At 38.3% G+C, this 68,997-nt stretch overlaps 1 long non-coding RNA gene across 1 annotated transcript; it reads right to left on the bottom strand.

Moving 5' to 3' along the window:
* Positions 1 to 45,827: 45,827 nt before the first annotated feature.
* On the bottom strand, positions 45,828 to 56,832 carry LOC108291799. Its single transcript, XR_001820049.2, has 3 exons — positions 56,680 to 56,832; positions 49,953 to 50,061; positions 45,828 to 45,968 (listed from the first exon to the last, which is right to left on the bottom strand). It is a non-coding gene; the product is annotated as an uncharacterized LOC108291799 (long non-coding RNA).
* Between the last annotated feature and the right edge of the window lie 12,165 nt (positions 56,833 to 68,997).

Genomic DNA, 68,997 nt, shown 5'->3' with positions numbered 1-68,997 from the left:
AAAAAAAAAAAAAAAAAAAAGATTATCCCCAGATCTTATATAATAGAGGCTTTTAAGGTAAAAATGCTTGTGAGAAACAGAATAAAATGACTAATTTTAAAAGTGAAAAAGTGTACATTCGAATGGATAAATTAACAATAATCTCGTATCTTGGAATGCTGCCTCTAGATTTCAATTTCTGCTTACCCTCCAAGCCCAATTACAACCTGCCTCATCTCTTTTCTTTGTCCAGTCAAAATTTTCTTCTTGAAAGCAAATCTAACTGAGAGGTTTCACTGTTGAAAATGCTCTCACATTTCCAAATGTAAAATCTCCTAATGACCCATAAAAGGAGACTCCTGAGCTGGGCTCCTGTTTCCAGCACTCATTAATCCATCCGCTACCTACTCTGGACAGGTGGAAGCACTTTTAGTTGGTGACAATACTAAGCAAAAATAAGATAATAACAGTAACAATAATAGCAAGGTCAGATTAATTTTGAAATATCTCTATATCATCTTACGACAAAAAGCACGCTCTAACAAATATCTTATTTGACCATGACAACAATACCGTGAAGAAAAGATAGCAGAAACCGACATTGCTGTTGCTGATTACTGTTGTTATCACTATTGCTGCCCCTATTTTCCAGCATATAAATGAAGTCTCAGCGGGTATGGGGATTTTTGCAAGATCACACACCTAAGTGAGAGCTACATTAAAGGTCTATGTCTCCTTGTGCTCTTTTCACTCTACCTCACTATTTCTGAGTATCACACTTTAGATAAATGAATTTCAAATTTTGAAAGTTGGGGAATAGAGAAAGCAAAGCAATTAAAGCTCAGGTGCATGAACCACTTGATCTAATGCTTTTTCTGGCTTTGCTAACTATGTCAGTGTAGGAGATTCAGTTGTTTGAAGAGTTCGCCTTCTGGCTTTGCCTTAGGAGTAAAACATATTTTAATGAAAGTTAGCATTTCAAAATGTAGCAGTATTTAGAAATAATAAAGACTGCTGAAGTACAGAAATGTTTGAAAAAGAAGGCTCAATGTTCAAATCAGAATGCCTAATTATAATATTCACAAAATACTTATAAATGCAAAATTTCTCACTGTGCCTCAATGTCCTCATGGCTAAAATGGGATTAATATTGTACCGACTTAACAGATTGTTATGAGGGTTGAATGACAGTCTGCCTTAAGGCACTTAAAATACTGCCTGGCATACAAGGAGCCTATTAATGTTAGTTAGTACTTTTATCATTTCTAACGACATAATCATAAACTATAGATATCTCCATCTAGGTCTTTTGTGTTTTCTAGAAGTAAAGAATAATTATGTTAGATATTTATTTGCCTTTTAAGTAATTTGAAAATTATATATATATATATATATATACACACACACGTTTTGACAGTGTGTTTAGAGTATAGTTCATGTATTTCTATCCTAAAATAAAAAAAATCTCTTAAGAAACTAACCTCTAAGAAATAAGTTTATACTTTTCTTTAAAAACTTTGAGGTTCAATACACTAAAAGAAACAGGGGGGTGGCTCCCATGTTAAAAGTGCTTTTCCTCAGCCAGAGAAGATATTTACTCCTAGATGTACCCTCCACCAAAAGAGAAAAAAAATACTACTATAATTAAAAATAAATTACATTTAGATAACAACAGGCCCAGGTCAGCAGCTGTCTGTCCCTGGTGTGCATCAAAATCCTCTAGGCTCCAAAAAGCTTTTAACAAACACAGAGGTCAAGTTCTACCCCGGTGATTCTGATTCAACTGGGCAGGGGAAGGGACCCAAGAAATGACAATTTTTTTTGAGATATAGTCTTGCTCTGTTGCCTAGGCTGGAGTGCAGCAGTGCAATTACTGCTTACTGCATCCTCAACCTGGGGCTCAAGTGATTCTCCCACCTCTGCATCCCAAGTAGCTGGAACCACAGGTGCACACCACCACACCCAGCTAATATTTTCTCATGTTTTTTGTAGAGATGGGGTCTCAATATGCTGCCCTGGCTGGTTTCAAACTTCTAGGCTCAAGCAATCCTTTTACCTTGGCCCCCAAAAAGTGCTAGGATTACACGCATGAGCCACAGGGCCTAGACAAGAACTTACTTTTTTTTAGATAGTCTCGCCCTGTCGCCAAAGCTGGAGTGCAGTGGCACGATCTTGGCTCACTGCAGCCTCCGCCTCATGGGTTTAAGCAATTCTTGTGCCTCAGCCTCTCGAGCAGCTGGGACTATAGGCATGTGCCACCATGCCCATCTAATTTTCATATTATTTTTAGTAGAGACAGGGTTTTGCCATATTGGCCAAACTGGTCTCAAACTCCTGACCTCAGGTGATCTGCTACCCTTCCTTGGCCTCTCTGAAAGTGCTGCAATTACAGGCATAAGCCACCACACCTGGCCAGAACTGACATTTTTAAAACCTGTTTAGGTTATAGGAATGTGTAGTCAGAGTTAGGAACCACAGATCTAGAGAGTTCCAAGTTCTTATTTTGCTAATAGGAGCTAAAATATTATGAGTTTATGATATGTTTTTCTACTGAACAACACAGTTGCTTTCATCAAATGCAAAAGGCCACATTTAAATAAATCAAATATTATCAAATAAATAAATAAAAATAAATAAATTTAAATCTGAAGAAGAGTGCCCTAAAAATATTTAAAGACCACATTTGAATAAACATTCAGGTCTTTTATAATCATAATAGGATATTAATAAAGAAGTAATACTGGAGGACACAGCTGATCTACAAAAGAACTGAAGCTCTAAGAAGTTACACGATTTGTCCAGAGAAATAAAGCCAGTGCAGAGTTCCAGTCTCAAATTTATTTTTCCTATCTGCTGCCCTTTCTCTGTTGTAAGTCTAGTTGTTTGTGCATGAATGTGGTACACACATTCCTTTTTAAAAACAGTTTTAAAGGTGTTTGGAGAACTATGATTCAACACTGCACATTATTATAGGTTATGTATGTTTAATATTTTAAAACATGTTCATAAAAGTCAAAGTAATTATGCTAAATAATCAGTGATGTAAGGTAAAATTTATTCTTTGCTCTGACCAGAATAAACAGTTAATTGACTTCCAAATTTTGATAAAAGTTAAATAATGTTAATTTTCTTAAACTCATAATTTATTCTATTTGCTTAATTTTAAAGGCTTAAATATTTAACACAAATGTCATCATGTGTTACACTTTACTAACCTGCTATATTTTACATCATTGAATTTGGAACTATATTTCTAACAGTAATAATAACTGCCACTTATTAAATGCCTAACCTATGCCACGCATTGTACTATTTTACCTATATGGCCTTTAGGTTTATTAAATTTCATAGAGAGGTAAACAGAGGCTCAGGTAACTTTTTTTTTTTTTAACAGGGTCTCACTTTGTCGTCCAGGCTGGAGCACAGTGGTGCAATCACCGTTCAATGTAGACTTCATCTCCCAGGCTCAAATTATCCTCCCAACAGCCTCCCAATAGTTGGAACTACAGGTGTGTGCCACCATGTCTGGCTTTTTTTTTTTTTTTTTGAGACAGTTTTGTTCTTGTTCCCCGGGCTGGAGTGCAATGGTATAATCTCGCCTCACAGCAACCTCTGCCTCCTGGGTTCAAGCAATTCCCCTGCCTCATCCTCCCGAGTACCTGTGATTACAGGCATGCGCCACCACACCTGGCTAATTTTGCATTTTTAGTAGAGACAGGGTTTCTCCATGTTGGTCAGACTGGTCTCGAACTCCTAACCTAAGGTGATCTGCCCACCTCAGCCTCCCAAAGTGCTGAGATTGCAGGCGTGAGCCACTGTACCCAGCCTAATTTTTAAATTTTTAGTAGACACAAGGTCTCACTGTGTTGCACAGAGTGGTCTTGAACTCCTGGGCTCAAGAAATGTTCTCACTTTGGCCTCCAAAATGTTATTGGAATTACAGTTGTGAGCCACCACATCCAGCCAGCTCAGAGAACTTAAAATGATCATGATTGTAGCCATTTAGTAGCAAAGTAAATTTCCAATCCAGATCAGTTTTGTTCCAAAGGTGATGCTCGATCCACAAACATATTTTACCTTATGACAATTAGAAACCTATGTTCAATTTTATTGAATGTAAAACCAATTCAAATAAAAACTTTTAGGTAAAACTGATTTAAACTATAATTTAGGTTAAAATAAAACAATTGCCTCTGGAAACACTGATACTGATAACATGAACAGAGATGAACACAAGTTAAAACTGAATAATGCTGAGTAATGCTGTTAAAGAACTTGTTAGTCTGGGTGACAGAGAAAGATGACACAACATTTGGAAGTACTACACATGCAGCTCAATACTATTCTCTGCTCTATATCGGACAGTTAGCACCAGGAAATATAAAATTAGAGAGAAAAAGGAATAGAGAAAATTTCAATAAATGCAAATAACTCAAATGATTATTAACTGGAATACAAATGAGGTTATTGATGGGTCAACCATCTTTAGATCTGAGAAAGAAACCATCAGCCTAAAGAAAAATTTTATAAGGAGGGTAGAGAGTGTGACAGGGTAACAGGTGTGCTGTGTCTAGAAAGAACTTCATCAGTGCCAGAACTGAAACACAGGCTATGCATCTTTCAGCTTGCAGGCTCACCAGTGGATGCTCAATGACTTTATGATGTGTTCCTCAGAGATGTAACATCACAGAGAACATATGGATTTGAGAGGCAAATGGAGAAAGTAGTAAATGGTTGCTATATTTTAATGTTGCTCTAAAATTATATACTTTATTTAAATAGCAATATTATAATTGTTATAGAGTAACTAGAAGTCACATTATACTTTGATAAGAAATTTGTTTTAATGAAATAAAAGTTAAAGGATCTCAAAGCAAGGCAAAGCTTTTACATTTTTTTCCTCCATAAAGATTTGGCCCATATTTAGAAAACCATCAGCAAAAGTCCCAACCATTTTTGGAGATAATGTCAAGGATGATTAAAATTCATACAAGGCTTTGCACAGCCTTACTAAGAAATATTAAGTAGGTCACAGTTGGGACCCAATGGTCCAGAACCTCTCAAAGGCTTAATGCAAGTTTTCTGTATCAAGAACCTAGCAGAGCAGCTACTCCCAGGAAAATGTTCATATCTGAGTGGCGACAAAGCATATGCTTTCAGGAGGAGGGGCAGTGGAGGGCCTGGCTGCAGTCAGGAAGTAACAAGAAGGGATTTCTCTCCCATCTGAAGGTTGCACCAGAAGGATGTAGGATGGTGTGCTGATTTTAGAATGATGACCGAAGGGTATATCACCAAAAGTAGAAGAGGAGCAGCTGTATTCTCCTTGTCACAGGGGCTAAACACTGGGAGGACTGAGCTTCTGTTTGCTGCTCCCTTCCATAGAGCATTCAGCTAGCCATGCTCCTGAAAGAGGATGGGGATAAACACCTTAAAATTGAATCCGTAGGAAGAAAAATGCTTTGACACGGAGATTTCCTTCCTTCTCGCACATGGGAAAGTGCCTTGAGAAAGAGCTAAGAGAGGAGGAGATGCCATTAGAAAATATGACTGAAGGCCGGGAGTGGTGGCTCATGCCTGTAATTCCAGCACTTGGGAAGGGTGAGGCAGGCGGATCACGAGGTCAAAAGATCATGTTGGCCACCATCCTGGCCAACATGGTGAAACCCCATCTCTACTACAAACAACAACAACAAAAAAATTAGCTGGGCGTGATGGTGCGTGCCTGTAGTCCCAGCTACTTGGGAGGCTGAGGCAGGAGAATCACCTGAACCCCAAAGGCGGAGGTTGCAGTAAGCCAAGATCACACGACTGCACTCCAGCCTGGCAACAGTGAGACTCTGTCTAAAAAAATAAAGAAAGAAAATATGATTGAGGTGAATTCTTCCCCCATAAGGAGGAAAAGGAATCTGAAGTCTCTTAAGAGAATTCTCCACCATGTTTCCTGAGACAGAAGAGAAGAGAAGACAAGACTATGATATACCTCCAGTGGGAAACAGCGAGAAATTCTAGTTCAAACCAGACAGCGATCTTCTTTCTAATGGATAGGCAGAAAAAATACAGCTTAGACAGTAAAAATCAAGGCCCCGTGATGGCTGAGGGCAATCCTGCAACAAAGAAAAAGAAACTCATGGCATCTCAGGGGAAGCAGCACCCACACTTGCTGTGAGGAGTCACAAGGGCAGAAGTGGTATCAGGGTGAGCACAGGTAAAAGATGGGGTCCAGAGATGATAGCAGAGATGGTGACAGGGTAGTGACAGATGGAGACCCTGGCTCTTCTTAAAGTTGTCCCATTGCACAGCCTAGAGGGACAGGTGGGAACTCCATTGCCAATTCTACCTTGGTCCCAGCCACCATCATCTCTTACCTGGATGACTACAGTAGCCTCCTAATTAGTCTCCCTGCTTCCCCTTTGTTCCTTCAGTGTTGAGTCAACATAACTTCCAGAGAGATCCTTTTTTAAAAAATGTTTTATATAGAAATAATTTTAGACTCACAAGAAAATTACAAAAAAAAGTACAGAGAAATTTTGCATATCCTTCTTCCAAGTCTCACCAATGAGAGCAAGTTACATAACCACAGTACATCACACAACAAGGAAACTGGCACTGGTACAATACTTTAACTAAACTAGAAACCTTATTAGAAGTCTACCACTTTTTTCATGTACTCACTTACATATATACACAGATTTTTTATATGAAATGTTATCACATATATAGATTCGTGTAATGATCATAACAGTCAGTATACAAAACTGGGTTGGACAAACTGGCTCACACCTGTAACTCCTGGATTTTGGGAGGCCAAGGCAGGAGGACTGCTTGAGCCCACAAGTTTGAGGCAAGCCGAGGCAACATAATGAGACTCCATCTCTACAAAAGTTAAAAAAAATTTTAAATAAGCCAGGCATGGTGGTGCACACCTGTGGTCTGAGCTACTTGGGAGGCTGAGTTCAGAGGATTGCTTGAGCCTGGGAGGTCAAGGCTACAGTGAGCTAGATAGCACCACTGCACTCCAGTCCAGCTGATAGAGCAAGACACTGTTTTACAAACAAAGGAAAAACAAAAAACAAAATGGATACAGAACTGTTCCATCACCACAAGGAAACTTCCTATGCCACTCATTTACAGGTATACCCTTCCCCAACCCTAAATCCTAATAACCACTGAATTGTTCTCCATCACTATGACTTTTTCATTTTGAACATGTTATATAAGTGGAACCTACAGTATAAAATCTTTTTGAGTTGGCTTTTTTTTTTTCAGTTCGCATAATGTCCTTGAGATCCATGCAAGCTGTTAAATGTATTTGATATTTCTTTATTTTTATTATTTTTTTTGAGACAGAGTCTTGCTCTATTGTCCAGTCTGAGTACAGTGGTGTGATCATGGCTCATACAGCCTTGAACTCCAAGGCTCAAGAGATCCTCCCACCTCAGCCTCCCAAGTAGCTGGAACTACAGGTATACACCACCACACCCAAATATTTTTTTTTCCTAGCAGAGATGGAGTCTCACCATGTTGCCCAAGCTAATCTCAAACTCTTAGGTTCAAGCAATCCTCCTGTCTTGGCCTCCCAAAGTGCTGCAAATACAGGTGTCAGTCACTGCACATAGCTGTTTTTATTCTTGAGTAGTTTTTCATCATAGTGATATACCAAAGTTTGTTTTTCCATTTACCCATTGAGCACTGAAAGACATTTGAGGTTATTTCTGATTTTCGACTTTTACAAATAAAACTGCTATGAACATGAATACATAAGATTTTGTGCAAACATACATTCTCATTTCTCTAGGATAAATAGCCAGCAATGTGATTGCAAAGTCAAATGGTTAATGTACATTGAATCTCATTGGAAATGGCCAAATATTTTCAGGATCATTTTAAATCAAAGGTCATGTTAAACAACCTCTTGTTCAAAACCCTCTAATGGCTTCAGCATTTTACTGAAATCAAAAGCCAAGATCAAAACCCAAAGACCCTATACAACCTAGCCGCTGTTTCTGCTCTAGCTTCATCTCTGTTCTTCTGCTCCCTGATCATTCGTTTCTAGCCACACTGATCTCCTTTTTACTCCTCTCACCAACCAGGCCACTCCCAACTCAGGGCCTGTGCATTTTGTTTCTTCTGCCTAGAACGCTCGTCCCTCAAAAGTCCATGTGCCTTGCTTCCTCATCCATAAGGCCCAACCTTTAAATTAAAGTAACCTGCTTCATTTTATCCAGAAAGGACACATTTAAAAGTCTTTCTCCAATATCTCCTGAAGTACCCATTGGGATTCACGGAGGAAAACCTTAAGGAGTAGATGCATGCCCAGAATCCTGTTTCCCCTCAGGTTCTTCAGTTTCCTATCAGTTCACTGTCAGCCTCCACCAATTTACCAACCAGCATCCCTCTGCATCTACACCCTACCAAGTCAGCGTGTATGTCTTGTCTCTTTCTGCAGGCTCCATTCTCTTCTTAGATTTTGGGTCAGTTGGTTATCCTACAGAAAGCTCCTCCATGAGTTCCAGAAAATTCATAAATGTGTACCTTGACACACTTTTTAATTTTTGCATTGTAAGGATAGAAAGGATGCTCTTTCTACTGCCTGTGCCCCAGGAGGAAAGCCAGGGTCTTTGGGATCCCAGTGTGTGATGAATGACGTTCTATGATCACTGGCCCTGCCACGTTTCTCTGACTTTGCCTTCGCAGGTCCTCATATGCCCAGGACTGCCATGGCTCCTGAGCGAATCATGAAAATGGCAAGAATTAGATAAAAAGACACAAGCTGCCTCCCATACACAGAACTGGAAATTAAACTGTGCTGTCAATCAGATCCTGCAAGGACAAGCAGTAGGCACCCCTGAGGCCTTCCAATGGCAATTTTTCCAGTTACTATGTTGAAACAATGTTTTTCCATAATCTTCGTGGATATGCTGACCAATAACCTTGGCTCCATGTAGGACTCAAACTCTAGCCACAGGGCTTAGGTCTTATAACCATCTAAGCCCCTCTCCCAGGGTCTTGCTGCCGTCCTCCTGTCAGTGGTTACCATGCTGCTGTAATGAAACAGGTGCTTATGCTGTGGATAAGCTGTGCCTGACTTTGCCCTCTGTGCACCACCTGGAACCCCCAATGTACTTCACCTGTGGCAGAGGCTTTCAGTACGATGAACTGCCTTCATGATACCCATTCTTGGGATAGGTCTGTGGATTGCTCCGATAACCTTTGATATGGTTTGGCTGTGTCTTCACCCAAATCTCATCTTGAATTGTAGCTCCTATAATCCCCACATGTCATGAGAGGGACCCAGTGGGAGGCAACTGAATTATGGGGGTGGGTTTTTTCCTGTGCTATTCTCATGATAGTGAGTAAGTCTCATGAGATCTGATGGTTCCATAAAGGGCAGTTCCCCTGCACATACTCTCTTGCAGCTGTCATGTAAGACATGCCTTTTTTCCTCCTTCGCCTTCCACCATGACTGTGAGGCCTCCCAGCCATGTGAAACTGTCAGTCCGTTAAACCTCTTTTTTCTTTATAAATTACCCAGCCTCAGGTTTCCATAGCAGTGTGAGAACAGACTAATGCACCCTTATAGCAGTCAACTGTCACAGCCTCACTTGGTCTGCATCCATTCTCCCCCCTTGTTTCTACCTGAGCCCTGTACTGAGGTACGGGTAATGTTCTCTACTGAGCACCATGAATAAGCAGAAATGAGATTTGATTAGCAATCATTGCCTTATTCAAGAATTTCTCCCCAAATGTAAAGCTGGCCCTAGACCCACCACTATCTCCTGCAGTTAATGTAACCAGTGCTACTGGTTTACTTTCATATTAATGTTCATTTACCAGAAGGAAAGGAAGTTCTATACACTCCATAGTATACTATGTTTCTTGTCATATTTTAAAATACAACACTAATACATTTTTTGTTACTAGTTTCGCCTGAAGAATAAATGTGTTTAAAACTCAAACTGACTACGGCCACATTTATATCAGAAGGGAAGGTCAAAATTACTGTCATTGAGGAAAAAGCCACTGCCAGTTCTGCTATACTGGTAAAGAATCAATGGCCATTTTATTTAGCAAGATATTAACCAATTTTAGACAAAGGTAGGCATGAAGCCAAATAAGGAGTTGTCAGCTAAACAACTATGCATAAAATGTGAGAAAACCTGTATTTAAAGTGTAGCTAGAACTGGAGTAGGGTGAAGCTGCAAGAGACTGGAGCTTGCTACAAGGGTGACCTTGCAGCAAGAGAATTCTGTGATGGGATGGCTGGAGGACATTTAGGAACAGAAAATCTAAATTCAGTCTGAGGTTGTGTTGTGGTGATGTAACTGCAAACTGATCCCTGTTGCCTCCAAACATTCAATAAAGTCTGTTATACCTAAAAATGCCTTGTGTGTGCAATCTGCAGGAAAGTCTACGGGGAGAGGGAAGCCAGGTATGGGTCACTATGGAGGAAGAGGGAAGCAAATGGCAAGGGAGATCGCCACTTCAATGGGAACTGAAAGTCAAAGCCAGAGAGACTGTGAGAATACTACTTCTGAGGAATTTGCAAAAAAATCTTTGGTGGCCTGAATGCCCCACTGGATGTAGAATAGAGGGTTTTGTCAGTGTTTGGTGAATCCAAATGGAGAAGGGCTTGCAAGTCTTTACCTGGGATATATTTTTGCATGTGAATGGCTACCCCTTCCACAGGAGTGGTTGTGGTATAAGTTAATGTCATGGTGGCATAAAGACGTGAAGGGGTTAAAATACTGCTGCAAAGAACAGCTCTGGCATACTGAAGAATAAGTCAGGAAGCTGTTTTTAGAATCAAGAGAGTTCTAAGCTAACCAGCCATAATAAATTCTGTATTCGAAGTTAAGTGTCACGAAACAAGAATTAAGAAGATAGCTTGGCAGTTTTCTGTTTCCAAGATTTCAAAAACATTCCCATGATAAAGGAACAAATAATTAGAATGTGTCACGGCATTTTCCAGACACTCTTCCAAAGACCTGCTGCAACGGCAACAGGAAGCTTCTCTGAGAGGCAGTGTCGCACAGTGGTTACACGTGCAGGCTCGGGAGCCGATTTGCCCGAGTCCAAGTGCTAGCTCAGCCGTTTGCCAGCTGCGTGCTCCTCGGCATGTTGCTTATATTTGCTGTGATTCCATTTGCTTATCTATATGTGAGCAATAATAAACAGTTAGAAATTCACAGCAGCTTCTGGGAAGATGATATGAATTAATGCATGGGAAGCACTTAGACAGGCACCCAGCACCCAGGAAGCACTCGGCATGAGTCAGCATTCTTTTCATGAAAGAGTTATAAGCTCACTGAAAGTGCCCTAAAGCACTGCCCCAAGAACCAAGAATGACACTCCCACACTTAGGGAGAAAGATGAAGGTCACAGTTTTCACAGTTTTGGAGTCTTCCATGGAGATGAGAATCAACACAGAACAACTTTTAGAGTTTCTGCCTCTTCCTTATTAGCCTCTGAAAATACAGAAAACTCCACAAGTTTAACAACTGCACATGCTATAATACCATTTAGGTCAGAAAAATATACTCTGTTCCCTTAATGAAGACCCAGAGGTTAGAGCCAAGGAAGGCAATCAGCTGCTTCAGAACATGTGCTTCAAAGATGAACCTATGAATGCACGGGAAGCAGTCATGATGGTGGCAGATTAGATAAACAGACAAGGGTTTTCTCTAAATAGAGATTTTCACGAACAGTTGATGAAATGACAGTACACCAGGTAACAGGTCCAATTATGGCAAAATGGGAAATTAATGCTGTTCTTCAGGCATACAGTGTTTAGACCAGTGATTTATTTTTGTGAATTCTAATATGTATTTTTTTACTTTGATTTTGAAATACCTTTGAACAAGGTGACAAATATTATCTTGTTCAAGATGTAAGTGTGAATCCAAACACAAGCATACACACCAATTATGGCTTTGTAAAATCAAGTAATAAAAATCCGCCACAAATTGCTGGGGTTCATTTTTCAATAAAAACCAAATCCCTGCAAAACAAGAAAAATAATCAATACTGACAAGAATACATTGCCTAACCTGTGTGCTATAAAATCTCAAACAAAAGTACAGTAGTTAAGGTGAAAAATAATGTGTATCACCTTTATCATCTAAATGTGTCTAAATACTATGTTCCACATTCCCCAAAAACACTTACAAAGTGGAGGAATTTTTAAGATCCTTTTATTTATGTTAGCTGAGGCAAGAACTGAGATTCAAAAGCAGTTCTGTCTGAGTTCAAAGCCCGTCTTGTGCCCACTACACTAATATCCCAAGACACAGAGTCCTTAGCCTTCCTCAGGAACTGGTTATAGCTTATGGCATTTTTTTCTTTAATGATGCTCACTCTCAAGAAATGTTTCCTAATATTTAATCTAAATCCCTCTCTTCTCTTCCAGTTTAAACAATTCCTTTTATTTATATCCTCGATGGGGAGAGAGAACATTGGATAGTGTCCTCCTTAATAACAGCTCTTTAACAATTATTAAATTGCTTCTACTCCAGGCTAAATGCATCCAACTCCTTTAACCTTTTGTTAAAGGCCCAAATTTCTAACCTATTGATAATTGCATTTGCTCTTCTCTGGACCTTTTCCAAGCTCTGGATGTTGCCTCAAAATGCATATATATATATATATATATATTCACTCCTCTTATCATGAAGAGCCCATGCCAAGTAAAGCTGAAATAATCCTTCCCTGTTCTTTCATATGAGAAAGACAAAAAAAGATTCTTAATTTTAATAAAAGCTTTATTTTGTTAGGATATTTGTTAGCAATTTACAATCCCTTATCATTACAGATTTCTTTTTATGACACTCTTTCCTAGTCCAGCTTGTGCCCAATGTAGTGTGTTTATTAGCAACAATTATAACTACCTTGAAATTACTCTCCAAAAGCATGCCAATTGCTTTGATTCCTAGAGGGATAGCAGCCTGTGCTGATAGGGATTGAGTTGTTAAACAAGAAAGTTTATGTAAGGCCCCAACACCAAGGATCCTGGCAGTAGCTAGGAGAAACAGAGCATTATGACAGAGCATGCATGTGACAGCATCAGTATCTTCTTACAGCAGGGGCATGTAAGGAGTAGATAGCATAGAAAGGGATCAGGTTGTCTTGTTTTTCTGATGTTGTATCCCTGGCACTTCTCTTTGTGTTTGTGTCTGAGTATCTCGCTCCACTTTCTCAATTTATGTCCATATTGCTTCTTGTATTGCTCTTTTAATTCACCCCAGACTGAACTTGATCTCTATCTTCTTTGACATTAGCAATCCCATAGAAAGTTGCAGGAAGGCAGGTAAGAATACCCAGGTCCAATAAAGGCTTAAAGGGAGCACTCTCTTCACTAGTCAACAAAACACTCATTCAGTGAAATGCTGCTGGCAGGTCAGAACCTACTTCCTATAGACATCACTGGAAAGAACCTGTGTTCCTGTCCCATGTGAAAAGATATATATATATATACATATATATATATATATTTTTTTTTTTTTTTTTTTGAGGCAGGATCCTGCCCTGTCACCCAGGTAGGAATGCAGTGACACGATCATGGCTCAGTACATCCTTGAAGTCCTGAACTCAAGTGATCCTCCAACCTCAGCCTTCTGAGTAGCTAGGATTACAAATTCATGCCACCACACGCTGCTAATTTTTAAAATTTTTTATAGAGATGAGGTCTTGCTACATTATCCAGGCTGGTTGCAAACTCCTGGCCTAATGCAATCCTTCCACCTTGACCTCCCAAAGCACAGGGATTACAAGCATGAGACCCTGCACTTAATCCACGTGAGATCCTAACCTCACCCAACTCATCTTTTGCTACGGGGTAGATACTAAGACTTTAATTGCTCATGCATGCAAAAGAACTGCTTGATCCTATACTTCCATAACCCACAACTACTGTGATGAGTGCTGCCGTGAAATGTCTCTGACACTCTTTGAAAATCTCCATATTCATAGGAGAACAAAGAAAGGAACAGCAGAAATAGCTGTGAATACATTCTCCATTCTTGGGCAGGACCAGTCTATATATGTGATTTTCAGGCAGGCACTTCCTGCCTGAAAATGTCCTCTTGAATGCTAGCAGAAATAGCTGTGAATACATTCTCCATTCTTGGGCAGGACAGCATATGTGATTTTTAGGCAGGCACTTCCTGCCTGAAAATGTCCTCTTGAATGTTAGAAACAAGTGGAAAAGGAGGTAATTAGAGTCGGGAAAAGTAAAGAGATTGGTGAAGCAGGAATAGATTTTTTATATTACAGCCATGGAAAAGGTAAGGAAAATAGTATCAGGTATGATCAGGCTTGTCTGTATATAAAGAAACTCCAAATATGTGGTTTACACAAGACAGGTTTGTTTCCTCCTCAGCTAAAGGAAGTAGAGATGTAAGCATTTGTTATGAATGTTTGTATCCCTCCAAAATGTAAAAGTTGAAATCCTAACCCCCAATGTAATGGTATTTGGAAGTAGGGCCTTTGAGGAGTAGTTAGGTCAGAAGGGTACAGCCCTTATGAATGGGATTAGTGTCCTTATAAAAGAAACCCCAGAGAACTCACTCTCCTTCTACTGTTAGGACACAGGGCAAACACGGTCATCACATCTAAGAAGCGGGAAACGGCCCTCACTGGACACCAAATCTGCCAGCATCTTGATCTTGGACTTCTTAGCCTCCGGAACTGTGAAAAGTAATTTTCTTTTGCTTAAACCACCCAATCTTAGCCTGAACTGACTAAAACATATATATGCTGCTATAGCAGGTCCAAAGTCATCAGGAACTCTAGAGCCTATCTTTCTACATAGCTTCTATCTGCCAGGCCTAAGGTGTCTATAGTGCTTCAGATATTACATTCCAAGTAAAAAAAAGGAGGAAGAAGGGAAAGGCCAAAAAGTTTTCCCTCTCAGCTGTGTCAGTCTGCTTCACATAGCCTTCCTGAAAACCCACCCAAGGACTTCTACCTAATCTCATTGACCACTCATGGGAAGCTAGGAAATAACAGTGTTTATCTGGGCACATTTCCAAGTGGAAAAAAATCAGGTTTCTAGGAGTAAATGGAGGCTGGATATAGAGTAGGCAACTAGCAGCTTCTATGATAAAAACTAAGATAAAATATTTTTGGTCTTGGCTTTTAAATCCAGCATGTTTTTTGAAAGTAGGAAGGGAATACAGTTTTTTAAAGTAGTAAGGGAATGCACTACTATTTCCCTAATTTGACACTTCCCCATGGGAGTAGAGATACGTGAATGAAAATGAAACAGAATATTTAAATTAGCTGCATGAAAATTTATCACTCACATCTTCTAAATTATTTTAAAGTTTAAAATGAAAGGAAATCTTGATTACGGGGGTAAAAGAACAACTTTATTATATCAGAGGGAGCTATTCAAACTGAAATGTAGAGCTTTGTTTTGAAAACAAAAGCCATCCATTAGAGGGGGAGTTAGTTCAACAAAAGAAAGAATGAAACCAGTAAACATCTGCAATTTCACATGATGAGGGGAACAACATAGAAAGCTCAGTTATTTTCAGCAACAGACAAAAGAAAAAGTGAAAGCAGAAGTGGGCCTAAGACTTGTCACTCTTGCTGCCACAGGGCATACCAATCATCCACTCTGTGTGGACACATCTGGTGGAAAGGGAGACCCTCCATATTTCACTCAGTTCTGCTTATGCTTCCTGAGACCCTCCAAATAGAAAAATTATGTTATGTGTTTTGACAAGGGGCTTTCTTTTTTGCAAAGGTATAGAATAGTCTTACCAAGGAAGACAGCACATATTAACAGATCGTGTTTATGATGAAGAATAAAAGCCCTTCAACTCAAGGCTATGTCAGGAAAGCGGGGATGTACGGTAGCCTTAATAAATCTGGATTGAACTTTACAATCAGGAACTAAGGACTCTACCTGAGACTTACTATTCTGCAAATGACATCAAAACCACACATCCACGTCTTATATCTGGTCTGAGGAAAACCTGGCATCAGGCAAGAGACAGGCATCAACAGGAGGTCAAAGACCTCCTCTTATTTCCTCATTACCTTCTCACCTCAATAATAAAGTTCCATTGAGTGTTCTACAACTGTATAGTTATGTTTGGGAAGCAATGGCATACACAAAGCCTTCTCAAAGTTATAATGCATTCAGCAACAAAAAAACTTTAAGTATTCTTGCTGGGATGATCCTCCAGATCATGTGCATATGGGCAGAAAGCATGAGCTTTGGAGTCAGAAATACTTGGTTGGGAATTAAGACCCATGATTCACTGGGCAAGAGTTAACACTGGAAAAACAATTATCTTTTTCACATGTAAAACTGGGGAACTAGTTCTTTACTACAGTGTTGCAATGATTCAATGAGATGATACAGAGCAAGCACCTGGCACTTAGCAGGTAATCAACAAGTGTTAGTTAGAATCTCTCCCTCTCTCCCACCTCCCCAGCCCTCTTTCCTACTCTCAACAAATCACTGTTTTGGGATTTAGGTTCACATATTTAGCAAAATTTGATCATATTATTATGAAGTTAAAGGAGAATACCAATCATATCACAAACATGGATAAAACCTTTTGCTCCTTCACAGTGTAACAGTCATAGACCTCCAAGAAACAGCTGGCCTGATATGATTTTAGGCAACGACTCTGGGATGGTGCAGAAGTATGTGAACACTACCAGCTTCAATCAGCTGAGCAGTCTCCCAGATATCATTCAGCAGTCTTCCTCCTATACTCAGTCCTTTGCTCCAGGACTAGGAGACAACTCATGAAAATTGCCCGTTTCATTCATCAGCTCAAAGTTGAAGTTATGAGGTAAGGCCATTTTGGAATATTGGAAAAGAGATACAGGGGGAGACTGAAAGTAAACAGGAATTTTCCATACCAATGACTTAATATAGGAAATAGTGACAATCTTCTGGGAAAATTTGCTTAGAAATCATTTAATATATTTGGATATAGACACAGAAATACTGATGTTGTTGTTTTAAGAGCTTATATTTCAAAATGAAATGTAAAGCCCTTAAATGCATCTTGTTGTTAATGCTTGTGAATTATTGAACAGGAAAGATACACGTTCTGTGTGAAATTCTCATTTCTTCAATGCTAAGAAGTGAGTACTAGAGAAAGCTTCACATCTACATGACAAATTCATTGCTAAATTCTGTTTTTCAGACACTGGAGTTCTGATTTGTTTACCTTTAAATACTTTATTTGTACAAATAAAGTTTTTTTAGAGTAAATGCAAGAGAAGGGTACAGAATTAAATAGCCAAATTCTGAAATAAGATTGAAGTACCCATTAAAATATTTCCTTGTTAACTCACATTTAATGACTGGGAAATCCTTTGCTTATTACTATGCTATGCAAATCAACATGCAGAAAAAGCATTAAAACAATTTAGAGCACTGCACCGCAATTCATAGTTATTTATTTTGACAATTCCAGTTGTTTTAATTATTCATTATAGTACTTTATGGCAGAGTGTAAACATGCTGCAGTTTTTTTTGGGGGGGGGTGGTTGGTAAGCTTAAAAGTCTATGTACTGCAATACTTCAAGAGTGCTTTTTTCCTCCCACTAAATGTTTTGTACAACCAGGAAAGAGACTGCCTTTTCAGAAAACTTTCAAGGTTATTTAGTGACACAGTAGAATAAATTATGTTCTACTCTTCACCTACTTCTACAATCTGGAGATTTTAAAGAAAAGTAAAACTATTTTTTAAAGAAAATCTCTGAAAAAAAATATTGTGAGCTTTGCTTAATGAAATTCTTGAGGTCATGTTTTTAGCATTGCAAGGCATCTGTTTGAAGGAAACAAAGGAAAGAAAACCACGATTATCAAGTAATCAAAGAAAGATTTTAGGAAATACTAAATTTTCTCTTTAAAGTCTACTTGTTGAACGTAAATAACATAGAGAGGAAGGCTTAAACCTACAGATATTGTTCTTCCCCAAAATGATATGAAGGGAAAGAATGTGGACAATAGACAATAAAGACTTAGAGATCAAAGATAATTAGATATCACCAAAGACACCTGCACCTACCACACTCAAGAACAGCGTTTATGGATTGCTGCCTTCTGATGGGGGATGAGGAAGAGACATGGAAGTTAAACTCCTCTCTACTTTTACTCAGCCAGCAAAGGTTTTCAATAGATAGTCCCTAGACACAGCAGTGCAGTGTTTCTGCATCTGTTCACACTTTAGGATACTAGATATTTCTTCAGCAAGAAGGCACTGACTCTTTAAAAGAGCAACTTTATGTCTGCTATAAGAAAGCAACTTTATGTCTGCATTTTAGAAAGTATGGTATTTAATAGAAGGTTCATACCCTTCATATAACAAATACTGTAATGTGCCACTAGAAATGAACAGCAGGAAGGGGAAACATTTTTCTTCCTGCTATATAGGCTAGAGGGCACTGTAGTATAATCTTAGTAGAGATGTCTTCAACCTTTCTATAACCCAGACTTTTGCACATCAGTTATTGAACAAATATTTCAAACCCCTGCATGGTGGTGCTGCCCTGCCCACTGGCCAAGAACTGCCTGGAAAAATGGAAGTAATGAAAGTATTAATGAATCCAAATGGTAAGGAGTAAGAATCACAGAGGAAAAAATCAATTGATCTGAGAGTTGGCTGATGGTGTGTTCCATTATGAATTAAAACAATAAAGGTTAGAAATGTGTATGAAATTCTGGGAATTTACATTCTGAGACTGTGTCTAAAAGATATATCTAATTAGGAAGTTCATCATATGTTAGTTCTTTGCTTATGAAAGCCTCATTCCTTTAAATAGAAAGCTTGTTAAAATGTAAGACAGGTTTTTGTCTTTTTAATGATAAAGCAAAAAAGAGTTTAAAAGATGGGCTACTTCTGCAGTGCTGCAGTCTCCTCAACAAAGGAGATTTCACCATTCCGAGTCCTTAGATTCAAGAAATGTTGCAGAGTCTCTATGCGTGTTGACGCTGAAAAAGCATTTGTGATATCTCACAAAGTGGACAGCATTTGGGTATTCGGTAAACATTTTCAAAATTCCAATACATATACACAAATGGAGGCTCTTTGTGTTTCCTTTTTTATTTAAATTCTAGTTGAAATTGCCCCATCCAGTTACCCATTACTATATGTTGAAGGAACATGAATGTGGCAAGTTGCCTGGTTCTTGCATTATAGAAATGTTCACTATAGGAAACCTCTGCTCCAAGCTCCACACTTTCCATATGTGGATGTTTGTGTTTGTGAGGTGTGAGTGTCTAGCACCTAGATACAGAGACGAGAGATGCCATGGAATTGCATAGGTCAGTAGTTGTGCAAGGCAGACAGCCCTAGGAGAGGATACTGAGAGGGACTTTTCTTTGCTATGATAATCTTAACTCTGTTGTTAGGAGTACATAGATTATGAGGGCAAATGACAATTCAGGTATGATTGAAATAAAGTATTCTGTGTTTTCAATAGAAAATAATTGTTAAAAAAAAAAAAAGGTTTTATGAGCAAGAGGAAAAGAACTACACATCAACCCAAATTTATATAAAGGATTCAACCTTTAAAAAACCTTTCTCGAATTTTCAGCTGATTAGAAGGTCTTATTATAGCTCTTATTAATTACATGTGTTATTATATAGTCATTTTAAAGTGACAGACTAAGTTTAGAATGCTCTTGGCAATGTTCAGTGAGGATTTCACAAGGATTTCTCAGGTTTTTAAATGATTTTTTCAACTTTTGCAAATTGTCCTAATAAAAGCTATAGTGTTTTCTATTTCAAACACAAAGTAACAGGAAAAATATATCCTCGCTTATCTTTAAGACATTTTAGAGGAACATTTTCTGCACAAAATTTCTCAAAGAGATGCTATTAGTAAAAAGGTAGTCAGTTCTCAATGTGTAAAACAAAAAAAGGGATGTATTAAAACATAAGAAAAAAGATGCTCAATTGAAAATCTGACTGGACTATCTAGGCATGAAAATATTAATAAAAATTTTAATTTCAAAGGTAAAACTTGTACCATTTAAAATCAAGGTAGAGCCGGGTATAATGGTTCATACCTATAATCCCAGAACTTTGGGAGCCTGGGGTAGGAGGATTGCTTGAGTCCAGGCTTGAGGCCAGGAATTCAAGACCAGCCTTGGCAACATAGCAAGATCTCATCTCAAAAAAAAAAAAAAGTTAGCTGGGCATGGTGGTGCACGACCAGCTACTTGACATAGCTGAGCCTGGGAAGTCAAGGCTGCAGTGAGTTGTGATTGAACCACTGCACAGAGAACCTAGGCAACAGAGTGAGAACCTGTCTCAAAAAAAATAAAATGAGGTAGAAAAGAGACCAGATTTCCCATTTTCTCTAATTATTTTATATCTCTTCCTTATTACCCTCAGTACTGATGAAAGCAAGTTACCAATATACAGGATGTATGTAGTTCAGCATCATTGCCACAGAAGGCAGGATACTAACCTCTCAAGCATATGCACTCTGGGACATATGCACTCTGGGACTAAAGGAGCCAAGCTGTTGCTAGGTAAGGCCAGAACAGGAAGGTGCAAACATAGATTGCAAATAACCAAAATGGAAGCAAGCGAGGGTAAATTACTTTGGTGTTTATTGAGCACCTACTAGACTGGACACTGTTAGGTGTTAGAAATCTATATTCTTAAGACATACTTTGTCTATAGAAGGCTCCTAGTTGACTTTTCTTTTTAACATATTATTTTAAAATAATTTTAAACCTTGAGAAAAATTTTGAAAATTATAGAAAAAGTTCCCATATACTTTTCCCCTAGCTAGCCTTAATGTCAGTATCTTAAATAACCTTCAAATCAATGATCAAAACTAAGGAATTGACCTTGGTACAATTCTATTAACAAAACTACAAACTTTGTTTCATCAATTTTTCTACTACAGTCTTTCTGTTCCAGGATTCAATCCAGGATCCTACATTGCATTTAGTCATCATGTCTAATCACCTCCATTCTGGGACCATTCCTCAGTCTTTCCTTGTCTTTCAAAATCTTGTCATTTTTGCTAGTTGACTTTTAAACAATCATGATGGAATATATAAGTTCTATGAGAAAAGTACATTTTTGCTAGTGGGGAGGAGAATTTTAAAGAAAGATGACATTTGAACTGGATCAGGGAAAATTAAGTAAGATTTTGCCAATTTAGTACTTTTATCTTATCTGTTCAATTCAACATTACTTACAGTAATAGAACATTAAACATTGGAAATATAGCCTTGAACAAGACGGAAATGGCCTCTGCTCATATGTATTTCATGAATATTGAGAAGCCACTGATAGGTACATTAAGCATAACAAAGAAGAGATAAGAAGGACTGAGTAACATTCAGCAAATGAATCTCACCTTACTTAAAGGGCCAGGAGAGGTTCCCTGGAGGAAATGAAGGCAAGCTGAGATCTGTGTGGTGACCAGGGGTTAGTCAGGTAAACAGAGGAGCAAAAGTGTTCCAGGAAGAGGGGGGGTCAGCATTCCAAAGGCATGGGGTCAGCAGTACTTGTCATATTCCAGTAATTTGAAATGCTGTACCACTGAGACAGACGATAGAAGGGGGTAGTGTGAAGAAAGACTAGACGAGGTTGGAAAGAGAGGAACTGCCAGGTGCAAATATGATGAGAGACTTCAAATAACAACAAAGAAAGCAGATAAAACAAGTAGAAAAGTAAAACAGAAGGAGATTCCTACATCAATTGCACAACAACAAGTTCCATTCATTTTCTGAATTATTTGAGGGGAGGGTGGCTGGAAAAAGGACTAGGGTTCATGCCAATCTAAGAAGATATGCAAAGTGACAAGAAGTGTTGGATTGCCTTCCAAGATGACAGAGATTAGGGCATTAGCAAAATTGGGGTACCCAAAGTGAAAAAAAAATTAATAAAGGTATTATTTTTCCAAAGAAGCATCAGCATCATGGAAATTTTAAGAACTTTGTTAAACTTCCTTAAATTTATTTTAATGACTCCATATCGTTTTTATCTTGAAGTACATCAAATGGAAGACATGATTTCCATTTTTATGGCTTCAAAATGTCCTAGTCTTGGCTGGAAATACAGATGCTGATGACGTTCCATCTCAAAACCAACAAGATGAGATGAATATGGGAGTGCAGAACACAGCTTGGCAGAAGGGCAGAAGACCAAGCAGGGTGTGGGTGGCAGGCTGGAAGCCAGTGAAGATCTGACGCAGGCCTTGTCAGAGAACAGCAAAAAGTCCAGGAAAGGCTCCGTCACAGAAATCAAGGAAGGAGAGAATTTCAAGAAGGAGGCACCCCTTTCCACAGAGAGGTGAAAAAGAATGAGTTCTGAAAATGATTCATGTAAAATCTGGCCCTTAACGGGTTAGCTGTCATGGGTGACCTTTGTTAGAATGGTTTCAGAATGGTAATGGGGTAGACACTGTATTAAAATAAGTTAAGGAACAAATAGGATCTGAAGAAATAGTGTTGCATATTGAACACCCTCTTCCAGACAGCTTGTCTATGAGGAGTGAGATCAGAGTGTATGGTATACAGGATGTAGAAGACATTTTAATGAAGGATGTTATATTCCTAGACCAGGGGGAAGGAGTGATATGGAGCCTTTTGCTGGAAGAGGTCTATATATCTTCAGGGATACTCTTTTGATGACGGTAGCTGCAATAATTTTTAGCCATAAAAATATCTTCATTGCAGACCTAAGAGTAGTGGAAACAAGATGTCTGCCTTGAGAATGACCACCTTGAACTTCTGATCTGAAAATAACCCTTGGATTTAAGAGGAGCAAGGGAAGCCTGAACTGCCACCAAGACTGCCTCAGACATAGTAACTCTATCCCTCAATGGAGGAGCTTAACCTTTATACTGCACCCAGCACTAAACACCTCTTTCTTCCTTTTCTGCACATTCCTCAATATTTTTGTCATTATGCTCTCTTTATGTTTGTGCTAATACAATTTGTTACTTAAATTTTTCTTGCTGATTCACTCTGTTTTTAGTCTTTTTAAAAATCTCATTCCTTTTCTCTATCCTTGTTGTCATTCATTGTCTTTGTTTTATTATTTTGCCATGTTGGTACATTATGATACATTAGCTCCTAGTGACATAAGCTCCTGGTATTTTCCTCAACTCTTTCTCAAATGGCCTCTTTCACACCAGCCATCATATACTTCCAATGTTCTCTAGGAAGAATGAGAGAAGGTCACATGCCAAAGACTGAGCAATGCAGGTGGAGCAGAGAGCTTGGGGTGAATGCTAAATTCAGGATGGTTCAAACAAATAGGTTATTTACCTGTTCAAGACTGATAAGGGTTTTGAAAATCATTCCATATGCAAAACTAGTTTCAACCAATATCCTGTTTATAGAACATTTCAACAAAGATGTTTTCATTATCAGGTCACATGGTCAGTTTAAGGCTTCTTCCCTGACCTTGCTGCCTTCACACTCTACTCTGTTACTTCTTTCCTACTTATAGCCAATTAGAATTTGCCAAGTGGCTACAGAATGTGCTCATGATTCTTACAAGTAATTATATGAAAGCCACTATAATGGAGGTAGAGACAGGGTGTGTGAGAACAAGGTTTAAATGATTTTCTAAAACATCGTTTGGCTCCTTTCCTTTCTCTTTAGCCCCTCCCCTATCTTCTCTTTCTCTTTACCCTGGCTATTTCTCTTCTAATATATCTCAAATATCATCTTTAGTTAACAGGCTGAACACAGTAAAAGAGTTCCAAGTTACTGCCATCATAACGTCAAATCTACTGAAAACTCAATCAAAGGCTTTTCGTGCCATTTTGGATAGCATCCAAAATATGTCATCCCCACAACTTAAGTTTTTTATCTCATCTAAGCAAATTATAATCAATCACAATACTCTTCTCTCTCTGGTCAGTGCATTTAATCAGTCTTCCTTTAATGGGCTTTCAAGGTTGAAGAGCACTATCACTAGGATGACTACACGGGTAGTACATGCAATTCCAGACACAAAAGCACATGAAATATGAATTGCCCTTATTTGGAAGCAAGATTTAGGCTCGGGACACGTCTCTTTCTGGCTTTCATTATTCTCCTTCCCTCTGTCTTTCTGGCCAGTTTAATGACTACTTCATTGTTAGCCTTTCTCCCCAGTTCTCATTCTCTCTTTGCCTAAGTACAAAAGATGAAGCAAGGCTGAGGGTGTATATCTCTCTTCAGGGTCGGGCCTTCCATTTGATTTCTTCTCCTGGACTCTATAAAATGTAATTCCACATTTGGGTAATGACCATGGGCTTGCAAACCTCCCAGTTTACCCATAGTCAGGGCCAGGAGCCAGGACACTGAAGCTATGGTATGACCACCCAAACTGTATTGAAGTCAAAAGGCTGCAGCAGAAATCTTTAAGCAAGAGCTGCAGAATATGTCAGTCATACAACCTTTCCAGCTTAAGAACCTATGAAGTTGGGTCTGGGGCTGAATGTAAGCACAGGCCCCTCCTATTTAGCACATCTTCTCTTAACCTCAAAAATATTTTAAGAACAAGGAAAAGAAACAGTGAGTTTGAAAATGAAACCCAGAAAACTTGAAGAGATTAAGAATCAAAAAATTAGAAATCAAAAAGCAAATCAAAAACGTTTTCTATGCTTGACTTTGTAGACCAGTGATTCTGAAACTATGTCCCTAGGAGTTCTTCAAAGGTGCTTCAAGGACTCAAAGGGTAGGTCCCCAGGCCCTAGAATTCCACTTAACTAGAACAGCTCCTCCTTTATCACTTCTACATACTGGATCTCCAGGTCAGACTTCAATTTGAAGGACAGGTTCTGCAACATAAAGAAAACATTTTTCAACCATTATTTAAACTGCACCTACACATACCTTCATCTATTCAATAAACATTTATTGAGCACCTACTACATGCCAAGCATTGTGCTAGTGGATGGAAATACAAAAATAAGTAATATACGATTGCTACCCTCAAGGGGTTCTTCCTGGAGATGGGTAGATAGCAAATGATGCAAAACTCAGAGCATAGTGATTTATCAGGTGCTATAATGGGGGAGAAACCAAGAGTTTTGAGGTCACAGAAAATAGTTGTTTTAACATCTGGAAACTGGCTTTGAAACTCTGATTAAATATATCCACTGGTGGGAAATTCTACAAAATGGTTGATTCTGCTTTTACACTTAAAACTCTTAGAAACATTTTTAAATGGCTGAAATCTATGTTCTGAGGGCTTCAACCCATTGGCTCTAGTTTCATTGCAAAGTATACACAGAGTCAGTCCACTAACCCTTTCCACAAAATTGCCTTTTAAGATTAGAGTTCAGTCATCATTCTTTTCCCCTGGCATTCTACTCTCTAGGCATACAGCTTTTGTTTATAATTATTATATCATGGCTTCATATAACTAAGAAAAAAAGCAAGTGCATTTGGAAGAAAGGTTTGAAGAAATGATTCCTTCTATGTCCGAACTTTACCTGGGATAATTATAAAAGCAGTCCTGGTGCTGTCCTGGAATCAAGAAAACAGTATGTAGATGGAATCAAAGATAATAAAATGTGACCACAGACCATTACAGCTCATTTTTCTTCATTCATTATCATGCAAAATTGATGAAAATATAGACGGTGTCCAAAAACATACAAGAAGATATATAAAAATGGTTTACTGATGTTACACTGTTGGTATGTTCAATGAGTCATCCCTCATTAACAATGCATAGTTCAATCCACTGAGCAACACTGGAGTGAACACAGTGTGTGACCAGCTGCCATCAATTCCTGGCACCAGCATCTGAGATATGCTGCCTACAATAACTATATCTCTGGTTTTCACTGAATAAACTTGCTTTTTCTCTTTTCTTTTTTTTTTTTGAGACAGAGTCTTGCTCTGTCACCCAGGCTGGAGTGTAGTGGTGTGATCTTGGCTTACTGCAACCTCCGCCTCCTGGGTTTAAGCAATTCTCCTGTCAAAGCCTCCCAAGTAGCTAGGATTACAGGTGCCCACCATAACACCTGACTAATTTTTGTATTTTTTTTTAGTAGAGACAGGGTTTCACCATGTTGGCCAGGCTGGTCTCAAACTCCTGACCTCAAGCGATCCGCCAGCCTCAGCCTCCCAAAGTGCTCGGATTATAGACGTGAATCACAAGGCCCAGCCATAAACCTGCATCTTTAGCTTACTCTAGAAGAAGTAATAAAGGAAAAGCAATCTGTATTTTTTAAGTAAAGTAACATTACCTACATCTCTAGATTTCATAGCCAGCATCTATTTTTCATTAAATTTTACTTTGTAATTATTAAAACTTTTAAAAAATGATCATGCTTAAATAACATTTCAAAATGTTGGCATGCTTAATTTCATAATTACATGAGTATTTCTTTTTTAACCCATAATTTCTATGTGCAGATTAAGAAGCTAATAATGGATTAAGAAGCTCTAAAGGCCAGTATAAAATCTAACACACATATAACTTTATATCAAAGAAAAAAATATATCCATTAAAATGGTTTTAAGATGAATTTCCTGGACACAGGCTTTGCATACGAAGTGTTTCACTTTCAATATAAAATTTAAATACCAAGGGTATTGAAGAAATATAGAAGCCTGTTTTCTAAAAAAAAAAAAAAAAAAAGGTGACCGTATTACTATGATATATCATGTATATTAAATGTGACTTTTATCTTCCTGGCAGCCTAGGCAAAAAGAAAAAACATGAAAAATACTTAATTATATTTGATACATGTCTGATAAGATAAAATACTAATTTTTTAGGCAAAACAAATATTTTTATTACTATATTTCAAACAGACTTTATCAAGAAATATTAATAAGGGGAATTTAAATAACACACATTTTAGCAATATGTCTGCAACAAAAATATGCAATAGAAGACTGAAAATGAATCCTAACAATGTTATGTATTACTTATATCTTCAATAAAATGTAAGGGAATAGCATTAATATCATTTAGTGAGGGTATTTTTGTGAGGGCTACAACTGAAGGAGATAAGAAATATAGCTCTCTCATGAACTGTGATCATTAATTTATAAGCAGAACTTAAATTAATAGAAAAGACACAACTACTATTTTCTTTCTCTCCTCAGTTGTGGCTGTTATAGGATATAGATGGAAGTTACCTCAAATTTTAAACTCTAATGAAAAAAACCCATGATGCAGGTACCACATGTTCATGCCCAAAAGAACTTCAAGTACCAAACATGAAAGTACAAAATGAACACTCCATTACAGAAGCTGAAAAACTGTCTACAGTCTTCACCTGGGTAAGAGGTTGCCACACAAGTCAGCCACCACAGCATCTAGGGCAAAATTTGGCCTCAAAAAGCAGCTTTGTATCTGCTTTAGTACCTGAAGCAAATGCTTGTTTGAAACCCCAAAATGCCATACCGAATAATGCTGGCTCTCCATGGATTTCTTTACTCCAAAACTTCTCAGAGCTTGTAATTAGCTCACATGCAATGTGGACCTCCCAAAGTGTGCAGAAAATGTGTAGTAAACGTATCTAATCACAACGTCCCCATTTGTTGAAGCATTTTGCAAGATTAGTGTCTTATGGAATATAGTTTAGAAAATACCACCAGAGATGATACAAGCCTGAATATCTTAGCAACAGGTATCACAACCTCGGAAAAAACAACAACAAAAAAAAAAACCTCAGTGATGTTCCAGCAAAACATCTGGTTTCAGCAGCAATAACACTTCAAAGATCTTCCAAGTGAAATTAACCTTAAAACATTCTCCCACACATGCAACTAAATGAACTAGGCTACAGGAAGGCATTGTTTGTCATTGTTTGAGAATTATTTTGTTATTTTGCCATACTTTATTTTAAGCTGCTCTTTAAAATGATAATGTAACAACATGATCAGCTGTTTCCTGGAGCTGAAGATAGAAATTCAATGTCTTCAGCCTAAAGAGGAATGCTTTTCTATTCAATTATACCAGGAAGTCAATCAAGCCATAAATCTGAAAGTTCTAACTTAAGATAAATGAAAATAGAAAGGCATTTAAATATTATACTGTTTATATCATTTAATGTTGAAAATAATCTGTTAGTAGATAATTTCTTTTCATTCCTGTTATCAAAGAAGTATTCAAATACTGATTTTGAAGTATCATCACTAGCCTGTACTCGATAATGACAATAGCCAATAATTACTGCACTATGTGTAATAGTATACTCTTGTGAAAGTCATTAAATTCTTATAACAATCCTATGAGATCAGAATTACACTATCCCTGTTTAACCCATGAGGGATGTTCTATAGACTATGGACGGATACTATAAGAAATAAGGAGACATTTTCTTTCTCTCTAAATTTCAACCACTTTCTTACTGTGCAAATAGCAAATTCTGGGAAGGTAATTGTTTTTAATTTTACCTAAGATCTGTAACTCAAATGACTGTGGTAGGCACACAATCAATAATGCCAGCCCCAGTAATAAGAGAAATTCTTCCAGGTTTGCTACCTATTTTGTTGTTGTTAACAATATAGGTAAAGTTTATAAATACTCTTCAGTTGGGCATTTACATCTTTTTTTCATTCAGGTTGTCTAAAAAAACATGTAATGGATATGAATCGTGCTATTGCAAATTTCACTTGCATCATCATGTTTTCTGCTTCATTTTGCTAATCATAACCATGATGCAGATATTACCATAATTAAAAACAGCCAAAACATTGACTAGCACATCAGTAATGACTACAGTGGATTAGCCATTCCTGGTATGTTAGTTTCAATTCTACCTCATTCTCTGAAGTTTTAAGACAGCACATCAGAAAAAAATAAGCATTATTATAGGGATACATGTGAATTTACTTTAAACTACATAAAAAATAAAAAACTGGCCCTTAGCTTTCCCCATTCAGCATTTCCCTGGTGAGGGGTTTGATGGTTCAGAGTACATAAAGTTTTCAAGATCAAGAATCCAAAACCTGAAAACCAAAGTGTCTGCACATACCTTGGCAGAAGAAAAACAAATATCAAGATACTGCAGATGAGTCTAATCAGGGAGCTGAATTAAATCAGACTAAGCCAGGCATGGTGGTGCATTCCTAGAGCCAGCTACCCCAGGCTGAAGCAAGAGAATCGCTTGAGTCCAGCATGGACAACACAGAGTAACCCCGTTTCCTAAAAAACAAAAAAGACTAAGCCCCAGAAAGCCACAGCTTCTCTATTTTATGAGACATAAACCTTGTCTCTGGATGGCTCAGGTGTGTGTCTCCCAATTTACCTGATCTTGAGGAAACTGACTTCATAAAATCACAGTCTTCTGCAGACAAAGACCACATATTGGACAGAAAGTCCAAAGAAAACTTCACAGACTGGAATCTTCCTTTTGAGGTGCCCATTCTGACATGTTCCACATGAAGAGTTTTAACTACTAAAAGGAATAAATGTCCCAGAGAATTCACTAAGTGAGGAAAATGTTGTCATTTTCTTTCTAGTAAATGCCAACCTGTTTGGTAAATGCCTATTAATTGGAGTAACACCATGAGAGTTAGCCTGACTTAATTGCCTCTGTATCTTGGGGTGGTAGTGGAAAAGTCTGTAGGCTTCCCAGACAAAGCCATCTGGAGATGGGGGAGATAGCTGTCTAGACAAAGAGCCAGCTAGCTTTAGAAAAGAAGGGTGTATCGTGACAAAGGCGAGTGAGACGGAAATGGTGGAATCACACACAGAGTGTGTTCTCAGCAGGCATCAGACGTGGGTGGGAATCAAGCAGAGTGACGGAATGGACACTGCTGTCTGTCATCAGCCACTGCAAATTCCAGACCTGGCACAGATCTCCCAACTGTGCAGCTTCTGCATGTGAGGCTTTCCATTGAGAAGAATGATATTAAACAGGGTGGGGCGTATGTCTTGCATGCTGCGTAATGAACTTGTGAGGGCTGAAGCCTGATTTTTCAGGATTGCTTTCAGGATTACTTCCTGCTGCTGCCTAAACAAATCTAATGAGTGACAGCCAGACACTGAGTTAGACATTGAGGATGAGACCAGGAAGAAAATATAGTTTTCCCTTCAGGCTGCTGAGCACCTATTAACACTCAGTCAAAGCTGGAAGCAAAGGGAGAGGAAGTGCGTTCAGAATATTCTTCTCACAGGAGTCCTTTGTGAGAAACTGATCATGCCAGAAGGCACGTGGCAGGTCCTTGAAAGGGACTGGAGCACGCTTTTGTTGGGAGCAAGGGTGAGTGGGCTACTGGCACTCTGGGCATGTGCATGCATACATGTGTGTGCACACAGAGAATGGTGCATATTGTGGAACCTATGGGTCCTAAGTATGCCCACCTCTGCCCTAAATATAAAATGATTGTATCAGAAAACCTAATAAAAAGGAAAATGGTAAGTAATGTTTTTAAAAATTTTTAAATTAAAGGACAAAAATTCCCACAGGCTATTTTAGGTTGTGGCCCCTGCAAATAACACGGGGGTATCTGTACATGAACTCCCCGAGGCTGGAGAACAGCAGGGAAGCCAAGTCCTAAGGGGTTGAGATGTTCCTATCTGGAGAATCTGGGAGAAGAACCTCGTGTTCCTGCTTCCCTCTGCCCACACACAGTTTATGCCCAATCAGGTTTAGGCATGTTGAGCTCAAGTCTCCTAGGAGGTCCTGATTTTGTACAGACAACAGTCTCAGTACTTTGCCTTCCAGCAACCCCCTTCAGAAGTCACCACTGTGCTGTAAAGTGCCTTTCATGTTTAAAAAAAGAAAAACCAAAAAAACCTCCAAATAAACAGTATTACAAGTATTGTTTTATAAAAAAGCAAAATGTATATACCATTACTTCAAAATCTCACATTTCAACAGGTTTCTGAGTGGGTTAAAAAAAAAAAACAATTATTTAAATATTTTTTCTTCTGTACTTTTTTCAAAAATGATAAAGGAGCCACAGCCAGTAAAAACAGCTAAGAAAGTCTAGGAACTGAAGCCCCTGATAGGAAAAATATATATATTGATACAAAACCAATTTCTTGTACTATGCTTTTTTGCCAAGGATTAAAAGGCATTTACCCTACCTAGAGGCCTGATGTTCTAAAAAAAAAAAAAAAAAAAAGCTTATATTTCCATTGCTTTGTTAAAATTATAAGATAATATAAAAATCACAAAGCACTAGGAATATATTTTTATAAAATAAATCAGGATAGACTTTTTTGTTTGTCTGGTTAAGCTAGAAAATATTTGTTTCCTTACAAATGTTCCAAATTTTATTATATATTTTCCGGTGATCTCTAATACATTTCTCAGATTTACTAAATTTAATGTAAAAAGGGTTTTCTCAGTCTACTATAATCTTAAAATTGCATTCCATATAAAGAGTATTTTAAGTTCTTCACTGCATGTTGTATCTATGCTTGTTTTTAAACCTTCTATACTTCTATCAGCATCGCCCTAATGTAGGATATGTTCACATGCTGCCACACTAATCAATAACTAAAACAACAAAACTTAGTAACCAATAATCTCTATACTTGCCTAATACATTCACTTCAAATACAGTACATCTTACATAGCAAAGAAAAGGGTTCTTTTTCACATACTGTGAGGGTACTTCCCTTAATCCAGTAATGAAATGCTGATTAGCAGAGATAGGGAGAAAAAGCCTTGTCAAAAAGTTATCTATTCTTAATTGTTTATGGGAAAACTGTGCCACAATGCGTATAAAGAATGAATTAGAGTTTACAACTGTGTATTTTTCATGATATTATAATTTGTGTATGACATTAACTGATAAACAGAAGGTAAAGAAATAATTTCCTTTTATCACACACCAAGTGTAGTGGTTCATTTTTATCATTATTTACCCAGCACCTAAAATATGCCAGAGGGAAAAATTACTGCATTAATTTCAATAACTAGATATTTAAAGAATGTTCCAAAACACTTTTAAAACATTATTTTAATTTCCTCTGTTTTCTCAGCATCATTCTCTTTAAACCAGATATTCCAGAGAACATTAAACTGGGCAAATTAAGTCATTTATATAATATTCCCTCTAGTGTTTATAATTTTCAAAATAATTACACTCCACAATCTATCTCTTTATAATTCCGAACCAAAACTACTAAGTCCTACTGTATCAGTCAGGGTTTTCCGAAGAATTAGAACAATTAAGAGATGTATAAACACATACACACACACACACACACACACACACACACAGAGAGAGAGAGAGAGAGAGAGAGAGAGAGAGAGAGACTGACTTATAAGCAACTGGCTGACATAGTTATGCAGAGGATGACAAGTCCCAAGATCTGTAAGGTGAGTTGGCAAGCTGCAGCCTCAGAGAAGCCAATGATTCATTACAGTTTGAGTCCAAAAGCCTAAGATCTAGGAAAAGCAATGGTGTAGTTAAAGTTTAAAGGCCTACAGGCTTGAGACCCAAGAAGAGCCAATGGAGTCCAAAGGTAGAAAAAAAAAAGGTGATGCTCTAGTTTGAAGGCAGTTAGGCAAGAGGAATTCTCTTTTACCTTGGAAGAGTCAACCTTTCTATTCTATTCAGGCCCTCAACTGATTGGATGAAGCTGATTAGAGAGGGCCATCTTATAGTCAGTCAATGCAAATGTACCTCATCCAAAACACTCTCATGAGAACACCAGAATAATGTGTGACCAGATTATCTCAGCATTCTGTGGGCAGGCAGGCTGACATATAAAACTAATGATCACCCCAACCAATGATATTCCCAAATGTATTCCCTTTTGTTCTGTACTTCCCCCTAAGTCTTCCAGATACCAAAGTTTTAGAACATTAAAATATTTTCAAACAACATGTATTTAAAAAAACCGTATCAACAGGAAGTTTTCTTTCCAGAAGAAAAATGATCCTTCTTTCTCACATTTACAATGGTTCCCTATTATTTATGCTGTCCCCAAAAAAGAGTAATGTCATCAAAATAAACTAAAAGAAAATGTTAAGCCTAAGTTCAAATACCAGTCTCCATTTGGCAACTTTCACCAAAAGTCCTAGAATATCGTTAATTCTACAACGCTAAAAATATTTTATGAAAGTATAAAATGAAAACTAAGAATACACGAAGAAAATATCTTTTCATTTAAGATTTCTTTATGCCTTGAACTAACCTTAAAATGAACATGAAAAAATTAATGCACAAGTACTGAACATGCATCATGAATGGTTCAGAAATGAGTGAGGCCAGAGGTCATTGAGCTTCCATCCCACAAAGGGATGTCACTTTAGAATCACCATGACTTTTTGCAGTTTCAGAAAAGCAGTTTTGTTAGGTTCCCCCAGGCTCTAACAGGTATGAAAGAGTGGATTTATTATAGTCTAATAAGAAGGAGATCTATGTAAATCCCAAATTACAATTTTTTAAGTGGAAGATATTGTTTGACCCAAGAACTAGGAACACATCTGCATGGGACCTGTCCTTCCTTCCTCAGGGTTGGGGAAAGAGGAAGAGTGTTCACCTGAAAGCAGAGTTAGCAACTGGCAGCTTGCTTGGTGAGAACAGAACGGAGCTAAGATTATTATATTCCTTAGGGAATCCGAACGAGATACCCCAAGGTACTGCCCTTCTCTACCTTGGGGATGTTTTATGTAAAGAACAAGGTGATTCATTAATAATCAACACATCTGCCCTCTGAGCAGTGCTGGGTGAAAATTGCAAATTCTTTCTCTGCAACTCCATTTTCTTTCTAGACTACATAGGGACTTGTTTGCATTCATCATTACATCATTCTCCCTATTTTGGCTTACATAAATAGACTGCTGTCTGCTTCCTAATGAGATAAAGGAAGGCACCTCAATGACACCAATGAAATGAAGCAAGAATTTGGTTTGGGGCTTGACTTTTTTCCCCCAGATAATTATCTCAATTACCCATTCCAATGAGAGGGATAAGGACGTGAGGTAAGCCAGTAAAATGTGTCACAATGTGTAATGTTCACTTGTACTTCCACTGAAGTAGGATGAAGTAGACATTCAAAAAAATGAAAGAGTTGGAGATAAGGCAATATTATAAATTTTTGTTAAATGCCTTATATACAAAATGCCTGAAGCAAATTTTTACCTTGGTAAAGTTAAAATATTTCTAGATGTACTTATTTGTACATTGAATATAATATATAATCAATTCATATAAGAAGGGCTAAGGGCAGATTATCTAGAAATATTTAAAAAGCAAATAATTATCAATAATATAAATCCAATGGAACACTTTAAAGGTATATCAAGAACATGTATGTAAAGAGCAGGTTGTTAATAAATTTAGTTTTGGCAATAAGTCAATTTGAATCATAAAACACATAAAGATTATCAAGAATTAGGATGAGTCAAGAAAGAAATTACCCAAAAAATGCCTGACTTTGAAGAACCTGTACTAAATAATAAAACTTCAGCTGTCCAGCTTTGTTAAGCAAGGTCCCCTTCCACCGAACTCACAGAGGATGCCGGTGGCTTTCTCTGCACCTCCTCGTCCTTCTTTACTCTCCTGCCTACCCAGCTTAATGTCTCCTGGGCCACTGGTATAATCACTCCTTTGCAGTCACCCCTGGTCCTTGCCTTCAACCTGATTAGAAAAACCACCACCTGGTTATACCCACACACATGCCTTTTATCTCCTTTAAGCTGCTGGATGTTGTGAGAGACACGATGACAAGGCACATATCACATTCGTGTTTCAAAAGCTCCAAGAGCATGAAGCACTGTCCAACGATTGGAGGGAAAGGACCATCAAAGAAGTTATGAAAGGAACCTGAGAACTAAGGAGACCTTTTGATGTCCAGTGAAGAATAACCTCTCCTCCACCAGGTCACGGATTACTCTTAATTTTTTTATGAGTCTCGGAAAGAAAGTTATGTAACTCAGACATAAATCAGGTCCATACCCCAAAAAGCTTTCCTTAAAACTTTATCATCTTGGGAGAATCTCTACTCAGCTTCTTATCAGTATCCATGAGGATCACTGCTGCCCCACTAATACTTCTACTTATTTTGAATGTTATACTCTCCACCTCCCTAATACTTCAATCCCAGTACCAAATAATGGGAATGCAATCATGTGACCCACTCATTTGCAGTAAGGCATAAAAGGACTCCTCTAATGACCTTCAGGCAAATTGTAACATGAAGTGAGGATGCATCCTGTCATTCCCTTTCATGTGCCATGGCACAACCCAGTCTCTGAACATAACCATCTAGGAAATGGTGACAGGAAATTAAAGTCACTACTGGGAAATGAGATGTCCCGATGTTACCATTAGAGGCAGGTGATATGTGAGCCATTGTTACCAGTCATGAAGCCCTTCAGCTCAAAGAACTGTTTACAACAGCAAAGAAAATGTTATGAAAGCCTCCGATCTGACATTTTGTCCTGGTAGAAACAAAACAACAGAGAAATCTATTTTCCATTGACCCAACGTGTGCCAACTGCCTAAAGCTCCATGCAAGAGTCCACACAAAATACCCAGGAAAGGGACTGCTCCTGACTCCTGACATGTCAATACATAAGATAATACACAAGAACAAAAGCCCTACTGGATCATTGGAAGGTGTCTGGGCTACCTTCCAGCCAAGCTCTTGAGCAATTCTTTGGCCTTGTTCTTTACTTCTATTAAATTAATTCCCAGGTGAATTCACCTTCCCATCACTGGGCCCCATGCACTGATTTCTCCTAGTGCTGCAGGCTCCTGCTTTTGAACACAGAGCACAGTGGGGATGGGGCACCCACAGGTGGCCTGACATCACTGACTGTACCCAATCACTCATTAGTACACTGAGGGCAGAACATAATAGTAAGTTAAACATGAACTAGCAAAGAGCTAGGGCTAAACACACAAATCAGGAAGAATGGTTCCATCTGAACCTGCTTAAATCCATCCAGAGAAACTGGAATCTCCAATAGGAAACACTTAAATCATTGAAGAATCCGTTCTATAGATCTAAAGACATTATTTTTCCTCCACCCTGAATGTTCCTCTTTTACATGACTTTATGAATTCAGGTCATCTTTAACCTCTCCCCAGTGTCACTAAAAAGTAGCTACAGAGGCTCCTCTTCATTTTTTCACTTGCCTGCTACCTGTAAGGAAAGAGGATTAGAAAAAGGGGACTGCTGCTTTCATAAACAGAGACATGAAAAATTATTAATATGAAATAAATCATGCTTGTTTCAAAAGTGTTTATTTTACCTTATCTTTTTATAAAGGTTGTAGCTGGCTTATATTTCATTTAGAAACCAACGGTTTATAAGAAGAGCCAACAACTGTGAAATTTTCTCTTTGGGAAAGAATGAGGAAAACCAATTAATAATACACAAAACAATCAGCAGTCAACATTTGTTTAATATATCCAGCTTCCCTGGCTCTAGAACACATCAGTAACCCCCAAAGCAATTTACATGGTGCAAGGCTTACCCTGGGGTGGGGGTGGGGAGGTAGACAGGAAGCATCACTGCCTTTCATTCTCCTATAAAACCAGGACTCGGTGCTCTCTGTCATCTTAAAGAGAAATCAGTGGCAGCTATTTACATTCTAAGCTTGTAAGAAAATTTCACAATGTACCTAAACATTGTCAAATTTTCAACTAAGGTCTGCAAATGTTGAGTATACAACAGATTTCTAAGTACGAAACTGTTTCAGAGACTGCAGGTATTTACAAAATGTCCATTTTTTTTTTTCCTTAAAAATCAGGCTCCTATATAGTTGTAGGCAGCAATGTGCCTGAGTTAAGAAAACTAAAACCAAAACCTTCCTGAATTCTTTTGTACTTAGGAATATCCAAACAGATTTAAGCAAAAGTCATTGACAGGCTTCAAGGAAAATACTCCAAAGGGAACTGACTCAGTTGACAGCCTTTACCCTTCCTCCTTTTTTCCCTCTGGCTATCTGGAATGAGGGCATGACAGCCAGAACTTCAGCAGTTACCTTGGGAATATGAGGTGGTCTTGAGGATAGAAAGCCTGTCCTAAGAAGAGTAGATCAAAAAGATGGTCTCTCTCTGAGTCTGGCACACAGTAGGCATACAATAAATTCTGCTGAATGCACTAGACGTTAAACAAATTCCATTTAAAATCTAGGGAAAATCCCTGGAAAAATATATTGAAATATATTATTGAGCCCGTGCTGCAGGTAAAAATATATATATATATTATTGAGCACGTGCTGAGGCACTGATGACTGCATAAATATCATACAAGCCCTTCACTACCTACCTCAAAATTTCTTTTCTATGAGAGATGTGCACCTTTATCTTAAATGACTAGTATCTTGGGTTTACAAGCAGCTGAACCTAATTCCAACTGATACAAATAGTTATTAGGTTGTTTGACTTCCTTTTTCAAAAACCTGTCTTAGGCTGGCATGTTCCAGCTGCCTCAAATGCTGGCACATGCCTGTAATCCCAGCATTTGAGGAAGCCAAAGTGGGAGGATCACTTGAGCTGGGAAGGTCGAGTCTGCAGTGAGCTGAGATCATGTCACTGCACCCCAGCTTGGGCAACAGAGTGAGACCCTGTCTCAAAAACAAACAGACAAAAAACTTGTCTTGCAATACCGCACATTATTTGGCAGTTTGATATCTTACTAAGTCATGGTCCACAGCATCAACTGATTCCTTGGGAATGCTCAACACACCCACTCTCCACCATCACCTCACCCTCCTACTCAAAAAGAGTTCTTCTCAACTCTTTGCCAACTTCTATCCCCCTCTATGTACCCCCACTCAACTTTCAGCATGTCTCAGAAAAAAAGAAAGTAGAAATCGTCAGATAAAGGCTGCCAGAGCCCCCTCCACCAAGTCCTCAAACCCACTTGTACGTATGAATCAGTATAGAGTTAGAGCCCAGACTCCAGATTCAGAAAGACCTGGTTGAAATCCCAGCTCTGCTATCCACTTGCTGAGAAATCTTGGGAAGGTCCCTTACCCTAAGTTTCAATTCCTAAACTATAAAATGGGAGTAATTGTAGTTATACTCCTTGAGCTTTCAAAAGGATTAAATGAGATAATTTTTCGGCATATTTTAACACAATGCCTGTAACATAGAAAGTACTGAAACAATGTTAGTTCACACTGTATTTAAGTCTATGCCATTGTATCTGTCAATATCACCACAACGCAAAGAGCCTGACACACGGTGGGCACCTGCTGAATGCACTATACACTAAATAAATTCCATTTAAAATCTAGGGGAAATGCTGGGAAAAAGTATTGATACATATGATGGGGCCTGTGCTGCAGGTAGAGACAGAGATGTGTCTGTGCAAATTCCTTACAGTCATATCATAAGCTGAAAGAAGCAGTCACATCGTCACAATTCTTGTTGTCTTCTCTGGGTATATCAACATATTATAGCCTAACGCCTCAAAACTTGGTATGGAACTGCACTGGATTAGCTGATTCTAACAGTTATCTTGTTCTGAACTGGCTACTTGAGAGAACATTGAGAGCTGTCACAAAACAAACGATGCCTCTCTCATAAGAGAAGCCAGATAAAAATTAACAGAGCAAGATAAGAATTTCTTCATTCAAAATATGAATAAATTTTATTAGCGACATATCACTTTAAAAGAAATGATGAGACTCTGGCTCTTTTAACAGAGTTGGGGCACTTGAGATAAGATTCATAGGAAGAGGGTATAAGTAAGTAATTCCACAGGACTCTGCAGATGAGTTTCAAGAAACAATGCCAAAAGAATTTTAAAAATCACCATCCCACATGCAAAGTCAGAGAAGATAAAGATCTATATATACACAGTCATGCCCAGAAGTGAAAGAGAATGCGGAAGTACCAGTGAAACAAGGCTCAGGCAGACTGCCAAGCAGCATGCACTCCCCAACCCTTCCATGAGTTTCACAGGGCAAATGTTAAGTATGCTGAAAAAGGCAAAAGGGCATTAAAACACATGCTCAAGTGTGTATGGCCTATGAGAAGTACAATACAACATGCAGGGAATGAACACAAATTTAGTTCTCATTTGTCTGAAGTCATATAGAGCGATATAGAGTGTCAGGACTGTCTTACCATATCTTGTCAATCAGTAAAGAAAAGCAAACACAGAATGTCAGGAATTTCCAAACCTGAAGAATATACTAAGAATATAGATCATACTATAATCTACTACAATCTACCAGATAATAGTAATACTTGTTTAAGAAAATTTCCGAAAAATGAAAAGAAACAGTATGAAAGAATTAATTCTGATAAATTAATAATAGGCTTTTTATTAGATATTTTAATAAGACTAATGATGATAGACAAACTAACAGGTGAATGGATAGACTTTCCTCCACACAGGCAACTGAAACATTCTCCAAGGAGTGCTTCTTTCCTCAATGTTAGCAAAGTCATTACCCCACAATGTACTTCAGCAGTCACTGAGGAGGTTTTTGTTTAAAATTCTCAGTGTTCTACAGTCAATGTTACCAGTTCCTCTGACAATAACTTCAGTTTTTTACATGTAATAATGTTCTCCACCACCTAAGGAGAGATTGTTACTTTAATTTTTTCTCCCTATTCCAAATAGCCCATTAGTGAAATAAAGGCCGATTCAGGACTTACAATACCCCCATAGCTCGAAGCTGGCTACTGCCTAAAATAAAACTTTTAAAATAAGACTGCTGTTCTCAATTATCTTTAATTCCTCGCCTGGTAGAAGTACTGCACTGAAGCTGAGAAACCTGAGTTCGAGTTCTGCCTCTATCATTTACCTTCTCTGACATGGCAGGCCACTGCCCTTCTAGTCTGGCCTCAGGTTTTCCCAGCTATGGAACAGGAAGGTTAGGTTGGATGGTCTTTCAAGTCCTTTCCAAATGTGCTATCAAGTTATGCTATATGATTTGAGTCTTCAATCTGCATATTTGATTAGTAGGCCTTCAAGTTATTTTTCTTCAGACACTAAGAAGCCAATGTTGTGAGGCGCCCAGTCCATGCTCTGTGCTACACACAAGCTGACTCTCGTTCAGCATGGAATAGTGAGAGGCAAACAAAGCACATTTCACCAGGCCACATTTTTCCACTAGAAATATAGCTCTCTATTAAAATAACAAAGCACGAATAATACCACAAATCACACCACTAAGAGCAAAGAAAACAATAAAAGCATGCAGGCACAGTAGGATATGAACTACTTAATCTAATCACAATATTCTCCCAAATCTGATTAGAAAGCTCACCATTCATTCATCAATGGTTTACTAAATGTGTACTACGTGTTTGGTGCTATGCTAAGTATTCTTAGTGAGAGAAATGGCTTCTGCAACATAGACACCACTCCAACTTGTTACATTATATCATGGTTTCATAGCTTTTCTGATATCAAAAATCTTTTACTACTTGTCCATACCCTCCAAGTAAGAAGGAATTAATTGACCTCCTCAGATTTCTTACCTTAAAGAACCATCCAAATATTCAAGCCTATGAGACACTGTTACACATCCCTTTATTATTGCATTGTCCTTTCAAAAATCATTAATGATTTTGGCTCCAAGAAATATTACTTCAATAAATGCATGTGGTTCTCTGAGTATGTGTCAGGCAACATGTCAGATATTAGAGATACACAGCCAATAAAGCAGCAAAAAATGTCCCTACTCCTCTAGAGCTTATAATAGAACACATATTGATTGAAGATAAATAAGATCAATAAGACATGTCCCTATGCTCTTCATCATTTCTGCATTATCATTCACTTATGTGAGGAGCCCATGGGTTTCAGTTTTTGAAACACAGTAGGAACACAGTATTTTCTAAGTGAAAAATTTCAGTCCCTTTCTTTTTCCAGCCACTAGAAGGAAACCGCCACTTCACAGAATTTGGGTGCAACCAGTGAAGAACAAATTAGGACTCCTGCATAAAACATCTCCAGTTGTTTCTATAGACTTTCCTTAACATATAAGGGGGGTTGCCCACCTCATATCCACCCCCCCCTTCCTCTTTCCTAATGGAGACATGATTTTGTTCAGGTTTCCACTCTCCAGTGCAGCCTATCATTCTCAGGGGGAACAATCCTATCCCCAAACCCAATGCTAAGTCCAGGTAGCCTACTTTTATCACGATCGTTTCATTAGCCTTGGTGATAATGGTTCAGGAGTGAGTACATGACCTAAGTTAGTCAGACTGAAGGAAAGAAAAGATTTTTAGTCCCTGATTGGAGAAGACGTTCTTTCTCCCACTCCAATTAGGGACAACTGCTGCTGCTAGTGGCAATTATCTTGTGACCAGAGTGGAAGCCAATTTTAGAAAAATAGAGACACAGAATAGAGCAGAGCTGAGGTCTCAGCTAAATGGAGCAAGGCACTGCCTGCGATCCAGACTTCAGTTCTGTTTGATCATGTCTCTGTTTATTGTTTATGCCAGTTTAAGCGGTGTTTTCTCTTAGTTACAGTTAAAGTATCCCCATGTAAACCTCTGGAAAATGTTGCTTGAACTCCAAATTAGGAGAAAAGAAAATGTGCTTTTGACACAGGTATATTTTAAAATGTAAATTCTGGGCTGGGCGCGGTGGCTCAAGCCTGTAATCCCAGCACTTTGGGAGGCCAAGGCGGGTGGATCACAAGGTCAAGAGATCGAGACCATCCTGGTCAACACGGTGAAACCCCGTCTCTACTAAAAATACAAAAAATTAGCTGGGCATGGTGACGCGTGCCTGTAATCCCAGCTACTCAGGAGGCTGAGGCAGGAGAATTGCCTGAACCCAGGAGGCGGAGGTTGCGGTGAGCTGAGATCGCGCCATTGCACTCCAGCCTGGGTAACAAGAGCGAAACTCCGTCCCCCCAAAAAAAAAAAAAAAAAAGTAAATTCTGATCAAAAGGGAAACATATCTCCTCTAAGACCCAGTTGGAGAGTGAAGCATCTGTGATTATTGTTGGGAAAAGAGAACAATATTCATCACAAGTAATTTATAAGATTATTTTCCCTCTCTCTAAACTTTATGTTTAATACTCCCCACAACACTTAGAAGTACTTTGGTTTTAAAGCCTTTTCGTTGAATTGCCAAGAAGTCCCCTTGAATTAAAAGCAACATAAAATAATCTACTTTGCATAATTCATTCATTTAAAAAAAGGTTAACAATAAATAATTCAAGAATGAAGAGCCTTTAAGAGAATCATGGATCACAAGCCCATGGATAAAAAATACCTTAGAGATTGTCTATATTAATGGTTTTGAAACTTTCCCACTGAAATTTATGCAGGAAGCATTTTTATGAGTGTGGAAATAGTGTCTGACGTAGCTTGTCAAAAGCATGAAATATCTCGGCATTTGACCTTGTAATCTCAAAAACATATTATTTACACATGCATTTTCCCAAACCCTTAGTGAAATTAATAGTCCAGGAAGCTACACAGTGTCTATCTATACTGTGGCTCTGGGTTGACATCTACTGAGACACCACTGTGTATCCCCAGGGATAGACGGTACGTTTACCCAAGTGCAGTGTACATCTCTAGACCATTACCCTCATGTCATGGATCAGAGAAATGAAGTCAAGAAAGGTTAAATAACTAGCCCAAAGTTCTCAAGACAATTATTGGTAGAGCTGAGAATGGAACCACGCCTCATTTTAACTCCCAAGACTAGTTCTCTCTCCAAATGTTCTTCCAGTCTTTGTGTGGAAATAAGAACCCGGATTAGAAGTTTAGCTACAAGTCTAACCATATACGTGAGGCTACAGATCACTTCCTGAACATGCTCTGCACCTCAATGCCTCTGTACCTGCCATTCCTTCTCTTGAAAGGCTCTTCTGACTCTGCATGGCTGGGTTCATCCTACAATTCGTGTCTCACCTCAAACATCATCACTTCAGAAAAGGCTCCCCTGACCACCCTACCTAACTGGGGATTCCCCCAACTCCAGTTTCTCTCTACCACATTTGACTTGGTTCCTTCACAAAACATATCATGATATGAAATTATCTTATTTAAGTATTCATTCCCTTGTATATTGTCTGGCTTCCTCCCTCTTGAATGTAAGCTCCGTAAAGGAACAGATCCTTTCTGTCTTGCTCATTGTCAAACCAAAATTGGAGGTTCCCACATGGAAGATGATGCAAAATATTTCTGAGTCATAAATTAATATCCAACACTCTCATATCTCTCTGTCCTGATCCAACCTGCCACTCTCCTAGAATGCCTTTCCTCCTTTGTCTTTGCCTGCTCAAGTATTACCTATTCTAAGCATAACTAAAATTTTATGTCTGCCAGGAAGCCTCCCCTACTTCTATGTATCTGACTACCTTATAAGGATACCCACAACAGGCAACCACATTTGTATTCCTACATCCTGAAAGAGGTGGGCCTTTGAGCCCAGTCCTTCACTTCTGTCACCGGCTCATCTGCCTTTCTCATCTCAGTGCCCTTTTCTCTGTGTTCTAGAAGCGCTTTTCATAAGCATCCTACTCATGACTGACTATATTTTTCATTACGCCAATTCTGTTCCTTAAACACTCCAATGTAAATTTTAATCCACCATTTTGTTTGGTTGGGTTATTTTTTCCCTTGCCTTCTTTTGCTCATGTTGTCCAGTTATACAGGTTCTCTCTCTCTTTTTTTTAACCTCAAAACATACTTTCTTTTGGCCTTTAAACTCTTTCATGGAGACTGCCCTCAGTAGTCAATTTAGGATACCTGAAACTTATCTAAAATAGCATGTTATTTCTGGCAAAAGAATATATATATACATACAATCCTTTTTTCTAACCCTTAAGCTTGATGAGTCTTTCCCTTAACCTGCACTGTTATGTTATGAGCCCCAAATTTAGGGTTTACGCTGTTTTCATCCTAGAAGGAAGACGTTCTATTCAGACTAATGTGTTGACGAAACACGTGATTTAGAAAGCTCTTAGCCTCACTCTCTGTTTACCAGGGAGCAGATTGAATCCAAGATTTAAAGTAAAGGGAAGGTAGGTGTGCCAGATCTATCCTGGCACCAGGATTCTAGTGTAATTTAGAGCAGTTTCAATGGTTAGGTGGGATCCTCTCCCAACTCATCGAAGAGCGAAGTATTTTTAAGATGCAATGCACTTCCCAGCTCTCTCTGCACTTTGTTCTGCCCTGTTGTTTTCCAAACTTACTGTCTTCAGATAGATATTGAATGTCAAGAGGACAGAGTTAAAACATCTTCACAAGAAAGAAAATAAAAGGGAAAAGCAAGAGGCCAAGAATAGAATTTTAACATTGCTAACTTTAAGGACTGGAGGAAGAGAGAGAAAGGAGAAGCAGTTAGAGAGCACGATGTTGACCAGCCCGTGTCATAGGCTAAGAATTCACCTAAGAACTACCCTAAGAACTCATTCCTACCCTGCAAAGGAATCATCATGATCATCCAGAGGCAGAGGGAACATTGAAATACTGCAGAGGGACAACCACCAAGGCCAATGATTTCATCAAGGAAAAAGAATGAACACTGCGTGATTAGGAGGCCCCTGATGTCCTTGGAATTATCAGAAGAAGAATAACAAAGAATATCACTCTGGCAGGTGATTAACCAATGAGTAGAATAATGAAGAAAGGGAAGCTAGGGCATGCTTGTTGAGGAAGATTGACAGAGAAAAACAAGGGAGAAGTAGATGGTAGTCATCTAATAAATACAAGAGATCTTAAAATCTACACGCACTATTTAAATTCTTAAGCAAAAATAATAGGCATAATTGTCTTTTTGAGTTTGGAAAGATTATCTCAGGCTTAGAAAACAGTGAAGCAACCATTATGTAAATCCTTTTAAATAAAGGGACACAAGAGAAATGAAAGAGGATAAATTCAACCCCAGAAATTAGAAATCTGAGAATATTAGATAAAATACCAGAGAAGAAACATTGACTCAAGACTCCATGATTTTTTCAGCACTGTATCCAAAAAAATTCTTTATTAACTCTGCTGAATCACTATGTAATTTCAGGACCTCTCTTTTTAATATTTTGTTAAATATTTATATGGTCCCAATATTGGCTATGGGTTATACACCAATTTCTGAAGGCTTCTTACAACTAAACAAACTGTAAATTTGTATGGTTTGTGGCTAAGCATTATCACACACATTGAAAATTAAGATTATAGTAGAATAAATTCTTTTGAATAGTAGTAAAAATATATGTATTCTCACAGGTAAGAAGTCATTAAATATTTCCTTTCATATCTTACATGCTGAAAGCATCAAATATCTATTCTTATTAACTATAACCCAGCAAGTTTAAATGATAACATAAAGGCTCCTGGCCACAAACAAATTTGAAAAACGTGGTAGGATCCAAGAATTAAGTGTATCATGTATCTCAATTTTGAGCCATAACCCCAAATAAAGCCTCATGATGTTCACATATCCAGGATTAACAAAAGTTGCAACCATAGACATTCATCCCATTAGTCAAACCGTTTATTAATACCTACTGATTTTACTCCATTAGTCACATTGGAAAGTTAATAAATTAGAAACCCTACTATGCTAAGAACTCATTCCTACCCTGCAAAGGAATCATCATGATCATACACCAACTGCTTCAATACTTTAACATTACAAAAGGGATTCACTCAAAGAAGTATTTGTTGAGGGATCCTCTGTGCCAGTCTCTGAGACTTAAGCAAACAGGACATTTAATGGGACATCAACCCTGAATTGAGTCTCTTAGTAAAGTGAGTAGAAGGATAGGATTGTATATAAAAAAGAAACAATATCCAAGGAGCTAAAGTCAAAGGGAGAGAAAGACTCAAAGATTATCAGTGTATTCTAATGGCAATGAATCTAGCAATGAATAATATTATGCCTACAGATAACGACTTCCACTTTATTAACAATCTTTCATATGTGTAACATCTTTCAGCCTTTATCCTAATTTTTCTTATGGATACTGGACTTAATGGCTCAGCATAAATTTCCAAAGCAAACTAACTGTTGCTGATGTAATATAACTTCCTTCTTGAATACAGTCAACACAAACTGAGGCTGGCATCACTTTTCCAAGTTTTATTCCAATATAAAGGTATGACTAAGTATGTACCTCTTCCCAAAGGAGCTGCACAGAGGTTCAGGATCATCAACACATTAATGCTCCAGAGAAATCTATAATAAAAGATGAGATCACTTCTGTACAATCAAGCTAAAAATAAATCGTCTTATATGGAAACCACTGCTGACATTTTTCCCAAACATAACTCTAGTCTTTGGGTAATATTAGCTTAACATTTTGTTGATTTTGAAATTCATTTACTATACTAAATGTAGAATATCTATTATGAAGCCTTTTCCCCTATACAGTTTAACGAGGGTATACATCTTAGTTTCTTCATATTCAGTTCCTTCAACAAAATTTAATTGAGGGGCTACTATATACCAGTCATTTTTCTAGGCTCTAAGGACACAATAATGAAATTAAATTAAGAAAACCTTACTTCCGCCCTCAGGGAGCTTGTATTTTAGTGAATAGATACATAAACGTACATTCATATCCATAAATAAACCACCTACATATATAGTACAATAATGTTTAGTAATCTCAAGCTGGAATTTGCTTCCCTTCTAAACTTGGAAGTATTTGAACAGGGATCTAAACATGTCACCAAGCAGCTTCCATTCTGCATAGCATTAAAACTATAGCCCAGATCTATTCAGATTTACATAATACTTAGTGAACCCTTTTTTCCTAGAATAAGTTGTTTTCTGTATAACCTTTACCTTGTTACCTCTAACAGAATCTCTCTTTTTAATTCCTAACTCTACCATCCTCCCACAGCAGCATTACTCATTCTCCTGAAGTGCACAAAGCACGTTCTCTCACAATTCGTATTCTCACATGAGAGCACCTTGTTTTAAATGGTACTTTCTCATTGTTATCGAGCTCCTTTTTGAAAAGATCTCCAAGGTCTACTAACATGGCACATGATGTGATCACTTATTGTTTTCAGGTCATTTCTTACAATTCTCTGTACATTCCACAGAACTGCTTCTGTTTCTCAAGCACACAATTCAACAGCTCACCTCCAGGTCTCTCTGCTCATGTCTTAACAGACTGCCTGGAATAATCCTTCATTATGCCCTTGCCCAGGAAAATGTCTATTCATTCGTAAACACTTTAATTCTGACATTATCTCTTCCAAGAAACTTTCCCTGACCTAATATCTCTACTCCCTGGGGGTCGTTTAAGTTCTCTTCTGTGCTTCCACAGTACATGAGAAATAACTACACCAATTAAAGTTGCCACACTGTACTGTAATCATCTAGCTGCAGCTCTGAAAGGGGAGATGCAGTCCCGATCCTGTGTGTTAGCATGGTTCCATACAGTGCCCTTGACATGCCGAATACGCCAAAAAGAAGTTTGCTGAATAAACACTTGAATGAATTTTAAAATACTTCAATAAAATTTCAACAGTAAAAACAGCAAGTGAAAAATACTTGTGAAATGATCAAGTTCTGTCTACCATAGAATATTTAACTCTCTGTATGTGCAATGTTTTTCTTCTTTTCCAACCAAGTTATTTATTTAGCTTTTTAACTAGATATCAAACACAAGTAAGTGCTTGTTTAAGCTTGAAAAATCCTGCAGGGATCATGGAAAATGATGGAGGAGACACAGGAAGCAACTGAACAAGTATCTGTTGTGAGATTTACCCTCTCCCCAGGAGACACCAGAAAGAACTTCATTAGCAAAGATCTTTCCTCTTCTATGAGGTAATGAAAGGGGAATTGCCAAAGCCCTCAAGCCAAGGAATGGGTGACATCAACTTCATTCTCAGCAATTTCAATCTGTTTGCAATGCCATGTCCTCTAGAAGAGGCTTGAATCAGAAACATGAGTTAAACACACTTATCATTTTCTTAAACCCTTAGCAGGTACCTCTCTAACAAAGAGATGAACGAGCTTTGACCATGATGATTCTCTTTATAGGACTTTTTGGCCTCCATTAGTTGCTATTTTCCTATCTCTGGGCTAGCTTTCCTATAATAAAATTTATAAGCCAAACAGTTTTTAAATTTCTCTTTGTTATATAAACAAAAAATGTGTCTGGTCCTCATCCCAGGTTCTGGGGATGAAAGCTTCTAAGCCTTTGGAATTTCCAAATTGACAGACGTATCTGTTATTTCTGGTAGATCCTCAGAACACATGTAGGTTCCACACTATGAGTAGGTATATCAGTAGCTAATGAAACTTCTCATGGTAGGCCACTATATAATTTTAGAAGGGGGCTGCCAAGCTAGAAAGACCAATTATGTGATTAAAGGGTTGAGGCTTTGAGTCAGGTGATATTAGCCCTACTTCTGGGGAGAGGAAAAGGTCTAATGATTGAGTTCAATCATGTAGCTAATGATTCAATCAATCATGCCCATTGATAAAAGAAAAACTTCAGCCAAATCAAATTTAAAGGAGTTTAATTGAGCAATGAACAATTCGCAAATTGGGCAGCCCCCAGAATCCCAGCAGATTCACAGAGACTCCAGGGATGCCTTGTGCAGAACAAATTTATAGACAAAAAAGGAAAGTGATGTACCGGAACTGGAAATGAGGTACAGAAACAGTAAGATTGGTTACAGCTCAGCGTTTGCCTTATTTGAACACAGTTTGAACATTCAGCAGTCTGTGAGTGGTTGAATCATGGCCGCTAGGACTGGCCAACATTCAGCTAAAGGTGTTAAAGCTACATACTATTAAGTTAGGTTTTCAATTCTGTCTAACAATTAAGATAGGTTGCAGTTCCTCCACAAGGACTCAAATACAAAAGTACAGAGAACTTCTCAGGCCATATTTAGTTTGCTTTAACACCATGTAATGAAACAAACAAACAAACAAAAAACTCTGAACACCAAGGCTCCAGTGAGCTCTCTGGTAGATAGGTGAACACACTGATGTGCCCGGGGACAGTGTGTCCTGATCCTAAAGGAGAATAGACTGGGCTCCTCGGCTCAGGCCTGTAATCTCAGAACTTTGGGAGGCCAAGGTGAAAGGATCACTTGATCCCAGGAGTTTGAGACCAGTCTGGGAAACACAGTGAGACCTTGTCTCTACAAAAAAACAGAAAAACAAAAACCAGCCAAGCATGGTGGCATTTGCCTGTAGTCCCAGCTACTCAGGAGGCTGAGGCAGGAAGATCACTTGAGCCCAGGGGATAGAGGCTGCAGTGAGCTATGACCATACCACTGCACTCTGGTCTGGGTAACAGAGCAAGACCCTGTGTCCAAAAAAAAGAGTGAGGAGGAGAATACATGAAAGTTCTGTGTTCTAGGCTCTTCCAGACCTGGTTCTATATATCTCTTCATTTTATTGGTGCTGATTTGTATGTTTATAATAAAAATATAGCCTTAAGCACAGTGCTCTCCTGAGTTCTGTCAGTCATTCTAGTGAATTATCAAATCTGAGGGAAACCCCAAATTTGTGGTTGGTCAGAAATGCAGGTGGCCTGGGCACCCCTAAACTTGTGACTGGCATCCAAAGTGAGGGTGCTTTTGTTAGGGGCTCTGTACTTAACCTGGGGAATCCGTCCAATTCTTAGGGGAGTTTAGCATTAGAACTGCATTAGAGCATCAAACCATGCCACCAGGGTAACCACAAAATTATCATGCATATTCAGCATGAACAAAAACATGGCAGGCTTAGTGTCAGGACACCTGGGTCCAGAGTCAAACCTCCCATTTTAGAGCTTGATCTTGGGAAAGCCACATAACTGTTATGAGTGTCAGTTCTCTCATCAGCAAGTGAGCAGGGCTAGACTTGGTGGCTTCTGCCATTTCCCATTTTTATACTGCTTCCATTAGTCATCTATTTGGAGGAAAAATCAATTGCTACTTTTTTCTCTGGATAATTTTTCTCTATCAGCTTCTCATATTAGCAAAAGCTTGAAGGCAGGTTTGAGGCCTTTGCATTTGCTGTTCCTTCTACCTGAAACACTCCACCCCAAGATACCTGAGTGGCTCACTGCCTAACTTCCTCCAGTGCTGTGCACAGATGTCATTTCTCTGCTGATCCTTGTTGGCCATGTTATCTAATTTTCAACCCCACCCCTGACACTTGGCCACCTTTCTTAGCTTTATTTTACTCCATGACATTTATCATTACCTGATATACAACATATGACAATAGCTTTTCTCATCTGTTCCACCAGTAGAACACAAGCTCCATGAGAGCAAGGGTCTATGTTGTGTTTCCACTGCTTTATCCTCAGCACCTAGAAAAGTATATAACAAATAAATAGCAGATGTTTAATAAATATTTGACACATGGATCAATGATCGTTTTTCTGAGATCTGGTAGGCACAACAATTTAATTAATACACAAGCTTATAGCTAAAATAAATGTAAAAATGATTCCACCCAAATCCAAAAAAAATTTTGGAGAAAGAATATGAGAATAGATAAAAACTGAACGTTATGAATCATAGTAAGAAGAAAGAATTATGGTGCTTGAGCGATTTTAGAGTGAAGAGGATATGATAGTGATGGGTAAAGCAGAGCTATGATAAGACATTAAGAGATCATAATCTCTCAATAGATATGAGAGTTTTCAAAGATGATAGCAGAGGAAGGGGCAGTTGATGCTAGAATAATTGACAAAAGTAAAAATTATCTTATTGGTCACAACAAAGATTACAACAAACAGGTGGCATAAGGAAAAGGCTCTGAAATATTGAGAAATTGCCAAGGAAACATGATTTAAACCAGTTGTTCAATATGGTAACTATTAGACATCAGGGACAATTCAGCACTTGAATTATGGCTAGTCTGAATTGACACATGTTGTTAAAGTATGAAATGCATACCAGATTTCAAAGATTTAGTACAAATAAAAGAATAAAACACAACTCATTAATAATTTTTATATTCATTTCATGTTAAAATAATTTTTGGCTGGCACAGTGGCTCACACCTGTAATCAATCCCAACACTTTGGGAGGCGAAGGCAGGTAGATCACGAGGTCAAGAGATCAAGACCAACCTGGCCAACGTGGTGAAACCCTGTTGCTACTAAAAATACAAAAATTATCTGGGCTTGGTGGCACATGCCTATAGTCCCAGCTACTCAGGAGGCTGAGGCAGGAGAATCATTTGTACCCCGGAGGTGGAGGTTGCAGTGAGCTGAGATCATCCCACTGCACCCCAGCCTGGTGACAGAGAGACTCCATCTCAAAAATAAATAATAACAATAATTTTTGATACGTTAGGCTAAATAAAACACATAATTAAAATTAATTCCACCTGTTTCTTTTTATGTTTTAATACAGCAAACAGAAAATTTTAAGTGACATATGGAGGCCAGCATTATATTTCTGTTGGCAGCCCTGATGTAGAAGGGTTCGAGGGGTATGTAAGGAATTCTGCAGATTTGATATCAGCCCCTATGAACCTAGAGGAATAAGAGAAGGCAGGGCCTCCACTAGAAAAGTTCACCAGAAAAGCAGTATCTTCAAGAGAAAGCAGGGTTTTAAGCCAAGCACAGTGGCTCACCCCTGTAATCCCAGTACGTTGGGAAGCCAAGGCAGGCAAATCATGAGGTTAGGAGATCAAGACCATCCTGGCCAACAAGTGAAACCCGGTCTCTACTAAAAATACAAAAATAAGCTGGGCATGGCGGCATGCGCCTGCAGTCCCAGCTATTCAGGAGGCTGAGGCAGGAGAATTGCTCGAACCCAAAAGATGGAGGCTGCAGTGAGCCGAGATCACACCATTGCACTCCAGCCTGGGCAACAGGGCAAGGCTCTGTCTCAAAAAAGAAAAAAGAAAAGAAAAGCAGAGTGTCAATACCAGGGAGCAGGTAAAGTGGTTGGTGGTAAAAAGGGGTATAGTTGAGGTGTCAGAGGCAAGTTGGTATATTAAATCACAGGAGAGGTAGAGACTTTGAAATTGACCTGCCCAATGCTAGTTCCAAAGCTGAGAGCAGTTTCCTTAGTTAAGACCAACTTTATTTAGGAAGATGGGTTGGATGAATAAGTCATCATATATGATACAGTTAATCAGCTGGGCATGGTGGCTCCTGCCTATAATCCCAGCACTTTGGGAGGCTGAGGTGTAGGTCTGAGACCAGGAGTTCAGGGCTGCAGTAAGCTCTGATCACATCACGACACTCTAGCCTGGGTGACAGAGTGAGACCCTATCTTAAAAACGAAAACAGTTAATCAACATTTATTAAAGACTTTGTACATCCTAGGCTCTAGGGATCTAAAAATGAATACATTCCTCCTCTCAAATTGTTCTCAAAGTAGTAGGAGAAATGAGTATATAAAACTAGAAAAATTCAATATATATCCTGGCAAACACAGTAACTAAGTAAAAGTTAGGCCCTGAGGTCAGAGCCAAGAGTGAGGCATACATACTTTACATCCTGTATGCTATCATTCCAACGGGGTCATGGGCTGTAGAAATAGTCCATTCAGCATAATTTTCATTCTAGCTACAAAAAGGGTCACGCCATCTTTTACTTAAAAACATTAAAGCTTTTGTCTGCCAAAAAAAAAAAAAAAGTATTTGTCATGAAACCATGGAGTTCTCTAGGTATCAAGGGAAATAAGAGTTCACAAATGTATTCCACTATCTCTCATTAAAACTGTAACTATACTTCATCCAAAAACTTCAAAAATACCAGTATATATTCTCCAATGTTATTTTTAGATGCCTTCATATAAAACAAAATGTGCATATAACACTACCTCCTTTCACTATGATAAAGTGAAACAAGATGCCATATGGTTACAAGGAACTAATATTTCTTTCATTTTCTTGATTTCTTTTAGTATAGTTCATTTCTAAAAGGTATAATATGAAACAGTAAAATCTTGCTAGTAGAAAACAATTAGACTATGTATACCTTTTGGTTTTTTTTAATCATCTTTTCAATGGCACCACAACAAAGGTGAGGATAACAATGATAACAACCTGTTTACGTGTGTGTGTTTGAAGCTCATCATTGTGAGAGGAGGACCATGCCAACGAGAGGCATCGGTCATTCAAATAACCAAAATGAAGATACAAATCACACCTCCATCGCTTAATAAATGTGGGATCTTGGGCATGTCAATTAACTTCTTAGAACTTCAATCTCATCACCAAGATAACAGGGATAATATGCATTACGAAATTAAATGAGAATTCTGGCATATAGTAGGTGTGCTCAGTGGGTGTTACTATCTGATCCCTTTCCTTACCTCCAAACCCCAATGCACTCCAAATCTGGTCATGGCCGCCTATGCCCAAAAGAATGAATTACACCAATCAGCACCTGATAGACTGCTACTTGATACTGTTCTCCTAAAGGTGGCAATGCATCAGCAAAGGCAGCCAACCATATACTATGTATTAAAATGAAAGAACATGGTTTTCAGGATAAAATTCTCATTAGTTTCTATTAAAAATTAACTGCTTGAGGATTTTCTAGCAAAATTAATCCAAGCTACTTGAATAGCCCTTGAAAGCAGGAAAATCAGGGTCATCACAGACTATTGATTCATTTTCTACAAAGTTAAAAAGCAAATTATAGGAAGTTTTGATGAGAATCTTGTCCTTATCAGCATGAGTAAAGGCTTATAAACTTAACCCACTAAATTCCAACAATCTAAAATTGAACAGGAGAATGTCTTCTAATAACTCTACAGGGTATGTTTTCATCAGAAAAATATCCTGCTTTAAATTCTCTGTGGGAAAAAAAATGAGCTATAAATTTAATATATTTTATTTAGTAAAATTTTCCATTTCTGACATCAGGTTTTACTTGAATAAGTAGAATTTCCACCAAAAAAGCTCCTAAAGAAAACAATATGCATTTTATTAAAATAAATCACAATGCTAAGCACAATTTCCAATGAATAGAGCACTTGATGAATGTGCAGAAAATGAAAAATAAGCAGTAAAAGCAAGTAGGCCTTAACAATATGTGTAACGAGATTGTACATTAATTCATGTGATTGAAAAAACTTTCCTCGGGGCAGGTGGCTTAGGAGACCCTGAGAAAATAAGTGACTTGCCCAGGGTCATGCTCCCTAAGTGGCAGAACCTAGACTGGAACCCAAATCTGTGGATTCATTTCCCCACCTTAAAAATCAGTATCGAAACACCCAATGGAGGTTACGGTTTCAGTCTTCTAGGCCATGCTAGAATCTTATCAATTGCATAAATAACATGTGGCTGTTTAGTTTCCATTTACAGTTCCAAGGACTCACCCCTTTTATAAGGTCACTGTTGCCATTTCTGAAATGTCCTTTACAATGAATCTAAATCTTGTCTCCAGTTAATGTTGTACTTTGGTCCTGAGCTACACAGCATAAATCTAATCCACAAAAGAGCTGGTCCCCTAAAGCTTTCTCTACTTCAAAGCTACACATTCCTTCAACTCATGTGGCTTTACCATGAGGAGCTGCTACAGGTGTCATCTGATGCCTGAATACCCTTATTTCTTCCTTCCTATTACATCTACCCACCTTTTGATTTTCATTTCATACCACCCCTGAGGTATCCAAAACAGAATCATAAACATACTGATAATTAAAAGGATGTCCATTAAAAGGCAGCCAGTAACATAATCATGATCCTCCTGAATTATTCATCATTCTGAAATATCTGGCACTATTCAGTGGAGGATTGTTTACAATCTATATCTATAAGGTTATCAAATCTCTTCAGCTTTGACATTCATCCAATCACACAGCAAACATTTATTGAAAACCAACTACAGGCCACATCTTAACCTAGGCCTTGTTGCAGGCACTACCCACAGAAAAATCAACAAAACAGAGTTTCTACTCTGAAAGCAGGTAATGTTATTCTATCTGCTAGCTGTCACAGAGCACTTACAGGCACAGTTCTTGGTGCTTTAAGTGTACTAATTCATTTAATCCTCACAATGACTATACAAAAAAGTCTGTGTTGTGTTCATTATTTTCTGATAAGGAAAATGCATTTCATCAAGATTGAGGAATTTGTCCAAGGTTCCCAAGCTAGCTGTGGCTGCCACTAGTGGATCAGGGATGAATTCCAAATTAAGTGGTTTTCTTTCTTTTCCCATCCCTTTTCAATTTTTCTGTTCTTATTTTTTTTTCCTGGCTGCCCAACATCTTTACTTATGCTAAGTAATATGAGGTTTTCTTCATTCACAAAACTACATTCATGTGTAGATGACTGCCAAGCATGACACTGCTACTTCTGCTCTTCCCACTTTCTTTGATCTACTTCCTCTCCCATATATACTAATGGCCAAGGTCAATAAAGGAGCACCCTAAGTTTACTTGACACTTGAACTGAACAATAAGGTATATTTTAAATAGTATATGGGTGTGACATTTCAGAGCATCTGTTACTAATCACACCTGACATCCTTCATTTCATGCAGTACTGGTTAGTTGGGAGGAAGGGCGTTTCAGAATAAGCAGTGTGTGCTATGATACTGAAGACTTCAAGTGTAAGTGGTGCATTGTGAGCACGTGACTTGGTAAAGCGGGGCAGTGTAATGGACTGCATGTTTGTGTCCCCCCAAAATTCATACGTTGAAATCCTAACCCCTAATAAGATGGTATTAGGAGGTGAAGCTTTTGGGAGGTGATGAGGTCATGAGAGTAGAACTCCCGTGAATAGGACTGGGCCTTTATAAGAAGAAACCGCAGAGAGCTTGGGGCTTTTCTCTCTGATCTCTACCATGTGAGAATAGAAGGCAGCCATCTGCAAACCAGAAAGCAGGCCTTCACCAGACACTGGATCTGCTAGCACCTTGGTCTTGCACTTTCCAGGCTCCAGAACTGTTGAGAATTAAATATTGGTTGTTTAAGCCACCCAGTCTACAGCATCCTGTTATAGTAGCCCAAATCGACTAAAAGAGGCACAAATGTAAAATTTTGGGACATTCCTTTGTTGCTAATTTTGTCTTCTAATCTTATCTAGAATTGATTCATTTTCCCTGTCGGCACATCTAAAATGAACTAATCTTGAATTTTTCTGGTTAATTCCTCAGCTGAAGGGGTTAACCCAAATAGAGAATTGTACAGCTTATGTGGAGTAAGGGCCTTGACAGCAGGGGACCTAGCACCTCTCCAAAGAGTCAAAGATGGGAAAGCTTGGGAAATTCCAGAAACAATTGCCAGCTTGGGAAAGAGAAGAAAGAGCATTGTCAAGGAAGAAATTTTTGTTGAGAGGATATCTGAGTGATGTGAGCAACCACAATGTATAACATAACTGATATTTATAACTGATATTTATAAATTAATTTTTTCTATTTAAATGTATATAGGCATTAAAGACATCCTTATTTAAAAGATAGTATTAAAAACACAGTTTAATGTTTCTCTTTTCTGTGAAATTGCCTCAGGTGACAACAAACACAAAAGGAAAGAAAGGTAGTATGCACGCCTCTGATTAAATTTTTTCAAGGAAAGCAGCACTGCACTAAGTACATTTACAGATCATTCCGTTCGTGAAATTTCATTTGATAAGTACCACAATAATCTTTTAAATCTCTGGACCATAAAATGGTTGGAAAGTTTTCAGGTGTGTTTGTTTTTTTAATTAAAAAGGATGTCCTGTAATCCCTAAATAAGCAATACAACTAAAAATATACTAAAACTGTGAGAATTTGATTCAATGTATTAGACCCAATATACTCTTAATTGCTAAGTTTCCTCTGTATCAGTCAGAAGCAGGCAGCAGAGTCCTATATAATATTCTCATAAGTATTTTGTTAAGATTCACCTTGACCCAAGTAACAAAAAAAATATTGTTTAAATCTATCATCTCCAATCTTTCACTGATGCCCTGAAATAATCAATAATTGTAACTGCCAGAGTTTGCAAAAGTTACTATAATGACTTACATTAGCATGAATCATTTCAAGTCAAACTTCAGTGGGTATGGGATCTGATGCCTTTCTCCAGCATTGTTGACAGAAAGGACTTCCAGAGGCTGTTGTGTTGTGGAAGGGCACTCATGTTAGCTGGAGCATCTCATTTACCCTTCAGGCTTTTGATCTGCTAATAAAGAGACTCGATAATCTCACAGGTCCTCCCAGCTCTCATATGCTATGATTCTGCGACTTGTGGATGACTTGGTTTCCTCCTTTATAAAGTTAGAGCGTGACTGATAGCCTGATCCTGAGGCTGCTACAAAAAAGTCTATCTTTTCAGTGTAAAAGGCTGTGTCCATTTCAGTAAATGTGACATACAGCTTGAAATTCAAGTTGATAGAATACTGATCCACCTTAGAGCATTTTACATTTTTGACAGGGACTTTGCTGAACAGAGTGCCAGTATATTCACTGCAGCAGTTAAGATAAGGGGTGGGGGGATGCAGTTCTGAGAGAAAGAAGGCACTTAGGGAACTCTGAGATGTGTGAGAAAGTCCAGCAGCCTGAGGGGCTGGGGGAGTGACAACAGGAAGGTAACACAAAAGTTCTGAAAGGGAAAAAGAACAGCCCGATGTAATGCAGGGCTCAGGAGGTCACTCAGAGGACCTATACTGGGCCATTTCACACACTTTTCTCATCAAAAATTTAAAAGTCAAATTATGCGGGTTTTTTTTTTTTTTTTTTTTTTTTAAAAATTTGTGGGTTTTTTTTTTTTTTTTTTTTTTTTTTTCTTTTTTTTTTTTTTTTTTTTTTTTTTTTTTTTGAGACAGAGTCTGGCTTTGTCTCCCAGGATGGAGTATAGAGGCACGATCTTGGCTCACTGCAACCTCTGGCTCCCCAAGTTCAAGCAATTCTCCTGCCTCAGCCTCCTGCGTAGCTGGGATTACAGACAAGTGCAACCACGCCCAATGTTTGCATTTTTAGCAGAAATGGGTTTTGTGTTGTTGACCAGGCTGGTCTCGAACTCCTGGCCTCATGTGACCCACCCTCCTCGGCCTCCCAAAAGTGCTGGGATTATAGGTGTGAGCCACCGCACCTGGCCTAAATTATGCAGGTTTTTAATATGGAATTGCCATTCTCTTTTGTTTGCTTTTTTTAATAGTTTACTTTTTAAAAAAACTTTTATGTTAGGTTCAGGGATCCATGTGCAGGTTTGTTATAAAGGTAAATTGTGTGTTGTGGTGGTTTGGTGTACAGATTATTTTGTCACCCAGATAATAAGCACAGTACCCAACAGGTAGCTTTTTAGTTTCACTATGGAAACATTTATCTAACTGTTGTAATAAATGTGGAGCCTATACTAGGCTGTTCTTGTGTTGCTATAAAGAATTATCTGAGGCCAAATAATTCATAAAGGAAAGAGTGTTGGCCGGGCGCGGTGGCTCAAGCCTGTAATCCCAGCACTTTGGGAGGCCGAGGCGGGTGGATCACAAGGTCAAGAGATCAAGACCATCCTGGTCAACATGGTGAAACCCCGTCTCTACTAAAACTACAAAAAATTAGCTGGGCATGGTGGCACGTGCCTGTAATCCCAGCTACTCAGGAGGCTGAGGCAGGAGAATTGCCTGAACCCAGGAGGCGGAGGTTGCGGTGAGCCGAGATCGCGCCATTGCACTCCAGCCTGGGTAACAAGAGCGAAACTCCGTCTCAAAAAAAAAAAAAAAAAAAAAAGGAAAGAGTGTTTAGTTGGCTCACAGTTCTGCAGGCTGTATCGGAAGCATGGTGCTGGCACCTGCTTAGCTTCTGGGGAGGCCTCATGAAGCCTACAATCATAGCAAGGGGAGAAGTCCTCTCACATGGCAAGAGTGAGAACAGGAGAGTGAGAGGAGATGGGAGTGCCACATATTTTTAAACAACCAGATCTTGTGAGAACTCACATACTATTGCAAGTACCGCACCAAGCCATGAGGCATCCGCCCTCATGACCCAGACACCTCCCACGAGTTCCCACCTCTCACCCTGGGGATTACATTTCAACATGAGATTTGGGAAGACAAATATCTAACTATATCTGAGCCCAGGTGTCCCCTCCAACTATGAAATCCTTTAAAAGAGAAGTTTGGCTCAAACCTCCATTCTGCATCCTATGAAAAAAATCTAATATCCTCCTCAATATTTTAGCACACATTGGAGTCTTAGGTGCTGTGGCCCCTCTTTCCCATGTCTGCTAAATTCTCACCCATACATAGCTCAACACTGGCAGCTATTCTCTTCTTCAACCTCAGCACAGACCCAGACCCACAATTCCCGATTCCTCCCCATCCTTCTTCCTGCTATGCAGTTATTTACAGCTCTTGCACTTAGCACAAAGCTTGGTGGTGAGCAGGAGAGGTTACTGCCCAGCACTGCCCAGTCAACAACTTAATGTTTTTTTTAAAAGACCTTTCTATTTTTTTCCTTTTCAAGAATTTTCATAAGGCCATTCTACATGGGTCCCTCATTATTTGCTTGCTCTTCTCTCCCCCTTTGCTTCCCACAATGTGCAAGAAAATTCTAAATTATTTCACTCTCTTATTTAGGGCAATTCAGTTCTCTCCAGGCCTGTCTTATCAAATCAATTCGAGGCCCAGCTTTGGATAACCTAAACTCGGTAGAGGGCCTGAGATTACAGACTTTCCTGAAAAATGATCAACAATCCCTAGGTAGCAGTTGTGGTTCTAAATAATGACATTTTTCTATTACAAATATATTCAAATATATTATTTAAATGATGAACATCAATTTTAAACAAGAGTTAGGCTAAATGTATTACAATGACTTTCAAACAGTGATACCAGCAGTTTATTATTCCTTATACATTTTAATACAGTTATTCTCAAATTTTAGCCAGCATCAGAATCAACTGGAGGACTGGCTAAAACACAGATTATAGGAGTCCCCTCACCAGAGTTTCTATGTCATTAGGTTTGGAAGGCTGCACTGCACACACATCCCAGATGTTGTTAATATGTCCCTTTAAAAACCAATGGTTGGACCAGGCACGGAGGCTCACATCTGTAATCCCAGCACTTTGGGAGGCCAGGGCAGATAGATCACCTGAGGTCAAAAGTTCAAGACCAGCCTGGACAACATGATGAAACCCCGTCTCTACTAAAAATACAAAAAAAATTAGCTGGGTGTGGTGGCAGGCACCTGTAATCCCAGCTACTTGGGAGGCTGAGGCAAGAGAATCACTTGAACCTGGAAGGCAGAGGTTGCAGTAAGCCAAGATTGCACCACTGCACTCCAGCCTGGAGAACAGCAAAATTCTGTCTCCACCAAAAAAAAAAAAAAAAAAAAAAACAAAACAATGCTTAACAGTTCTCATCCCCATCACCTGAATCTTCTGAGGGCGGAAGGAAGCTCATCTCCATGCTTTTATCACATAATGGCTAGCGCTTTCTGCTGAAAGTGTAGGTAGCAAATACTTTCACCTGTCCCCTTTCAGCCCACATACAGTGATGAATCATCCTCTTCCCACAGATTCTACTTCTACTTCCTGGAAGATCTGCTGAATGGGGACTGGTGTGGTCTGCATATTAATCATCCCTCCCAGGCCCCTGTCATCATAGTAGCCATAAGGATATGCTCAGGCCTTATATTATAAATGTGAAACTATTTAGAAGATGACGCTCATTTTCCAGTCCCTTGGTTTCTCTTTAATCACTGTGATTGTTGCTGATTAATCCTGAATGCTGGTTGGGAGAGAATATGTAAAAAGAGTAAGAACTTTGAAGGAGATGAAAACAGTTGATATAGTACATGCTGCTTCATGTGTTTAGCTTATGGATGTGACAATAATTTTTATACTCTTCTGAGCAGGTGGCAGATGGGTGACTTCTGGCATAGAAAAGATTAATGCTCTGATTTGATGGCTGCTTCCACAATACCATCAGCAAGGCATTGTGAACAAGAGTTCTAGCCAAAATTTTAGCCACTGTTCAGCATCTTTTCACCAGTAAAACTTCTCCTGCAACAGGGTATTTCTGCAGGATTCCTTAAATTTACCAACCTCATCAATAACCAAGTACCAGACACAAAACCACAGATAGTGACAGGCTTTTTAAGCAACATTTGCAACTGAAATTAAGGAACCATCTTCATGTCACAGTGCATGAAGGGGACCTGCCTCTGTACTATCTTTTTCCTACTTCCTTCATCACATATTTAGTTATTTACAGAGCCATCTTTGAGGATGTAGGACCTCGCTGCTTATAAGACTCTTTTATAAAGTGGGTTCATCTGCTCAGCATGTCAGATCACATCAAGATATACAAGCTATTCCCACTGTAGCAGAGAAAGCTGAAAACCTAAACTCAGATGATGTGTTTATTCCCAAGGCCAAGGTTTAAATAAAGTTTATATGCAAAGAAGGATTTAGAAAACTGATTTTTTTTTAGTTTACTAGAAATATTTTAATGCTTGAAACTGCCATTACATATCCTTCTGGTGGAGCATAGATTTTTAGAGTCCATTCTTAAATATTTTTTAGTCACCTTCTCAGACCCTGGGTTTGTTGGATATCCCTTTGTTTTTTCTTCTGGTTCATTCTTCTCCACTTCATTTAGCTAAATGACCTGGGGCATGAATATACGTTAGAATTCTTGACATGGAAATTTATTATTCAGTCCTCAGATGTTATTGGGAAGATGCCGTGTCTTAAGGACTGCATTATACAAAAGGATACTCAAGATGAATGAGCAATGAAGAAGCTCATGGGCCGGCTCATATAAGATTATGAGCTGCTGCTTCTGTCGTGAAGAAGCTCATAGTCCAGGATGGGAAGACAAATATGTGGCAAGATGAGCTACTGTAAAGCAGGGTGCAGAAACAGAGGAATAAATATGGCACACGGGAAACATGAGGCAAGGAAGAGCTTACTTTGCCGAGGAAAATGAAGAAAACTTCAAATGGAGGCTTTGAACTGGGTTTCGAAGGATACACAGGTAAACGGAAAAAGAGAAAGAAAGGGAAAGGAAAGACCCTTATAGAGATTCTATCTTTTCTTCAATTTGCACTTGGAACAAATTCCTAACTTCCTACCACAGAAAAATGAAGTTGTAGAATTTCATTTTATGAAATTTGTTGTATGTCTAACAAATTGTAGGATTTTATTTTACACCTACTTTCACTCTCATTTTAAATCAATGTTAGAGAATCTTGGTTATAAATTACTAAAGATGTGCTACAGCAAAAGTCTAAACTAAAAGCACATAGTGGTGCTGACAGGGAGAGGAAATTAAGGAGCAGAAGAACCTTATCTCCAATTCGCTGTTATTTCCCATTTCTCCTACCAAATTACGTAATAAAACTAATTTAAACTAATCAAAAAGCAAGCAATTGCTTAAATTTTGTTGAGAATGTTTTGTATAGGAGGTTTTGGATATTTAAGAAATTAACATGAAGACATAATTATGGGCATCCTATACCATAATTTTAAGTTATTCACTATAAAAGAAAGAAGCTGTTGGGCAGAGGGAGTATGTAATATTAATCTAGTTGCACCTGATTCCTAGAGAAAAAAATGTTGAGAATTTTCTATAAAGGTTTTCATTCTTCTGATTGGAAGAAAACCATTATTCGGCAGTTTTACTCTGAACAACTAAGCTGAGAAGTCAAATGAGAGGTCTGTGTATAATTAGCTCTGATAGCCTGCATGATGTGAATACAAATCTGTGGCTAAGATGGGACTTGGCAGGCCCAACAGCTAATGGTCACAGGGAATAGATAAAAGATGAATTAAAGATGAATTTTAAAATGTATCCATTTTCTCTTTCTTTTAAAATCTTTTCTAAAAGAATGATTTGTCTTATTAAAGTTAAACCGTCTTGATGACAAACTGTCTTATTTTAAAAAGTAGACATAAAAGTACATTAAAGCTAATCACCATTCTCTCTTAGATAGGCCATGGCATATCACTGATCTGGTGTTTTCAGCACCCCTCAAAAGTTGACTATAAATCTAAGATTATAAACTGACAACATTGAAAGCTATTTCCTTTCAGTGTTCCCACTCTCATATTTGTCTTTCTCTATTTAAAATTCCATCAAATCATTATCAAAAACTTTGTGATCTTTCTGACTTATAGACTGAAAGCCAAATTTAATGACCATTTTGCAGTCCATGATTTTAGATACAAAAATAAAGGGGATTCCAAAACAGCTAATAGTTGTCAAAATTAATATTTCAAAATGCTAGCTAGTGTACAGTTTATACTAGTATACAATTTACAATTGCAATACAATTTAGTGTATTAACTTTCAAATGTTCTAAATAAAAAAGTATTCCAGACCCTCAAAAACATTGTTTTCTGTAGTTAAAATATTTTTAATTAGAAAACCTATATCCACTTTTAATCAATTTATTACTCAGTTTTAACATGTGTATCTATTTAAAGTCACAGCTCTAAAACTATTTTCTAAAATAAACTTTTCACAGCTGTGAAATTAAATGAGTTCTAATCAATATTAATAAGTAAATAAAACAGCATAAAATAGAAAAGATCAGAAGATAACAGAATAGAAACCAATAGAAAGAATATACTGCATGTAGCAATGGAAAATATTAATGCCTAAAGTTTGTGTGTGTGCACGTGTGTGTGTGGCTGTGTGTGTCAATATTAGATCATAAGGTAAACCAGGTTTACCAAAAATCTGAATTACTGTTCTAAGACACATTAATATTTAATTTTATTACATTTATTAATAAAAAATATTGAATATTAAAAAGTACATGGTCATTCATTTTTATATATTTGAGACCGTGGTCAATGTGTAGGTTGGTCATTACGTTCATCCTATAGGATAAATGAAGTTGCATCTGAGGAAATTGCTACGATGTGTTGCAACAAAAGATCAACCAGCTCAACACCTGCCATCTGGAAGAAAAATGTGCAAATATTTGAGTATTTTGGGCTTCCATTTAGTCATGTGACCTTCATTTATCTAGATCTACTTCATACAAGCACCATGTTAGGCAATGGGAGGAAAACAGCTCAGCAAATATTCATCAAATAAACTTACAAATAACGTTGAATTTTAGCTGTGTTAAATGCTATGAAGCGTTGATAAAAACATAAGACTTGGGCCGGGCACAGTGGCTCACACCTGTAATCCCAGCACTTTGGGAGGCCCAGGCAGGTGGATCATGAGGCCAAGAGATCAAGACCATCCTGGTCAACATGGTGAAACCCCGTCTCTACTACAAATACAAAAAATTAGCTGGGCATGGTGGCGCATGCCTGTAATCCCAGCTACTCAGGAGGCTGAGGCAGGAGAATTGCCTGAACCCAGGAGGCGGAGGTTGCGGTGAGCCGAGGTCGTGCCATTGCACTCCAGCCTGGGTAACAAGAGCGAAACTCCTTCTCAAAAAAAAAAACAAAACAGATTCAATTATATTAATAATATATTGTAAAATCTTGTGATATAGTAATATTTTACTGATATTAACAACATTTAAGTGGTATTAATTTTTTGAGGATTTAAACTGAGAACTTGAGGGTGAAAAGTAGTTAACTAAGTGGAGTGAAGTACAGGCTGGGAATGAGAAGAACATTCCAGGTGGAGGAAATAGCGGCACAAAGGCTCTGTGGCAGGAGGCAGCAGGGCACATTTCTGGGAACCGGAAGCATGAATATATGGCTGTAACAGAGACCATGAGGAGAAGCATCTTATGACATGATGGGGGAGGGGTTAGTGGGCACCAGAACATACAGGAACATGTAGCCTTCTTAAGGATTTTCACTTAAAAAGTGGAACCGTACACAGTCATATTTCTGGTTTAAAAAGATTGTTCTGGGCCGGGCGTGGTGGCTCAAGCCTGTAATCCCAGCACTTTGGGAGGCCGAGGCGGGTGGATCACGAGGTCAAGAGATCGAGACCATCCTGGTCAACATGGTGAAACCCCGTCTCTACTAAAACTACAAAAAATTAGCTGGGCATGGTGGCACGTGCCTGTAATCCCAGCGACTCAGGAGGCTGAGGCAGGAGAATTGCCTGAACCCAGGAGGCGGAGGTTGCAGTGAGCCGAGATCGCGCCATTGCACTCCAGCCTGGGTAACAAGAGCAAAACTCCATCTAAAAAAAAAAAAAAAAAAAAAAAAAAAAAAAAAAAGATTGTTCTGGCTGCAATGTGAATAATGGTTAAGTGAGTATGTGAAAAACTAGTCTGGAGATTATTCTAGTCCCTAACAGCAATCCTTGTTGTAGTCTACTTGCAAGACTCAACTGGCTTAGCCTTGAGTGTCTGGCAAGGTACATGAGTGAAGAGACTTGGACAGATTTGACAGCCATCAGGGAGTAACATAAACGGGTGACTGGGCAGACTTGAAAGGGTAAGTAAAAGAGAGGTGCTCTTAGGTTATCTCCTAGGTTTCTAGGTTACAGACCTGATGGACAGTGATGATGAGGAATGGAGGTGCCCTAGAGGCAAAGGGAAGATATTTGGATAGTCAGGTGTGGTGTTCAAAGGAACACCAGCATCTGAGCTGAAGATTCTAATTTTGAAATTAATAGCATATTGCCGGAAATTGATGATAGAATGAGGCACAGACAAGAAACTTTAGAAAAAGAGTGTAAAGTGAGAAGAGGAGAGGGCAGGAAAGAAGCAGAGAAGGAAAGAAAGGTCAGAGGGGGCAAAGAAAGAAGCACCAGGATTGAGCCTTGAAGGACTGCCTGATGAACAGCTGAGCAGAGCAGTCACAGAAGGAGCAGCCAGAACATTTGAAGGAAAACCACGTGCCAAAGCCAACAGAAGAGCCAGTGTCAAGAAGAGAGTGGCCATTAGGTGGAATGCTGGTAAGAGACTAAACAAGAGGAAGACTAAAAGTATTATTTGGATCTTATATATTGAGGTTATCAGAGATCCTGGTAAAATATAAATATAAATAGATTATGTCATTAAAGCACTGGCTAAGTTTCTCCCATATAAATGTCAAGAGTTTCAAAACTTGAGATTATAAATACAAATCACATGCAGTATTTTTTATAAATGCCTTATTATTGAGATCCAATTAAAGAGTAAACAATAATCTTTTTATAACAAAAGTATAAACACCACCATCAGAATTTGTTCATTTTTCTCCTTATTGATCATATCACCTTGCTCCTAGCCATGGTAAAATAGGACTTAAGAACAAAATATGAATAGCAGAAAACATTTACCTTTTTTTCAACACAAAACATGATATTTCATCTCAATAGGGTTCAAATTTCTATGACTCAATATATTCAACATCTTTCATGACCACAATTCAATCTGATTTGACATATCATTAAAAACATTCTCTTTTTGCTGCTGGATGAATGATTTCATAAATTGCATACATGATCCAGGCCTAGAATACTGAAAGGAACATGATTCTGATGAGTAAACATATTCTGTTTTTAGTCATTTTTTATTGTGCACACTTGCAAAATTATTCAAGTTTACGATTAGAGTTACATGAGGACTTTTAAAAATATTCTACATAGCTTGACTATGTCACACATAGATATTTAAATTCCAAAGTTTGTTGTGTATAGCTGCAACCCAAATCAGAAGGGAAATGTTATAATGAAGTAAATTTTTTAAACATAGAAATTGTACCATATCTCCAAAGAAATCATTCAGCCAGCAACAAATGGAGAATGCCTTTTAACTTAAAACAAACACAAAACAGTCATGTATTCAAGGATTTATTTTGTCAATATTTTTTGAGTGTCTACCATTTGTCACAAGTGTGAAAAGGAGAGATATAATCCAGATGAGACAAAAACTACGATTATGCAAAGGTTATGAAGGAAAACGACAAGGCAGGCAGAGGTGAACAACTGGAAAGGCCAGAGGATGGTGACGGTAATGGTGACTCTAGCAGTCATCATTCACTTACTACTTAGCAAGGCACAAAAGAAGCACCCCGTAAGGATTCTCTCACTTGATCCTGGCAGCAACCTGTGAATTGGGTGGCAATGCCATTATCTCCATTTTAAGATAAGGAAACTAAAGCTTGGAGAGGCATCTTGTTTTTGTTTGTTTGTTTGTTTTTAGCATAAATCACAATGCTCATAATGGTTATCCTTGAGACATTTGGAAAATTTAAATTCTGCTCAGCAAAATAATAGAGAAGGCAGCCTTTTAGAAATGCTGTCACCAAAGTATGGATATAATTCTGTTGCTGCTCTGATGCTCACGGGTATTAGTGGTTTCTTATGAGGACTCCTGTTCTCACCAAGGATGACAGATTAAAGAGGCAGCACTATAAAAGATTAGGAAAAATGTGGGGAAAAAAGGAGATAAAAGTGAATAACACTGAGTGACTCTGTATCAGCTACTAAATGACAAGCCAAAGAAAAAGTGTTTGTCAGATACACACACACACACACACACACACACACACACACACACCACCTATAACCTAAACAATAAGGATATGGTCTTTCTCAGTTCCTCTAGTAAAACTTCATACTCAAAATCTGGTCTCTTGTAGAGCAGATTTCAACAGTTCTTTCCGACCCCCAAAACTGTTAAAAAAAATATTGCCAAAACCCATCTTATTTGCAGCTGTCACAACACTTCTCTGAGAATTCTCCACTGACTCCTCTGCACAGAGTTCATATTTCTCATACTGGATTTCAAGGCCTTCTCCTCATGTGGACTTTGCCCTTATCACCTCTCCTACGTTTATTTTCCACTATCAGTGGGTCTGCCTGGTCCATCTAAATCCCTTCTGTCTCATCTCTTCCCTTCTCCTACTTCTTTCTTCATGACATCACTATTAGGTTCCATCTTCTAAGAACAACTTTGTAAATCTTAACTGCCACTCTCACCAATAAAAAATTGCTGCAGAGTTCAGCAATATTTGGGAAAACAAACTCATTTATACTAATTGGTATAGAGAAATGAGTTTCAAATTATTTTAACTACACAGTCCTTTTGTGTGTAAAATTTCTCCCAGAATCCAGCCACTTAGGACTAGATCCCGAGGAGAAAGATAAATGTCTGGTTGTGGCCAATTGTCCTGGGGCCCCATCCCTGCCTCAACCACACCGGTTAGCTAGTAGTTCTGGGGTAAGGAGACCATCAGTCAGTACCAAAAACACAGCCTAATTATAGAAACTTATGCTAAGTAAATTCAATATGCAGAACCCCGAAAGTACCTAAAGAATAATTTGTAATCCACTTTCATCAGACAGTAATGTCAACCATTCAATATGGAACAACATTTGTTAAGCACCTACTATGTGCCAGGCACCGATTTTAGCACTTGAACTTGATCAGTGAATGCAATGATTCCCCTTCTTTGATAAGTCACAATATGGCAGAGGGAGGACAGAAATTAAAAAAGCACATAATGAATATGTAATATATATAATTTATTTATTAGGAGATGCGTGCTACAGGAGAGGCAGGGTGGGAGGAGGGGAAGAGAAAAGGAGATTGCAAGTTCCAGGAAGAAGGACTAAAGGAAGACAGGCATGTTGCAATTGCAAAGAGGGTAGCCAAAGAAGGCCTCATTGATAAAGTGCCACTCAAAGCCCCAAAGGAAGTGGAGGAATTAGCCATGAAAACATTAAAGGGGGTGGTGATATCTAGTCTTAATTGATATCTTTTCATGAACAACTTAAAATGTGTCATGTAAATTGCTAAACTGGTTTGCATTAAAGACATTATAAATAAACCATCGGAAGTTGGTATTATTATTGTTTCACCTATGAGGATACTGTGACTGCAGCAGTGGAATCACCTAGAGGGCTTGTTAAAACACAGATTGCTGAGCCTGACCACCAAAGTTTTAAATTTGCTAAAACTGGGTTTTAGCCTGAGAATTTGCATCTCTAACAAGTTCTTAGGCCCTGCTGTTGCTAAGCCCTGACGCCCAAGCAAAGCATCACTGATTTAAAAGAGATAATCTCTAACACCATAAAAACTCTAGAAGAAAATCTAGGCAAAACCATTCAGGACATCGGTGTAGGCAAGGACTTCATGACCAAAACACCAAAAGCATTGGCAACAAAAGCCAGAATAGACAAATGGGACCTAATCAAACTTCACAACTTTTGCACGGCAAAAGAAACAGTCATTAGAGTGAATCGGCAACCAACAGAATGGGGAAAAAAATTTTGCAGTTTACCCGTCTGACAAAGGGCTGATATCCAGAATTTACAAAGAACTAAAACAGATTTACAAGAAAAAAACAAACAAGCCCATTCAAAGTGGGCAAAGGATATGAACAGATACTTTACAAAGGAAGACATACATGAGGCCAACAAACATATGAAAAAATGCTCATCATCACTGGTCATCAGAGAAATGCAAATCAAAACAACATTG

This window comes from Cebus imitator, unplaced genomic scaffold (genome assembly GCF_001604975.1).
Source record: "Cebus imitator isolate Cc_AM_T3 unplaced genomic scaffold, Cebus_imitator-1.0 Scaffold467, whole genome shotgun sequence".
NCBI lineage: Eukaryota > Metazoa > Chordata > Mammalia > Primates > Cebidae > Cebus > Cebus imitator.
The sequence above is the reverse complement of the archived record's forward strand: the minus strand, read 5'-3'. Positions and strand labels throughout refer to the sequence as shown.